The following is a 72,089-nucleotide window of genomic DNA, read 5'->3' on the forward strand; positions in this document are numbered from 1 at the left end:
GAAATTCAATTGACCTGAAGCTCACCACATGTTAATCATGAATCAGAAAGGAAGAACATGGACTTTGGAGAACAGAGAATGGTAATGGTTTCCCGAGTCCTGGGACTGGCAAACAGGTTCCTGTAAATGGTCTGATACTAGATATCTTAGGCATTGAGGGCCACATGGTCTCCTCTGAGACTCTGAAGGTCACTGCTTTTCTACTTACATATGAGTATGGGTGTGTCTGATGTTCTGGGAATGTACTTCAAACAAAGGAATGAAGCCACACTGCGATGATATGACTCAGTTGGAGTTGGGAAGCTGTCCAACTTCCCCATCTTGCTTCCTGTCCTGCCTTCTCTGTGGTCTTTTTGATGCTGTACAGTTAAGATGGCTCACCTTAGGTCAGTCCAAACACTCACCCAAACAAAGCCACCTCCCCTGAAAATGTCCTTGCCGAGCAGAGGGAGTACCGTGTATGCTTGTGTCCTTTTAAAAGTCCTTTCCGATGGAATATTGAGAAAGGGAGCTCAGCTTTCTAGCAGGCCAGTAATTGAGCCAAAGAATTGATAATACTAAGCAATCAAGTCAGGCTCATTATAGATAAACCATAATGAAAGTTGCCTCAGTTAGAATGGAAATGTAAACGTTCCTCTCGTGTTCAAATTTCTTTGCAGAAAAGTGAGCCTCTGGGTCCGCTACTTCCCAATGACATTGATGGATGATTGAGAAGATTGGTCCCTTGGAGGGTTCAAAATCTTCTACCAGTTACTGTATTGTGCTCCAATCAGAATGTCAAAACCCAGGTGATAGCTAACAGGTTTGGGACATGATCTGGCTCAGGCAGGTATTTTTGTTGTTGTTCTTATCATTATCGGCCCCATTTTGCAGATGAGGAAACTGAGTCTAGACAGGTTAAGCAGCTCCCGAAGTCACAAAGCTAATAAGTGAAGACATCAGCATTGAAATCCAATCTTGCTTCTAAAGTGTTTGTGCTTTTCAAAAATGGAAATGCAAAGCAAACAACCCTAAAACAGCAGCTCCGGTCAGGACCTAGAAATGGTCCTTTCAATTTTGAGGGTCAACCAAACGATGGGGCTCCTAGATCCCTGGTTACTGGGGTTCTTCAGAGTAAAGAAAATAGGAATTCCTTGTCAGCATGGTTCTGCTTTGAGCTCCCCTGCATTCAGCTCCCCAGAGTTGTAAGTGCTTGGGATTGTGATTTAGTTTCTTTTGGCTGCATTTCATTTTTTGGACCTTTCTCTTGATGCTATTATTTAAAGCCACCTGTTCACTTCCTGTTCAATTTTCTGGCTTCTGGTCAGTCAGCTTGCCTACCTTACCCCCCTCCACATTTCATTTCACCTCTGAGACCTACTGCAGGGATGGAATAACTATACATCTGGCTCAGCTACAGCCAATATTTTCTTTATCCTCTCTGTTTTAAGCTCTGATTCAGGGATCAGGAGGAAGGAGGACCCTCCAACCTTAATCTCTGTCTTCTATTTATCAGGGCTTCTTTGGAACTGTATGGCAATCGGTAAAGAATCATGGAGGGTACGTTGAATAAAAGTAGGATGCGAGGCTGCTTCTGGTTGTCTTGTCTCAGTTTTCATTGGCATGCAATCTCAACCCTCACCTGCTAAGAGGTAGACAAAAGAGTTCTGCTTAAAAAGGATTTCTTTGCATCGCTCAAAGTCTGAAAGCCATCAGATAGATTTCCATAGGTTTGCTCCCAGCGACCCTGTTGGTAAATATTTGAGTCACTTACTGGCATTGTTGAGTGCATTTCTGGCCCAGGAAATCTTCCTCCTTTGTATCCCTGACTGAGTGAAAACTTAGTCAGGTGTGCTTGAATGACCTTCACGCTGCGCCTTCTCCAGAGGCACGGGGGGTGGGGAGTAGCCACAGTCTCAGCTGACTGGCTATCACCCGCTTTGTAAGATGCCAAGGGTTACCTATGTAGATTCCCAGGGGGGAATTGTAGGAACAACCAATGTCAATGGTTAACCCAGGATTTTGGTGTCTGGAGCTTTTCTTTCCTTTATTATTAACCAAAGAATGTTTTTTTTACCATTGCTTAGCTGTGAGCACCCAACTCACAGATCCTCTATGGGGAGAGTGAACAAAGGTAAGTTTTGCTCTATTTTTTGTTATTATACAAGGTCTTTCAGCCTATGTGTCATTCGTGCTGTACTCTGTTTAGGGAACAGCCTTGCTCTGCATCCAGCAATGTCAATATTAATGTTGAATTAAATGCAATAAAGATAGTTTAATTTTCTGTCCAAGTGCTTCAAGTAAGGGCCAGTGTATCATTCCTTGAGATCTGTTGAAGATTTGGTCAAAAGTTGTTTCAAATTGGTCTTTAAGGAGCTTGTTAAACAGCTCTTAGTGCCATTATCTAGCCATTATCTATGTAGATATCTAGAAGTAACTTCCTCATATTCCAGATTCAATACCAGATGGAATATTTTGTTATTTCTTTCAGGAGCAAATTATTACATCCTGTTTTATGAATATATAGCTTCTAGTATTCAAATATGAATCTACACACCACCTAAAAAAACTTCAAAAAAACTAGGTTAATTTTTTTTTGAGAATTATATATATAATGATAATATAATGATCTGAGAGAGAATAAAAACATCCATTTCTTAAACTGACTTTAACAAACTAGAAGTAAAGAATTATCTCCTGTTGTAATCATCTTCCTCTCTCTAAAGCCTTTTTTTTTCTTGTCCATTAAAATTATAGAACTTCTGTCTTTGAGTATTTATTCAGAGAGGTGTAGACTGTCAAACTTCCTCTCTGGCTACCGTAAATTCTGTGATGTATGTATATCAGTTGTTGCCCTTGTTGGTGGTTATAGGTGGTCAATAAGAAGTTTACTATCAATCAGATAATTTTGATCATGTGAATCACACTCTTACATAGTCATATGAACTGAAAGGTTTTTAGGAAAAAAGGACTGGAGTACTTCTGCTAAATATTATTAGCCTTATAGCTATAAGAGTCAGACCCTTAAGAATAAAGAATATATTAATGTATCTTTATCACATAACTATGGGAAATATAAGCCAACCACACTCTGTCATATTTTAAGCAATAAAGTGACATGGAGTTTCTAACCCTTAGCTGTTTTTGAAGAATACCATTTAAAGAGTTATGAAAATAAGCCAAAAAAAACATTAAAGGGTAAACAGGGTCCAAAGTTCAGTTCAATTAGAGAGTGAGAGGAAGAGAGAGAGAGAGAGAGAGAGAGAGCAGAGGCACACAGACAAGAGATCTAGAGCAATAGATAGATATAATGCCCGCTTAAGTTTATTTTTAGAACATGAAAATATGAGAATTGTGGCAAATCCAAGATATTCATTTCATACTAAACAAGACCATGACAACATTTGAAACTAGAAGGAAAGATTGTAGTAGGAGGAGCACTTAATATGATATTTTAATGTTTTTTCCTAAATTAGTGTATTTGGACTTGCAAAATAACAAGTTTTCAAGGACAATTGAAAAAATGTGTTTCTTTTATTATGCATGTTAATGGTGAGTCCAAGTTAAAGCTTGGATATAAATTATTTGAAAATTAGGACTTGGCAAAGTTTTGTGGAAAACAATTGATATATAATGGGTATTCAGAGTAAATACTTAGTACCATAATAATCGATATATTTAATGGAACCTTCTCTCTTTTGAATTTGTAAAACTCATCATTTGAACAAACTATTCAGTTTTTTTTATTTCTTGTGAATTTATCCTTGAGTATTTTATGTTATTCCTTTGTTCTGGGGAAAATGGCCCCAAATCTAACTTTAGGAATAGTGGGTGAAAAAAATGTCATGATTTCAGGCATCACTCTAATGGTTTCTATGGTGAGATGGAGAAATAGGCATTTTCTGTGCTTATTATGATCTGGATGCTTAAATGCTATATCCATTGGATCTTTGTCTTAGCTTTGAGAAGGGCTATTCCATTCATTTTATCAGAGAAGCTTAGATTTTCCAATTTCTGGCTGTGTAATCTTGGGAAAGTCATGTAACTTCTTCAAGTGTTATCTAAATTCCAAATGCAATTTGGCCAAAAGTAAACTGAATTCTTTTTACTGAGACAAAGAACAGGTTATAGTAAAAGACTGCCATGGTCTAGCCTTCTAAAGGCATTGTCTCCTCTTCCTCTAACTTGTCTTTCTCTACCATATATTCAGGCTCTTATATATTCTCTCACATATGTTATGTAGTTTATTTTTTATGTGTATGAGTGCTGCCTCCAAATAATCATGTTCACACTAGTAGCAATTTGCCAGTAGTTATGAGAAACCATGAGGTGAACATACTGCACCTTTTAGAAGCATTCAATAATTTGGATGGAGCCTGACCAGTCAGTGGTGCAGTGGATAGAATGCTGGTCTGAGATGCTGAGGACCCAGGTTTGAAATCCCAAGTTCACCAGCTTGAGCGTGAGCTCACCGGCCTGAGCACGGGGTGCCAGCTTGAGCATGGAATCATGGACACGGGCGACCCCATGGTCACTGGCTTTAGCCCAAAAGTCACTGGCTTAAAACTAAGGTCTCTAGCCTGAGCAAGGAGTTACTGGCTCAGTTGGAGCCCCTTGGTCAAGGCACATATGAAAAAGTAATCAATGAACTAAGGTGCCAAAACTATGAGTTGATGCTTCTCATTTCTCTCCCTTCTTGTCTGTCTCTCTCTTACAACAAACAAACAAACAAACAAACAAACAGAAACTATTTGGATGGAGAGTAAGAGAAATAAATAATTTAACTGATAAGCAGTTTAAATAACTACTTTTGTAATGGAGGTATTCTAATATATATCAGAGTTCAAAACGAGCATATATAGTCAAGAAAAATCCTAAGACTGGAATAGGTTGAACTTGGAGCCCAGTCCTTTGTGTTATAGTCTTTATCCTCCAGAATTGGCTCCTTTCTCTTCTGTTTTTTCAAGGTTTTTTTTTTTTTCATGGAAAATTTTAAGGAGCTCTATTAAAGTATGATTTTTGTGAGACTCAGTTCTTGGGTTAGGTTACTACATGATTAGCTTGTTGGCTGTGCCCCGGAAAACTATCTACTCACCCACAAAAGCAGCCAATCTTTTCACAGCTCTGTACTCTTCATCACACGTGAGACTGTTCCAAACAATGGATATTTCAGGACATTCTGTCTCAATTTTTGGAAAATAATTCCAAAGTAACTTCACAAAACCAAGGCACCTGGCATAATAGCTGGACCACAGGAATTGTTCAATTGCTCTCTGATTCAAGGTTCTCCTACGCAGAAGCCAGAAGAACATTAGGTCAGTTGAACATGAGCTTAATAGCTCTCACCAGCTAGAACATACCTGAAAGTCAAGTTCAGCCTTGGTTAGTGTTCTCGTGATGTGCTATTGAGTTCTATTTGTACAAGGCACCATAATATCCTTTCACAGACTTTCAAATGATCTAAGACTTATAAGTTATACATATTTAAATTTAGGCTTTGTGGGAACAGGAGGTGGTTCCATTTCCTTGTGACTAAAGTTGTGTTTCACTATATTAGATAATAATATTGAGCTGAAGATAAGATTGCACCATTAGCCTTAGGAGTTCAAAAGCTAAAGAAACACTTGGCAAAATAAAGCTACACAAAGCAAAATCACAAACAGGCAGACCTGAACAAACCAAATGAAAGCAAAATTTGCTGTGCTTTATACTTAGAGGAATTAAGTACATGAGAAGTCAGGACAATATTTCCTTGCATTATATTGGTGTAGAAAGAATATTCTTTGAGTATTTCTCCTGCATAACTATGTCACCTTACTCCTGCTATTTGCTGATGCATAGAGTGGACACCATTTCTCGAGGGGTGCATTTTTGTCCCAGTGCAAGGCATGTTTTCTCGGTAAAAAGAACTATCTCTAACAGAAAGAACTTGGTCATCACTTATCAGGGCTCTATTTTCTTTTGAAGTCATTCATCCACTGTGTTTTATTGTCTAAAACTGCATTACTTTTGACGTGGTGCCATTCAGTTTATGGAATAGATGCTCAGAATATGTTTTCACACCTGAATGGAGGGTTCAAGATGGTTTTAGAAATTTTCCTAGAAAGGCTCAGTTTGTCTGTATTCCATAAAATAGGTAGAAAGACCAAAAGGTGTCTCATGATGTGATGGAAAGAACACTGAACCTTTATCATTATACCTTTATCATTATTTGCCAGTACATAATTCTTCATAGTCAGTTTTCTCATCTATAAAATCCATGTGAATTTTCCTATTGGTTCTGCTTCTCTTACGAAGCCCTGATGATTGAGCCTATTACTATATATTTATCATAAGTTTATGAGAAGATTTTACCTTGGACAATGGGTCACACAAGTCTTTATAAAGCGGTTATTTCTGTATCTGGTGCTGGAGCCTGAAGCTGTGAGGCAGGTAGTTGAGAGAGTAGATAGATGTGAAGTGGAGGAAGACATCAAGTGGAAACCAGGGAAGGTTGGCTGGAAGTCACGAGGATGAAATGGAGCCTGTGTCTGAATCCTGGGGCTTCTAATTAGATAATGGGGGTGGCCAGCAGGAGAAGCTAGTGCCATCCCTCGTGTAGCCTGGGAGATGTAGAATCTGAAGGAAGAGACCCAGCAGGAATTTTACTTACCTGCTGCCCTATGCCAACAATTTGAGCCAGCTGATCAGTGACAACCTGGGTGAGTTGCCACACTGCCTCTTGTCCTTCGCAGACTTTCTGATGTAAAAAGAATATGGTTATTGCCCTGGCTAGACAGATTAGTTGGCTGGAGTATTGTTCCAAAACACAGAGGTTGCTGGTTCAATCCCAGTCAGGGCACATACAGGAACAGCTCAATGTTGCTGTATCTCTTTCTCTCTCTCTCCTTTTCTCTCTCACTGAAATCAATCAATCAACAAAGAGAAAACAATTAAAAAAAAAGAATATGGCTATTGGTTCACATCATGCCTTATATTATGCATACTGTCTGCATGGCCCGGGCTAACCTAGAGCTATGAAGGGAATGGAATTCTGAGACATATAGATTTTGTTTAGCTAAAATAGTACAATCCAAATCTACCACCTCTGACACCTGCCATTCAGAATATGAAACAAACGATTGAGACATAGCTCCCACCTCCAGATAGCTAACTGTGTGGTGAGAGAGTCTTAAATCACTGTGATATGTGTTATAATAGAACTGCCTTGCCAGCTTCACAAGCATAAAGTGAGATTAATGCACATGAACACGCTTTGGAAATGTTAAAATTTTGATGGTTTTTCAGAGTGTCATTTTGGCTGTTTGAAAGTAGGTTACCTCTGTTTTCAAAGGAAAACACTGGGCAATAAATTCATTCTAGATATTTTAATAAGTTTAGGCTCCCTGAGCTCCCTTGGTCTTTGTCTTATTTGACTTAGGAAAGTGGTGGTGCTGAATGGATAGCAACCGAACCCCCGCACTGGATCCCTGCATTCCTGTGATCCTGCCTGTGTGTTTGTCACCAGCCTTTCTCCCGGACAGGATGCTAGCCCTGCTTAAGGATGACTAACTAGCTCCTCTTTTAAGCTCAGAAAAGTAAGAGCAACAGTAAGACAAGGTATCAGAATTTCTTGTCCACTATAAACAACAAAAAAGTATAGAAGTTAGAAAGTAGGCTGAAAATGTTATACAAAACTGTATTGTGAAAACTACCCGTGTATCTGCATGGTCTTACCTAGATTTTTTTCTAATTCTTTATAAGACTATGTTTGATTAACTCTTTCATCTTAGTCTTCTGCCTGTTTCTCTTCCTTTGATGCTGTCTAATAGAGTGGAGTTGGCATATTTCAAAGACCTCCCATTTTCTCCGTAGCATGATGATAGTGTCAGAATGACTGGTGGCCTCATTGTCTCTTTGAAGGGTTTGTTTCCGCATCTCAAACGTTCTGTTCCAAAGTCATGCAAAGAGGATAGTTTGGTGATTTTTCTGTGTATAATATGAGACTATGTGGAGAAACTTATGAAAACATTCATCTACCAATGACAAAATGTGTCACTTCACAGCATAGATATTTTCAATTTACGAATTGATATTTATTTAACAGACACAGAGTGCTAACTACATGCTGTGCATTGTTCTGAGTGCTTTACAAATATTCATTCTTTATCTCCAAGATGGATTTTAATTTTACAGATGAGGAAACAAGAACACAAAGAGGCCATGTAATATTCCCAAGGTCAAACAGCTAAAAAATGAAATAGCTGATTTGGGAGCAGGCAGTTGTTCTTTATACTTTATGTTTTGTGTGTGTGTGTGTGTGTGTGTGTGTGTGTGTGTATGTGTGTGTGTGTATGTGTGACAGAGACACAGAGAGAGAGAGACAGACAGGAACAGACAAACAGGAAGGGAGAGAGATGAGAAGCATTAATTCTTCGTTGCAGCTCCTTAGTCTCCTTAGTTGTTCACTGATTGCTTTCTCATATGTGCCTTGACTGGGGGGCTACAGCAGACCAAGTGACCTCTTGCTCAAGCCAGCAACCTTAGTCTTCAAGCTAGCAACCTTGGGGCACAAGCCAGTGTCCATGGGGCCACATCCATGAGCCCATGCTCAAGCCAGCAACGCTGTACTCAAGTTGGATAAGCCCATGCTCAAGCTGGTGACCTTGGGGTTTCAAACTTGGGTCCTCTGTGTCCCAGTCTAATGCTCTATCCACTATGTTACCGCCTGGTCAGGCTATAATTTGTGTTTTTAAACACTAATAAATGCCCTCTAAAGAATTGTAGTTCCCCATAAATTCCTATCTGTTTGATTATTAGGAATTCTAAGTTATATTAACACATCATTTGGGTTACATACTCAACAGTGAAGAAACCTTATACACCACTCCAGAGGAAGGGCTGAGGAGGATACTGGCACTGACAGGAGGAGATAGAATCAGACACCTGAACCCTGTGCTCTGAAATCCGATTATTGATTTCTTTGTAGTGTTCTATCTTGCATGCCAAGCATGAAATTGTACTTCATCACGGCCTTTAAAGGATGAATTCAAGCAAATCAGCATCAGAAAAGACTTATGCACTCTCTTTAATGGGCAGAACCCTGGCTATACCAGCACAGAGATTTGTCACTTTTGTCAAAAGCTCATAAGTGCAAGCAGAACTTTAAAAACATAAATCAGTACAGATTTCAGTTCATTGAGCAAGTATAATATCCAGTCCAAGGAAAGTAATATTTCATTGATATAAGAGCATGTAATTGCTCTTTTTGGTCTTAATCACATACGGAAGTCTGTTGACTGTAATACCAAATATTGAACTAATACCAAGTAAGCCATTTGTAGGTAAAAGTAGAGCCCAATGGTCCCTGAGAGACTTCTTAGTTAAAGCCACTTCTTAATTAATCCAATGTAAAGTAGCCTCTTTTCTTTGTGCCAGTGCCTATTAACTTTGGTAGTTAGAAATTATTCCTTAATAATGCAAGTCTTTAGAATGAAAATTTTGATGGATAAAAAAGTCGTAGTTTTTACTAGTTTTTTTTTTTACTATTGAACTTTTTATGATTCAAAAAATAATTGGAAAAAATAATTGCATTAGAATAATTGTTGAGTAATCGTTTTTCAATGTTCACCAAAAGAATGTCTCTTGAAGAATGAAATAGGATGTTTACTTTTTAAGTTTTTTTTTTTTTTTTAAAGAAACCTATTGGAAAATGTTGGTCAGTTGCCTCCCCTTCAAATTGTGAGTGCATTCATCTTTGAGATGGCTGAGTTCTCGAAGGTCCTAATAAACTTCTGTGTTGTGTCTGGCATTTCCTTTTACGTAGTCTCCGCTCTTAAACTAAAGACCAGATCATTCTCTGACATACTTTTGTTTTTGTTGTTTTGTTCATCTTTGCTCTTTCTCCCCCATTTGATTCCTAATGAGCATAACAAACAACATTTGTGGCAGGACTTCAAGGCTTAGAACATTCTTCTACAACAGTTGTCACCTTTTATCTTCAAACAGCTCAGGGAGATTGTGAGAGCAGCTAGAGCAGAATTCTTATGACAATGATAAAAATGCGGAGGATCAGCTCAGTGAGGTGACATGCTGGTGAGGCAGACAGGAGAACTCACACGCCAGGGTTTTGACTCCAGATCTGCGCCCCTCTCACACACCAGGCAGCTACTACGGTGCTTTCTCTCCTCTTCTATCTCTGCAGTAGAGAAATCTTAGCAGGATAACAGGCGCCTTCTCAGAATGGCATTGCTGTGAGTTTTTTTTTACCTGACACACCTGGATTTACATCTAGGCGTGGCCATTTATGATTTGTAATTTAGACAAGTGGTTTTCCAAGTGTGGCCCAAGACGATAAGCATCAGTATCTTTTGGAAACTTGTAAAAACTACAGATGCTCAGGCCCCACCGCACACCCACTGAACGAGCAGCTCCGTGGAGGGAGTCCAGTGTGTGTGCATCTCACAGATCCTCCACGTGGTTCTGATGGACATGAAGGTTTGCGACCCAGGGATCTAGGCCAAAGCCCTTCCCCACTATAGAAGTTCTGTTTTCTCTTTCATTGGATCAATGTCAGCGATGATACAGAGCTCTTAGGAGGATGGGGGCAAGAATGTGAAAGGACACACCCAGGAGGGAGGCCCCTTAGGAATGCTGACATCCCCAGAGCCCTGAACGTTACTGCAAGGGTTCATTCTGACTCATTCAATAAACTTGGTTCTCCAGGAGAACAGAAATATGGTGACCTCCTTTCTTGGATGCACCACTATTTTCTAAATGTGGGAGAGATGACGATTTCTAACTTATGGGTGAACTGGATGGTGTCATTTGGCTGTACTCAAAGTAGTTAGTGGCTGGCATGGAAAAAAAATTAAACAAAGCCAATTGGCATTTTTCTCCCTAGGAGCTTGTGAGAAGTCAGGGAGAGGGCATGAACCTCTGTCTTTTTCACCATTTCATTTGTCTACGTGACTGTGGCTGTTGGGTCACAATAGCTTGCCCGCTGGCCAACTTTTGTTCCATAGTTTGTATTGCTTAAAATGTGTATATCTAAATATATCTGTCATTTAAAAGACCTCAGCTCTTTTTTTTTTTTAATCTATAAATTCAATTTAAAAATTCATCAAAAAAAAAAATTCCAACTGGTGTTCACCAGAACATATGAAAGCTGGTCTTACGTAGCTATGTGGAGTACAGGGGTAGGAGCCAGCAAGCCAGGCCAATTTCTGCTCCTGATTCCCTGTTTGTCCTCTCCCGGGCCCTACAAAAGTAGAGAACACTTGTTAAATACCTACCATGTGCCAGGTGCTATGCTGTATGCTTGTGGTCACCCTGTCCTCATTTATTTGGCAATTTTTTTAATTGGGAGGTGCTTTGTAACAGGAATTTGGAGATTTAAGCCACATCAGTTAGCCACCTAAGTTTGTGTTTCTAGATTGAATCAAGATCCTTGCATAACCTGTACATGAATTTTAATGACCAGGAAAGAAAGCAGTGTTACACCTGCTTTCAATAAACTCTTAGAGCCCCCAGGTTTCAGAAGTTTAAAGAGAAACAACCAGCCAAAGCCATGTTTGTTTGTTTGTTTCAGTAGTTCCCAGGGTGGGACTCCTGACTTGGGGGGAGACAGTAAGGGAGGGAAAATGAACAAATAATACCTTATGGTACTGAAGTGTAAAACTACAGGGTTTCCATAATTGTGGTCATCTATAGCCAGAGGACACTCTAATAAATCACCTCAACTTGGTAAGAGGAGAGGAAAATGCTTAACTATAAACAAGACTTACAACCTCATGTAACATATTTTCAAAAGGTTACCATATTTCTGTTTACCAAATTTATCTGTGCATAAAACAAAACGAAACAAAAATAATGAAAAGCTGGTTACTCCAGTATTTACATAGAACACAGGGATCTAACTGTTTAGAATCTCTGGTTAATCACACTCAAGATCAAAGCAGAGTGGATGTGGATGTGCTGATGACGGGTCAGCCCTGACGCACTGCTGCTTTGGGAAGGTGATTGTGACCCGTGGGAACTGGGGCTGTCCACTTCTGTCCAGCCTCAACTGCCTGGCTGCACCACAAGGGAGCCGTTCAGTCTCTTGCTCAGGCATTTTTTTTAAGACTCCACCTCTGATTTAATCACTGGCTTATCTTCCTCTGAAAGTATTTGTGCTGGTTAAACAGGGCAACTCGATCTAGGCAGAACCTGCTGTTTCTACCTGTGTCCAAAGGGTCAGCGGTAGAAAGGCTGATCACAGTGATTTTATAATTGAATGGGGCCATTGTCCCACGGGGTTTTTTGTTGTTGTTGTTGTTTGTTTTTTTGTGTGTGTGTTTTTTTGTCTTTCTCTTGAAAGAAAAGTCTACCGGCTTGAAATCTCTCTGATAAGAGGGAAAGTCTACCTAAAAACACCGTGTGTCTCCTCACAAGCCTTTCGCTTGTTAAAAACAGACCATCTCTGTTACACTTTGGCGGGATGAAATGGCACACATGGTTTGGGTAATTGAGGTCAGTGGAAACGCTTGGACTTGATTTTCCCAAGGACTGCTCTGAGCTGGATTAGGGACCTAATTTAGCCACACAGCCCTACTTACAGATTGAGTTGCCAATTCATTGGGGGCATTTAGGATTTTTATAGTCTCCTTCTGATATTTTTATGTCACCTGTTCTGTTGGCTGGGCTGCCAGTCTCATTCTTTGCTATGGTCCTGGGTGGGTCTTGTTTCCTGCAATTTCCCAGGTCGACCTTTATGAGACACTGAGGGACAATGGGACTTGATTTTAGCTTGTACTGGACTCTTGAATCATACTGATCTCCTACTCCATGAAGAGTCTCTTTTCCCTTTCTGCCCCTCTCATGTAGTTTCACATTTAATTTGAAACTCTTGAATGCATCGACCTACACTGTGACATAATATCAATATGTCGAATACTATGATGTTCTTGGTGGGGGGAGGGGAGGACACTTGCTCTGTTTAAGCAGAGCCTCATCGTAGGGCAAGAACACAGGTATTAGACAATACCCAAAAGTCTAAATTTGGTCTGCCCTCTAAATAACAGAGTCCTAAATTATCTACTTAAAAGCACATTTGAGTGAACCCTAGTAGGATTTTAATTTTTTTTTATTTAGGTTTTACTGTTTTATGAGTCTCAGTTTCTATGTAGCATCAAAATAACTTTAACCAACATCTTTCAAATATATGCTTGCTTCCTTTAGCTAGGCTATTCAGAATTGTAAAGTAAACCATTATTTATACCCTGGCAATATACATCTAGTGATCTGTAGCTCTCATGTAGAGTTGAAGAGCAACTTTGTAAGATTTTCATCACCTCTTGATAATGCGACAGGTTCCCATCTAAGAGTAAGCTTACACCTAGAATGGCATTTTGGGGAAACAAATTCAGAACATGAGTTTTGTCAGGTAAAAACTTCATAGCTGGAAATAATTGAACTACTTACTAGTCTGTAGTTTGCAAATGTTAAAAGGCAGTAAAAGATTCCTTAGAGACAAAGGGATACATAGAAGAACATTCTAAAAGGTGTAAAATAACCTTTCAAAGGCATTTGTATTTGTTCCCTGTGGCTGACAGAACAGGGAGGCTTAAAACGACAGTTTCAGAGGCTGGAAGTCTGAATTGAGGCCACCTTCCCTCCAAAACCTTTAGAAGAGCCCCTACCCTGCTTCTTCCAGCTTTTGGTGGCCCCAGGTGTTCTTGGCTTGTGGCTGCATCATTCCTATCTCTGCCTCCATCTTTACATAGTTTCTTCCTCTCTTTTCTCTCTGTGTGTGTATGTATGTGTGTGTGTGTTCTCTTCTTATAAGGACAACAGCCATATTGGATTAGGACCTACCCTAATGACTTCATTTTAACTTAATTACATCTGCCAAGATCTTATTTCTAAATAAGGTTACATTCACAGGTACCATATAGTTCCACCCATAACAGATGATACTATAATGGCAAAGAGGAGAGATTCCATAATTTCCTTAGAAAAGAAAAGAGAAACACAGTGAAATGAAAAATGACTTCCTTTTCATTTCCTGAATAATCCCTCTATTGTTGTACTTTCTGGTTGGCCATTATAAAATGGTAAGCTAATACTCGATGGAAACATTTATTTTTCTGCTTACAGTTCTGAAGCTTTAATCTCTTTGAAGAGGCATGGCCAGACTCGTTCTTTTATAATTTGCCATGACTATTGGAATTTGATAAGCAGTCAGCAAGCGGGCAACCTCAATGCTGATAATAAACAAAATGGGGCTCTTGCGCCCCAGACAGCCCTGTGTTCCAAAGCTTCTGCTTTATTTTCCAGACTTCCTAGCCTAAAGAGAAATAACAAAAGAAACATTTGCATTTACTTAAGGCTTTGGAAAAAAATATTGAAGTGAAAATAATAGTAATCTTGAAGGAGTATCTGTATGGAAGAATTGAGTCAATAGTTTTGACCACGGCTGTTGGTCCTTTGAGGAGGGTGGAAAGGTGGGAGTACCAAATGAATCTATCTGTGCACGAAACATCTCTGTGGCGAAAAGACTCTTGATGAATCAATGTTGCCTTGGTGAAGTTGAGAAAGTTGCAGAAGCTAAATGAACCTGAGCTGCTGACAGTTAGTGATACTCAGGCACCATCTGGATGGAAAGGATGGGCTGGCAGAAGATTGAAACGAACACATCCATCCAAAGAGCTATGAAGCCAGAGAAATACAGCCAGCAGCAAAAATGAGGGATGTGGTAAATACATTTACCTCACTTTTTGTGACTCAGACAGATTTGAATGGGTAGATTTGACCAAGACAAAATTTATTATACACTATCACCCCTAGGTTTAAAATAATTTTGGACTTTTAGAATAGAGTCACACTTGCAAGTAAATGCACAGTGGGCACAATGCCTTGTTTTCAAGAACATGATGCATCCAATTTGCTAAGTTCACCAATCCTGAGAGATGGAAGGAACTATTGTTTGCAAAGTCCTCCCCTGCAAGGCCGGGGCTTTTCTCCACAGAAAAACTGTTACCGTGGAGAATTTCTTAGAATAGTGTTTCTTATGATCAGAAAGACTCAATTACAATTTTATCCATCCAGCTTTAATATACTGGCTCATTGATAATTAGGTTTCTAAGAAAACCAAGCTGCCCCAAAAAACAACCAACCATACAAAAACAAAACAAAACAAAAAAAAAAAACACCCAACTGTGTGAGAGAATGCATTTTTGACTCATATTACAGAAGAATCTGAATAACTTATTTGGTTATTTGGAAGGTTTATTCACAAATCGTTCAATTAGTAAGTATATGTGTGGAGGATGTAGGTTCTAGAAGTGTATCTGTGTAAGGTTGCCGTCTCACATTTCATTTGCCACCATATTGTGCTGCTTATGTTGGGAAGCTAAATATACAAATGAACAATAGCCAAGACCATATAGAACACCACAGCTGGGACCCACAATCTCTATGGTAAATTGCCTGAAAGACAAACCACAACCTTTACCGCAGTGGGCCCTAAATAGTCAAGACTTAGTCATTGACTGCCAACTGCCTTCATTTTTGCCCTTGCTTCTATCTTGGAGCCCATAAGAGAGAGCAAAATATGCTTTCACAAACCAATCACAGAGGATGCTCACTTCCAGTTGACCTGACTCCAGCTTCTCATGCCAAAAGCCACAGCTGAGAGTGGACCTGACACCCTCTTTTTTCACTGTGAAACTCTCTCCCTCTGAGTCTCTTCTGCTCAACACAAGGAATGACGGCTGTTCCCTTGCTAGGTAACCAATGCTGAAGGGCAGTTCATTCTTTTTCTCAGTTGGGTGGTCTTTATTTCTACACTATCTATTAAAATTTCTATACAGAAATATTGAAATGGCAAGATAAATCTGCCAAAGTGTAGAATCATTTAGGACCACTGGTAAGAAGTGTAGTGCCAGTCATTCTGTAAGCCAGAAGCACTGTTAAAACTTGTTCAGACTTGGGTCAAGATTCCTTTGACCTGGATCAGATCTGTGATAATTTGGCATTTGCATGACTCAGTCCTCTTTACAAGTCATCACAGCAAAGATCTCACTGCTTGTGAGTCTCCTGCACAGTCTGGTTTTCTTAATGGAACCACTCAGGGGTAATAGTGCACACCTGTGCTTAGCTCAAATGGGTTCTAGTTCTTTGAGAAGTTCTATTTTGCCTCTGTTAACTGAGAAGTGTGCAATCTTTGATATTAGAACATTTTCATTCTAATCCTGCCAATTGCTTTTATTCATAATAAGACCTGGAGAGTCTATCAGCATATTTAAGTCTTATTTAAAATATTGTTAGTAACATTAGTTCCTATTTTATGGGTTGCTTAAAAATTAAAACAGATAATTTCTGTAAGATGGTTACCAAAGTCCTAACTTATGATATGTATTCAAGAAGTAATAACTATGATTACTACATTAAATTAGGTGCTCATATTTCCAAATGAGCAATCTTTTTATATTTAATGTGACAACACAGAACATTCGGAGCCAAGATTTGGAAACTGCTAGTAACTTGCTATGTTTTTCAAATTGTATGAGGTATCAGATAAGCTCTGCTATACGACTATATACACATAGCCTCATATGAAGAATGAAGGCAATTGTCTTCATAATTCAGATGCCATTCACCTGCTATACCAAAAACCAAACCAAGCTTCTCAGAGATAGGATAATTTGGTATCAGTCAAGCAGGAATATGTCTTGACCTCAATGGCCTCTACTGGCTGAGCAGAATACTCCTAGAAACTTGATTAATGTTTTTTGGACATTAACTTGACATTTTAGAGTGTAGACAAATCTACACTTAAAAATACATAACTGCAGAGGTGCTTGTAAGGTGCATGACCCAGCCAGCTGAAGACAGTAGCCTGTGTTCTATTCTCATTTGCATCCCATTACTATCAAAGGAAACATCTGACATGGTGAAATGCGCCTTTTGCAGACATGACGTGTGCAAGTTTTAATTTCTGAATCAAACAAAGGAAAAATTCCTGGGCATTTTATGTGCATTTTTCTTAATATGATCACAGAATCAGAGTTAGCCATTTAATCCCAAACGAGACATGACCTCACTGGGGTTTGTTCCCTGAATAAATTTCGGGAGTTCCACCCCAGGACAGCGTCGATTGCACTGCCTGTGAGCTTCGCCTCCTCCCTGATGTCAGGGATGTGTTTGGAAGTGGGGGTGGGGGTGGGGGTGAGGTGCCTCTAACAAATGTTTTCCGAATAAATATTTTCTGGAAATTTCACTGTTCTTTTGTCACAAAAGCCATTTAGTGGTCAATCTGGAAACCGAGACCGGAACAAGTTACCTTGTTAAAATTCTTCAAGCCAAGAGTGTTTGTTTTGTTGGGTGGGTTTCATTAGAAATGAGAGGAAGAGGTCATTAGAGGGGAGTGGGGAGACCTATCCGGAGCACCTGGAACACTTTTTCAGAATATACACATTCAATTAGATTCTTAAGCAATGTTACTAAGAATAGGCCCTTCATGTAGCCCCACAAAACATACCCTCCAACTTCCCGACAGTGACTCTTTCACATGTTTTCCATTCCCGTGAAATTGCTATTCCTGTCTCTTCTGCTCACCATCCTTTTATTTAACAGGGAAATGAAATCACCCCTCTTTTCCCACCCAACCTGTAGACTTCACTGCAGCTGTGTCGGTTCTTTCCTTGGACTTATCCTGGTCTGTTCTTCATCTGCCCACTCTTATAAATAGTCCATCCTGGATTGGTCTTCATGCCTCCTTCCCTTTCCTCCTCCCTCCCTGATGATTTCTGATGATTGCAGCTTCAGATTTCCAAGTATCTCTTAAATCTGTTCTCTGTGCTTTATTCCCCTAGGTTACACAATATCTCCCTCACTGCCTCCTCCCTCCCATTTGTTGTCTGGCCCATTCATTCTCACCACCACTGCCAAAATACATTCTCTTAAACGCTAATCAGATCACCTTACTCCCTTGGTGGAGACCCTTTAATCCTTTCTTAGAATAATCAAAATTCTTTGACCTGACTTACCAGATGCTGCTCACCTCTCCAGCTCTTTCTGTCTCATACATTTTACCATCCTGGAGCCCAAGGTCAAGCCAAATAAGCATTTATTTTTCCTGCTAACTCTGATCCAGTGCTAACACAGTTTTGTCTTAACCAGTTGCATTCAGTATGACTAGAGAAAAAGTATAAAGTTCATTCTTTGTGAAATGTAACTCATGAGTAACTACTGCAGGAATGAATTCGTTGAAGGGCAAAAACAGACATATCCATGGTTTATAAGAAAGTAGGAGCCTATCCAAGAGTGAAAAAGGCTAACCATGAAAACAAGTTTATTCATTAGTAAGGGTTTAAGTTGACTGTTTACAGCTTCTTTAATGCGTGTTAAGGGCTTAATAAATGCTTACTGAATTATATGGGAATGTTTAAAACTCCAAATCATTTTTTTTTTGCAGTATCCCTCTGAACAAGCCAGCAGTTTTAAACTCAATTTCTTTTCCATTTCATTAAAAAAATGACAATTTAAACTGAGACAGAGTGGTATATGTAATTTAATAAGAATATATGCCCATGTAGCAACTAAAGACCAATTTCTTTTCTGATCCAAATATTAGAAGATAGAGGCTTTCTTTATTTACCCCCTCCCCAATTCATAGATGCTTTGAAGTTGAATTTTGATGGAATTAGATTTTTGGAGTAAAATTTCAAGTGGAGTCTAGACTGATTATGGGTAGGGCATGTAAAAAGAGACATTCAGAGGAGAACAAGCCGAACATGGCTCATCACACAGGGCTGTGCTGGAGCAGACTCACACTCCCTCTCAAGAGCCAACGGTGCACACCTCTCACTACCTCCACATTCTGAGATGTCATATCAGTAACATGAAATCAGCCATGGATGGAGTATTTACACCACAGAAATTGGCAAACTCTACCATTTCAGCCCCCTTTTTCACTCAAAGAGCCCACTATTAAAATTTATAAGTACACCACTGCTTATAAATTCAGTTGACCAAATGTCGCAGCAGTCCTGGTTGACACCTGTCACCTTAATAAGTCATCATTTTAGCATTTTTCCATACCCTTTTCTCTCTGTAAAGTGACATATTAAGTAATCAATTTGCATACCAGAAATAATAAGACTTTTTATATATTTGTCACTGAAAGAAGTAAGACTAAGTTAGGAGGTAAGAAGCAACTATTAAGATTCTTATCTCTCTCTCTTTTTTTTTTTTTCTTCTTTTTGTCTGAAGACCTGGCTGTTGAAAGTAGTACAAGACACATTCTGCAGAAGGGCAACATGAGGACAAGGAAGTCTTGTGAATGCTACAGGGAGACATATTTTTATTTGAGTTTAAAGAAGGCGGAGGACCCGGGTTCGATTCCCGGCCAGGGCACACAGGAGAAGCGCCCATTTGCTTCTCCACCCCTCCGCCGCGCTTTCCTCTCTGTCTCTCTCTTCCCCTCCCGCAGCCGAGGCTCCATTGGAGCAAAGATGGCCCGGGCGCTGGGGATGGCTCTGTGGCCTCTGCCTCAGGTGCTAGAGTGGCTCTGGTTGCAACATGGCGACGCTCAGGATGGGCAGAGCATCGCCCCCTGGTGGGCAGAGCGTTGCCCCATGGTGGGCGTGCCGGGTGGATCCCGGTCGGGCGCATGCGGGAGTCTGTCTGACTGTCTCTCCCTGTTTCCAGCTTCAGAAAAATGAAAAAAAGAAAAAAAAAAAAGAAAGATTTCCTCATTGGTGGAGTTGAGTCATAATCACTAGGAATGGAGTGCATGGGTGGTTGGTGAGATCCTTGTTAAGATGCTTAAGCAGACTGAGGGCCAGCTTGAGGGGATATTGTTGAGGCACTCAGGCAATGAATTCTTGTTGTATAAGTGCTCTTCTGAGAATTCATATTCTGAATTAAATCCTCCTCTGACAGTGCCTGACTCAGACATTTTGTCAAGGCTCACAGGGTTATTGCTTGGTAAATGTGTGTTTGGGAGTTGGTACAACAACTAGCTAGAAAGCCAATTCACTCAAATTCCGTGGGGAGGGGGGAAGGACCTAAACAGACACTCATTAATTCTCACTGTTCAATTTTAAAATTAACCAATTTGAGAGGAAGTACATGCCTACCAACATACTACTGAGTTATTTCTGACTCCAGATTTTGAAATCAAATAGGGTGATCTATTTCACTTTAGCGCACTTTGGCCAAAGAGAAAAAAATAAGTGAGTTTCAAGTAATTTTAGAATCACAAGTAGTGGGAGAGACTTTCATAAGTAGTGGATGGGGATCACATTGTTTAGTAGTAAGGAGTTCAGATACTTCTTCTGTATCCTGTGGTAGCCAGGTTATAAGAATCATAGGAAGCTCTCTGGTAAGCAAAAAATGGTACCTGTGAGGTTAGCTTGGGTCTACCTAAAGGCATGGTGTCAGCAGTGGCTGAGGCTGATAAAACAACTTAAAATTTTTCTTTGAGTATGGAAAACCAGGTTAAAATAAACCATTCTGTCTAGTACCTGCTATCTACATTGTACCACAAAAAAGTCAGACTGTTTTTCTGTTTCAAATTACTTTACTGAGTTAACCAGTTTGATTATTCTGTGGACTCTGTAGTAAAACCATGAGGCCACACAGAATACCTTCTTCAACTCTACCATAAAGACTTTTTATTTATTTATTTATTTATTTATTTATTTATTTATAATTTTTCTGAAGTGAGAAGCGGGGAGGCAGAGAAACAGACTCCCTCATGCATCTGACTGGGATCCACTTGGCAAGCCCAATAGGGGGTGATGCTCTTCCCATCTGGGCGTTGCTCTGTTGCAACTGGAACCATTTCAGTGCCTGAGGCAGAGGCCATGGAGCCACCCTCAGCGCCTGGGCCAACTTTGCTCCAGTGGAGCCTGGGCTGTGGGAGGGAAAGAGAGAGATAGAGAGAAAGGAAAGTGAGAAGGGTAGAGAAGCAAATGGGTGCTTCTTCTGTGTGCCCTGGCTGGGAATCAAATGTGGAACTTCCACATGCCAGCTGACACTATACCACTGAGCCAACTGGCCAGGACAAGACTTATTTTTAATAGAAATGACACACAAAAGTAATTGTAGGACATTCACTTAAAAATTAATTATTTAGCAAGATCTTATCTGATGAATTATAATATCTCCCACATGAAAACAATATAAAATCAAAAGCTCTCATCATGAAAAATAAACCCTTCAGACCGCCATGTCCCTTCCCATTCATTATTACATTTTTCTATTCCATTTGACAACAGAACTCCCTACAGATGGGATGTGTTGTTGTGTTCACTTCCTCTCACCCTCTCACCCCTTATTCCTAGTCTAATCAGGCATTTGCCTCCTAAACGCTATTGAGACATCTCTCCTCAAAGTCACCAGTGACATCACATTGCCACATCAAATGGTCAATTCTCAGTCCTCACCTTGACCTATCTTTCATCTCTGCCAGATGATCACTTCCTTTTTCTTGTCCTACTTTCCTCACTTCACACCATAGGTCATGGTTTTCCTTCAGTTTCCAGTAATCCTCCATCTCAGTATCCTTCGTTGTTTTCTCTTCATCTTCCCAACTTCAAATCAGGTTGCCCCAGAGCTTCTAACTACTCCAGCTCTTGTGTGGTCCCTTCCATATTCGTTGTTTCAAATACCATGTATACACTGATAACTCCTCATCTTATACGTCTGTTCTGGATCGCTCATTTCTTTTCTTTTTTTTTCTTCTTTACAAGAAAGAGGAAGGGAGATAAAGAGACATATTCTCTCATACACCCTGACTGGGATCCACCCAGCAACCCTCATCTGGGGCTAATGCTCTGCCCATCAGGGGCCATGCTTGCAATTGAGCTATTTTTAACACCTGAAGCAGATGCTCCATGGAGGCCAATGAGAACCAACTGAGCCATGGCTGTGGGAGGGGAAGAGAGAGAGAGAGAATGGAGAGGGGCGAGGAAGAATAGAGAAAAAGATGGTCACTTCTCCTGTGTGCCCTGGCCGGGAATCAAACCTGGAGCTTCCATGCCAGGCCAATCCCCTACCACTGAGCCAACTGACCAGGGCCACATCTCTCTTTTCAACACCAAAATAATATATTGTCTACCTGACATCTTCATTTGGTTGTCAGAGACCATATCTAATTACCACAACAAAATCTCACTATTAAGTCCCCCGCTTCAAAATTCTTTCTCTCGTCTACAGCCATGTCACCCTGAATATGCCTGATCTCATCAAAATCTCTTCTCTGCCAGTCCTGTCATCTCAGTAAATGCCATGAGCATTCACTCAATTTCTTATAAATGGCCACATTTTCATGACTACTTCACCCAAATTATACAACTTCCTTATAGGTGTGAAAAATGGACATTGGGTACAAAGCTTAGACACTCCTTTATCCCAAATATAGAAGCAGCAAACAAACAAACCACAGAACAAAACCAGCATCTCAGATTAACATCTCCACTCTGTCCTTGGAACCACTTACTGAGGTTGTCACTGGTCTTCTAGGAGCACACACTTCCTTGGAACCCAGATGAAATGATCTTGGGCAAGAAGCTGTTTGCCTTAGGTGTAGGATTACGTAGTGAGGGTGTGTATTTACACAGAAAAATCTTTATAATGACAGTAACAGAGCACCTATGTTTAAGAAGGACCCACTTGGAGGAAGCTGTACAAGTCCTGCAGGTATTGATAAAAGGAAATTTAGCCTTCTGGGACCATAAGAAGTGTAGGGGCAATTTTTGGCCATTTTTGGATTTGGGGAGATTCTTATTATTGAATAAGCTCACAAAAAATTGATCAAATGCTAAAGATATAGATGGGTGTGGGGAAGACTCTTTTTTATTCTTGTTCTCCGTAAGCCACCATTGGCAAGACTGTCTACTACGTGTAGGCATGAGAACCAGTTAAAGAAAGTGTTGATTCACAAGAGTGGCCTTTGTGTGTGGTGAATGTGTCCGGAAAGGCAAAGAAGAACAAGATTCTCCTGTGAGGCTTCTCATCTCCATGGTGGTAGGTGCTGACAGCTCGAGGGAATGCCTGAAGGAGCAGAGGAGAGAGAACCCTGAGGTGTCTAGCTGCAGTGCTCTTCCAGGATGAAACGAATGTGGGGTTCAGACCTGAACTTCATTATCTGTAACTAAGGTAAGACTATGTAGTAGGTTGCAAAGTGACTTGAGCCTGAGCCTATTGCTCACCTGCTCTCTTAAGCTCATTCTTTTTTCGTAGAATGCCTGCTAATAGGCACCTCTGTGATGCTTCCTTTGGCTCAGTAGGCATTCTTTATTGCTCTACCGTTTGTGGCTGGGAATCGTCTTACTTTGGCTCGTATAATCCCTGGGGGGTGCTGAACTGAACAGATTAAGAATGTGCCATTTATAGATCAGTTAAGGGAAGGAACATTCAGAGAGAAAGAGACTAAAAGCATGATGACTTCGCCAGCCGAACATTTCTTACTGACGTGGGACAATGTGGAAAAGGATGAGTTTTTAATTTCCTATGGAAACAATCATTCATAAAACCATCCTTTTTTTTTTTTTTTTTTTATGTCTCTGTCACTCGTCCACTGTTCCAAAGAGACAACAAAGTAGCATGGAGAGTTTGAAACTGTGTGATACAAAGTGCTGTTATTGGTTTGGAATTAATTGTGTCTTTATAACCAAAAATATAGACAGAGATATTGTAATGAGTCATTAGGAGGGAAAAACTCTGCTGAAAGCTAACTGCAATAAATCATAAGCTCTTCAAGCACCGAAGTCTGATTAGGCAGAAAGCACCGGGCTTTCTAATTTTTAATGTTTTTCTTCTACTCATTGCTGCTGATCAATCTGCACTCTGGATGGTTGCTATGGAGTAAATAAACCCTGCACATCCCCTGGCTTCAGTTTCCATGTCACTGGGGGCAGGAGTGCAGGCTGGAATCATGCAGCCAGTCTATTTGGCAGTTCCAGGACTGTACGGGTGCCTGGCCGTGGGTTTTGTTATAAATATGTCTTATTTATAAAACTCTTTAAGCTTTTTATTTATAAAAGCTCCCCTGCTCCTTTTATTTCCTTATGAGCCTTGAAATAATTCTGAGAATTCAGAAGGAGCAAGAGGCAGTATTCCCAGAGGTTCTGAAAGCCCGTATCCTGAGGGGAGAGCACAAACTAGCTAGCGATTAGCAATGTGACCTTCCCAAACCCCTTCACTTCTCTCCGCCGCCTTTCCGGAAGTCTCTAATAACACCCGCCTCTTAGGTATTATTTAATCACATTCGATAGGGGGTCTGGAGCATAGCAAGAACAAACTAAATGGAGATGGAGTCATCACTAGCTCCGTCTCAGAAAGGAAGGAAACTCTGATATAGGCCGTGATATGAATTAATAGCTAAACTCAGAATAATACCTCAAGTGACTCAACTCCAAGAAACATACCTCTTGTTCTCAGGTTTATGAAAGTGAGAAGCAGTTGCGATTTTGTAGTGAGGAAGGTAGAATCCTGTTGCCATAGCAAAGGTAGTTCTGACAATGTAGATGAGCCCTGACCTGCTTGCCATAAGGTTTTCTGACCAGTGATGTTCAGCTTCACATTCCATCCCTGGGCCACAGCCCTCTGATGAGCCCTGTCTCCGCAGGCCAGCCATGCCTCTGAGGTCAGGGAAGACAGGTTGGGAAGGGCTGGCCCGAGGGGTAATAGGTTCAAGAAAAGAGTTAGGGCCAGGGGCATTCTTTGGTGTGCACATGGTTTAATGTAGACAAATCAGTCATTTTCCACATCGTGATCTTTTAAAAATTCAAACCTCTGCCTATGTCATTGTCACAGGAGCGGTTTCAGATCCGCTAAGGTAAAGAAATCTCCGGTTTTATCCAAGTGATAAGCTCCCTATGGAAACCCCTCCCACGGGCAGGTGCCAGCTGTCATTCAGTGTTACCAAAGGGATGCTCGTCATTATCCTTTTCAAAGGGATGGGGATCAAAGAGGTGAAATAACGGGTTTGAATCCACATGGGTAAGTGGTAGAGATGAGAGTCAAACAGAAATTAGTCTGACTCCAAAAATAAAATCTAAGTAGTTAAAGTAAATGCCCATTTTGTTTGCATTACATAAATATGGTCTCTGGAATGACTGGTTGTGACAAGCACCTGATAAGACCCTCTTAGGACCCAGGTCATCAAACCTAATTTTGCCTGCCTGAATATCTACCACTGCCTGCACTCCCCTTCGTTCCGCTCCCAGCTCGGTGCGTCCCCTTCTTCGTGTCACATGGCTTCTCACTGGGTGGTTGGTGGACTAACTAAGTAAAGCCCTATATCACTCTTGTCCCCTGTACTGCACTCCCAGCAGCTTCACTGATCTTCTCTGTCCATCCTCAGTCATAGCTGGACCTACCTCCAACTATAGCAAATGCCACACTCTAGGTCAATCCTAAATTCTTGGCCTTTGACCTTAGAAATCTGACTATTCTGTTGCCTATTAAGCCACATATATCAAATTTGATACTTAGAAAAGCATCACTGTGTTCTTGCTAAATCAGTGCTCCAGGCCAGTGGTTGACTTTGTCCGTTCCCTGGGCTCATGTGCTGCAGAGTGAGGGGCCATGAGTGGTGTATTCCAGTACCTGCGGCTAGACTAGCCTTGGGACAGGGCTGAGGCTGAAACACTCTGCTGGCTGCCCGCCATCTGCAGGGTTACAAGATCCCTCTCCGAAGTAGAAGGTACTGTTCTTACTTAAAGACATTCTAGACTCTGATGACAATGCATTCTTTACCCATGTGCAGTTTCTTTTAAAGCGAAGACAGAAATGTGTTTTGTTTTGGATTTTTTTTTCCATCCCAGCCTTCAGTTGTTGTGTGTTCTCTTATGAGAGAGGCCGTCAGGTGTGGCCACGGAAGAGATGGCATCAAGGCTCAGGAAGAGACAAAGGCTATTATACTCACAGGTCTTTGAGATAGGAGACACAGCCTGCCACAGAAGTCCACATGGAAAAGCCACCAGGGTGGTCAGGAGGCCGGCGGCAGGAGTGAGGTGAAGGTCTAGGACAGGGGTCCCCAAACTTTATACACAGGGAGCCAGTTCACTGTCCCTCAGACCGTTGGAGGGCCAGACTATAAAAAAAACTATGAACAAATCCCTATGCACACTGCACATATCTTATTTTAAAGTAAAAAAACAAAAAGAGAACAAATACAATATTTAAAATAAAGGACAAGTAAATTTAAATCAACAAACTGACCAGTATTTCAATGGGAACTATGCTCCTCTCACTGACCACCAATGAAAGAGGTGCCCCTTCCGGAAGTGCAGCGGGGGCCGGATAAATGGCCTCAGGGGGCCGCATGTGGCCCGCGGGCCGTAGTTTGGGGACCCCTGGTCTAGGACATGGTCTGAGTTGGGGTTTGCATGGAAGAAGGAGGGCAAGGCAAGGCACATCATTTGTAATTGGCTACTTTGAATAATTTTGACAGGCTTTTGGGCTTTAGGGGTGGTTTCTAGTTGCTTGGTGCCTGACCCAGGGAGGTTGAAGGCTGAAGAATATTGCCTCCTGGGGTATAGAGGCCAGATGGAGGAGGCAAGGCTCTGTAGAGCAAATCATGTCCAGGCTGGGCCCTCTGCTATTTCTAAGAATTGGCTAGCCCTCTTAGAATAACACTGGCTCCCTCTTCCCAGCCAGAGGAGGGACCAGAATAACCATTATTTTTGTATGAGAAGGCAGGTTTCTGATCACAGTTGGAGACTGTCCTTAAGGAGAGCGAGCCAATTTTCTGTCTACCTCAGTGAAAATGGCCTTTGCCTAGTTACAACAATTTCATCAACAACCTTACAACATGTGTGGGGCAGAGGTGGGAATGCTGATTCTCTATGTCCATATCAGAAACCAGATTACACATGCGCGTGCGCACACACACACACATGCGCCTTCCTCTTCAGCACTGAACCTTTATGATTAAGACTAATCCCTCCAGAAGAGTCAAGTTTCTGGCTCCAGGAGGAATCAAAGCCAAAAGAAGTGTGTACTTTGGATCCAAGCAGTAGGAAGCTTTATCCTTGCGGCTTTCCTCAGGATGCTCTGTGACATCATCCATACTCCATTGTTTTTCCCTTTGTGTTTAGACACTTTGGCTTAATTCCAAAGGCTGTGCAAAAGCAACAAGCCTTCCCTCCAGCCCACCCACTGGTTGTATAATCTCACAGTTGGAAACATTCCTTCTCCATGAGGAGGCGTCACCCAATTAGCTCCTCTGGAAAGCCTCCTTTGGCCTCTTTCCTTGCTGACACTTTTGTAGATTCTTTATAGTTCACTCAGGTGGGCTTTTGCTGGTTGACAGTCCCTCAGGCTTGTGTATACTGAGATGCACTTCAAGAGCTCATCTTATTGATAGAGTAAATAGACCTGTCTCAATAAAGCTTGAAAACAACTACAGAGTCCAAAATATCTCCCTGCAACCCTGGTATTTGGAGTCACAGGAATAGCATATAATCTTAGTCTGGGAATGTGGTCGGAACTTTATAGACAGAAGACATGCACTTCTGAGAACATGACATTAACCTTTATGGACCATTTCTAATCTAGTCAGAGAGACGCAGGATGCTACCCAGCTCTTCCAGTTTCCAACTCTGTGATGTATAGTGAGAACCTCATTTCTTTAAGACTTAGTTTGTGAATGCACAATACCTAAACGATATAATAAAACCTACTCTTCAGGATTGTTGTTAGGATGAAAGGCAAGAGGCACAGAACTGAGGCTCTGAAAGAAAGAGGCCCAGCTAGATGGAGGGACAGATGTCACTAAACATGGGAGTTGGGAGCAAGTAGAGAAACCTTGATCAGTGTCATACATTGCCTAATGAGCTGGCCCTTCAAGGCTGCATGCACCACACTGAGTGCCTTGGTGACACTTTTCAAATTCCTGGCCATCACTGTTGAGATAGTTGAGATTCTAATTAGTGTGTTCTGTTGAACTGACAGTAAAATCTCCTTGGGTAAAGGGACTGGGGAAATATGCCCACAGCCAGGCAAGGTCACCAATCCCAGTGTGCTGCTTTCACACAGAGAGCGTTCTTGGAGTTGAATGACAAGGATGCAGATAATGAATGACTCTGCTGGGAAGAGGAAGTGAGAACCAGTGCTCCTTGCTGGTGCAGACATATATACTGTTAACATATAATAGTTAAACATATATACTGTGTTTCCATGCCTAGGCAACCCTGAGCCCGAGAACAAAGTGCGGACTCCGGGTTGGTGGTTCTGGGGAGAAAGGAGTGGCATCTTATATTTTGTTTTTTGCAAGATTTGGGGGCCATTTGGCTGAATGTGAATAACTATTATGTCTCCTCTCTTACATGTTTGTGGATATAAAAGCTTACATGGGATATTCACAAATTGTTGAAAATCTGACTTGAGTAGTTTCTAATCTTTTTTCTTTTTTTAATGAGGGCATTTCATCTATCCTTCTACAAGCAAGTTGTATGAAATGTGGGAACTCAAATGCCAATAATCTTTACATTTCTCAGTGAAATAGCCAATAATTCTTCCTCTTGTCCTAAACTTGATAAATGAAAATAAGCTGTGTTAGTGCATAGCAGATTCTTTCACTCAGGATTTTAAACTCCTGCAGTATTGCCAATGCTTATCTGTTAAATAAAATTTTCACAAATGTTCTCTAACCTACATGGGTGCAAAATGGCATTTTGACTAAGTTAAAACAAAAGGTCATTTTCTTACCAGGCAAAACAGTTTTTTCCCCCATCTCCTTCTCTAATCAGCATCAAATAAAAGGAGGCCATACTGGCTGCCCTTCTAATGGTTACGAATAATTTTTAATAAAGTCAGTAGCTAAAAAATGTTGAATTTTCAAAATATATTAGAAATCTTTCTCCATATGGCTACATTCTTGGCTAAGAGTGTATCTTAATTTGAATGTGGGAAATCTATTTGTTCAAGCCAGGTACCACTCAAATTTTCATAGGCAAGATTATCTGCTGGATGAATTAGCCCAAGGGATTAAAAATAAAAACTTCTGAACTGCCTTTTGTTCAACTGCCCAGTGTTCCTCTTGATTACATCCTGCCTGTCTGGCAGCTTGAATGCAGGGAACAGAAAATCATGTCCATAGCCTGCAAAGCACAGAAATGGGGCAATTTTTTCCCCAAAGCAAATTATTTATTCCAAGCCAAATGACAGTCAGTTTCTTGCTGCTTTCCTTCATGGTTCTTCTATAACACCATCTCCCTTCATGGCCTGGAAAATCAAGACTTTACCACAAAAGCAAAATGCTGGAGAAACGCCTTCACACTGTGAGGAAGAACAAACCATCCTTGACCCTCAAGGACTAATAATCAAACAGACATGAGACAGATTAGCAAAAGAAAATAACCAAGTTTAATACATGCATATAGATGGGAACCCTGCATGCATGAGAGGGTCAGAGATCTCACATGTAGAAGAGATTCAGAGACAGAAAGGGATTAGGGGTATATAAGACATTCTGAGCTCGAGGAGAGGTGGTGCATTGGGGACCTCAGAGGGTCCTGGCAGGATGATAAGAAGTTTGTCTTGTCCTATCAGTAGGTCAGAAGAGGTTATCTCTGATCATCCCTTATTATGGGCAAGGCTCCCCATTCAACTTCTGCATAGTTAAGGGAGGGAAAAAAGTTTCTCTTAAACCCTTGGCTAAAGTTGCCTTTAGCTCAAGACAATCAACATAACGTAGAGGCGCATCTGGAGTGATTTGTTCCAAACCCCACAGCAACTTAAATGCCAGGAAAAATCTTGAACTTAACCACCATCCTTTTACAATACCCTGCTACTTTGATGCTATTCTGCCATAGAGCATGTATGGGCTGCCTCAATAGAAGGTCTGTAGTATCCTTGGCAAGATTGAGCCCCTCAAGGGTAGCCATAGTCCTCACTATCCTCCGTTATAACCAGTCTTCACAATGCCTCAGGTATATTTAAATGTTGACTGGACTGAAGAATACACAAAGGCTGTTTCCACTATCTTTCACAGGCACTGGTATATTGAGCTAAATAATAGAGTGTCTTACAATGATGGTTTAAACATCTCACCACCAGGTTTAAGAATAAATGCTATCGACCCTATACTGAATTCCCCGGTATCCATCACAATAAATAGTCCAACCAAAGAAATGCTGGGAACAGTGTTACCTCTCTTTTTAAGAGATGTATCACTAACTCAGGCCACCTCTGTTTGTGTAGGCATTCACAGACAATGGGATCACACCCTGCACCTGAGATAGAATGACTCATTCTTCTTGTAGAGCACTGTGGTGCAGAAAGCATAGAGAATGAAATGCATGGGCATTCAAGAGTCCTTCCAAAGCACTGACATCCCTTGGCTACCACATCTTCCAGTATCTGTAGTAAATGGCAGTGCTTTTGTGCCAAGTGCCCTGGAAAAGGTGCAGGCTAATGGAAAGCTAATCCATGTGATAGGCCTCACACCGTGTCAGGTATTGTCTCCATGCGCCAGCTGTCTGGGTCTTCCTAGGGAGATCTTTTGTCCCAGAGTTCAAGGCTTTCTCAGTTTCTCTGAATCCACAAGGGAACATGGGAAGTGAGATAACAGGCAATAACAGTTGCTTCATTTTCCTCTGCAGAAAAGCTGTCCCCAAAGCTGTTTCATTTTGACTGCTTAAAACAGAAACTCAATCGTTTGAAGGTCAAAGGCTTTATAGACGCTATCCAGGGGGTTTCTGGTCTACCAGCAAATCACATTTGTGAGTTTAGTGATACCCAGCAGATTGAGCAGACTAGCAAATAGACTATAAATAGCCAAAGAGGACGATTTGCAGCTAGTTCTGACAAAATGGGAAAACAGCAAGCTAGGACTTGGTTTTTTGTTGGAACACCATAAATATCAAACTTGGAGAATGTCAACAGCCATGACACATATGCTTTCCATAAATTTCAGTTGTTTCAGAATGGACAGTTAGATTAAACCAAACCAAACTATAAGGGAGCTATTAAAGGTCAGACATAATCATACTTCCTGATATCAAGTTATACTACAAGGTCATAGTAATCAAAACAGCTTGGTACTGGCATAAAAACAGGAATACAGATCAGTGGAACAGAGCAGAGAACCCAGAAATAAACCCACACCTTCATGGTCAACTGATATTTGACAATGAAGGTAAGAACATACAGTGGAGTAAAGACAGTCTCTTTAATAAATGGTGTTGGGAAAATCAGACAGGTACATGCAAAAAATGAAACTGGACCAACAACTTACACCATTCACAAAAATAAACTCAAAATGGATAAAAGACTTAAATGTAAGTCACAAAACCATAGACATTTTGGAAGAAAACATAGGCAGTAAACTCTTTGATATCTCTCGTAGCAATATTTTTGATGATTTATCCACAGGCAAGTGAAATAAAGGACAAAATAAACAAATGGGACTATATCAGACAAAAACTTCTGCACGGCAAAAGACACCATTGGAGAAAATATTTACCAATACGTCTGATAAGGGGTTAATAACCAAAATTTATAAAGAACTTCTAAAACTCAACACCAGAAAGGTAAACAATCCAATTGAAAAATGGACAAAAGAACTGAATAGACACTTCTCCAAAAAGGTCATACAGATGGCCAATAGGCATATGAAAAAATGTTCAATGTCACTAATCATTAGAGTAATGCAAATTAAAACCACAATGAAATACCACCTCATACCTGTTAGAATGGCAGTCATTAACAAAACAACACACAATATGTGCTGGCGAGGGTGTGGAGTAAAGGGAACCCTCTTGCACTGCTGGTGGGAATGCAGATTGGTGCAGTCACTGTGGAGAACTGTATGGGGTTTTCTCAAAAAATTAAAAATGGTACTGCTTTTAACCCAGCTATTCCACTTTTAGGAATATATTCTAAGAATACTAAATCACTGATTCAAAAGAAGAAATGCACCCCCCCCCCTGTTTATTGCAGTATTGTTTATAATAGCCAAGATCTGGAAACAGCACAAGTGTTCGTCATGGATGAGTGGATTAAAAAGCAGTGTACATATACATGATGGAATACTATGTGGCCGTGAAAAAGAAGGAAATCTTACTTTTGCGAGGCATGGAAGGACTTGGAGATTATTGTGCTAAGTGAAGTAAGCCAGACAGAGAAAGACAAATATCATGTGATCTCACTTATATGTGGAATCTAGTGAACAAAGTGAACTGAGGAATGGAATAGAGGCAGAGGCAGGGTCACCAGGAGCAGAGGGACAGCTGTCAGAGGGAAAGGGGATGAGGGAATGGGATCAGAGAAGGTGAAGGGATTAGTGAGATTATATACATATAACACAGAGATACAGATAACAGGACAGCAAATCCCAGAGGGAAGGAGGGAGGGAGTTAGGGGGAGGGGAGCAAAAAGGGTAGTTTAAGGACAAGGGGTAGGGATGAGGGAGTTATATTGAGTGGGACACTTAAATCCATGTTAACAAAATAAATTAAATAAAAACAAATGTCAAAACTTACCAAATTGTACACTTTCAATATGTCCAGTTTAGTCAATTATGGTCCATTAAGCTATTAAAAATCACAACAGTGTGGTGCTCGTTTTTATTACATGTGCCTGTGGAAAGACAGAAGAAAGGCTGGAAAGATGTTCCCCAACATGTCCATAATGGCGAGTGAAATCAAAGGGCTGACCGTGGTGAGCGCCCAGCAGGGGGGCCACAAGGACGGGATCAACCAGCGTGGGGCCGAGAAAGCTGGCCCTGCACCAACGGTCTGGGTTAAATCTCAGCTCTGCCACTTGTTTGCTGGATGGCCTTGAGATACATGCTTGACCACTTGGTGCCTCAGTTTCACCAATTATAATACGAAGATGATTGGAGAAGCCTCTGAAGGTGACAGATTCAGTGAGCAGTGGTTCTCAGCAGTGTCCCCACAGCACAGGCAAGACTGGGATGGGACTTGGAAAGACCCTGAGCCTTTGGTGGGACTCCAAGTGAATAATTCAATCATGGAAAATTACAGCCAATTTGATGGTGGACTCTTTCACAGTGTATACGTATATCAAATCATCATGTCTTAAAATTTTACTTATCAATTATATCTCAATAAAGCTTTAAATAAAGAGTTAAAAATAATAATAATAAAAGGTGAGTCATAGGTAACCCAGCATTTAGAAAGTGACATGGGTGACTAGTACAAATGATTTCTCTTCTTAATGATACATGTGGTTTTTCTGGGCGACTCTGTCACATCTCTCTGAAGGTAATGTCACAGCAATAGGTGCTAGAAGGGAACTTTCAACCAAATCTGGGAAATTGGGAAGCAATAATTCCTGGTAAAAAAAAACTAGCAGATTCTCTTTCTCTCCTCCCCCCTCACTTGGATCTATATTTAAATGAACTGTCGTCATAGCTACAAGCATTGCCATTACATATGTATTAAACACAAGTTATTATGCAAGGAAGTTTGGGATCACAGTGTCACTTAATCCTCCCATGCAATCCTATGGTCTGCATTTTTTCAGAAGGGCAAATGGATGTTCAAAGAGGCTGAAAACTTATGCAGACGTGCAGTTAGTCTTACTAGTAATCAAGCAAACAGCTGAACTTGGTCTCTTATCTGCCAGACCTAACCTCTCAATTCTTGAAACTCTAAGTTAGTAGATGTCCATCTGGAGGATGTGCAGGACTCAATTGGAATGGGTGAGGGGATCAATCAGAATGTTTGGGGTGAAATCTAAGCAGCTGCAGGCATAACATGCCCCCTTAGTATTTTGGAAGCAGGTTGTTGGTAGACTACACTTTGCAAAACATTGACAGTTGTCGGGGTGGGGTGAGGGGACTGGATGAAAGAATGTGAAGGGATTAGCCAAAAAACATACATATATAACACATGGACACAGACAACAGTGTGGTGACAGCCAAAGGGAAAGGGGGGCGGGCTAAGTGGAGGTGTGTGTGGGGCGGAGAGGGCGGAAACCTGGCTGGAAAGAGACTGTTGAGGCAAAGGTGCATGATGTGTGCAGATGGTGTTTTATTGAGCTGTATACTTTGAACCTGTATGGTTTTGCAAACCAGTGTCATCCCAATAAATTTAATTAATATAGAGAAGAAAAAAAAATAAAAACTCTCTCATACTATACTGCTTGTAGAGATATCCAAATGAAGTTTGAAGATCTTAAATATGAATTATTAAGAAAAGACTAGGGCCAGCTATTTAGGCAAATCTATATCATGAATATCTAATTGCCCTCCTCAGATGTATCCATTTCAAAGGACCATTTCCCTGGGTCTCAAAAATTTTTTAGGCCCTGGCTGGCTAGCTCAGTTGGTTAGAGAGTTGTCCTGAAATGTCAAGGTTGTAGGTTCGATCCCCAGTGAGGCCACTTATGAAGGCAACCAGTGAGCACAAAACTAAGTGAAACAACAAATGAATGCTTCTCTCTCTCTCTCTCCCTTCCTGTCTCTGTCTCTCTCAAAGCAATCAATAATAATAATAGTAAAGTCTATTAACATAGACCTTAAAGGTCTAAGTTTGCAAAATAGCAAACATTTTCTTCCCAAAGTTATTGTAAATATTAAGATAAAAGAGAGATTACTAAGACAGGCTTTTCTATAGCAAGCCAAGAACTGAAGGTATCAGCCCTGTACTACATTTTGGAACGGGGCGGGAAGGAGAGGGGCGCCGAGGGAGCGAGCGGTGTGTGATGCCTGTTTAATAATGCCTCTGCTCCTTGAGCCCCTGATCCCTCCCCAGCTGCTGCCATGATCTCCCCAATTGGTCTCCAGTGGCCAAATTCAACTCAACTCCCTCGAACACCCCTTCCTTGTTTTAAAAGAGATCTGGTTTTACTTAGGTGAATTAAATGTCACTATATTTGTTTCTGTGAATTGTTCCAGAAAAAATTACAGCATCAGTGTCTGACTTTGAACGTCTGTAAGACTGTCTGCCTCTCTGAGCTATTTATAGCTGCCTTTTAAATGCTCTAATAAATGCTTTGGGATTGCTATTGGTTTGCTTTCCCAGTGTGCCGTCTGTGAATCGGTCCCCTTCAACAGCCCCAGCTGACAATACCTGGTTTTCCTTAATTGCAAAAGTATTGTAAAATTACCAAAAATATAAACAAGCAAAGAGAAGAAAAGGGAGGAGGAAAAAAATCATGCCAAACAGTGAAGGCCACAATTAACATTTTGTTGTATGTCATCCTATCTTTTTTCCACACTTAAATCTATTAAAACTTACAAGAAAAAAAAAGAATATTGTACATGCTGTTTTACGGTCCTGTTCTATTTCTTCCACTAAGCAATATTTTTATTTTCTTTGTCATTCTTTTACTCTGTCACTTTTAATGGCTACATTAAAGGTAACGAGAAATGATCTGATTGTACCATTACCTATAAAACAATCCTGCATTTATTTATGACTAGGCCACAAGCAACAGTTGCTACTACAAATAGTCCTACATGTTCGTCATGGCTTTCTGCTCACCCATGATCAGTTCTTTACAGTAAATTGTGATGACAGAAATCTCTGGACCAGAGGCTGTACCCAATTCATAGACTGTGGTCACACAAAGAGCCAATGTACCTCCAGAAATAGTTCAAATTAAACCTATGTAGATTATATTAGAATGAATCTTTAAAAGGACAGTATAATGACTGGTGTTAGTGTAAGAGGAACCACATTTTTAATAATTCAGTCACTGCTGTAACAAATCTGATTACATACTTTTTATGGCTAAGCACTTTTTTTTTTCAGCTTCAGATTTCTAAGGAATTCTGCAGCACCATTATCTTTGTTTGTTTCTTGTTTTTAACTTTGAACTGGCAGCTTGGCCAGGGGAGAGGCGAGGTCAAGGGAAGCATTGAGAGCTGGCACTTGGAGAACTGTTTGCCCTGAGAGTTTTGCAGTTCTAGCAGTGCTGATTCTCCTACTAGGACTAAAGTCTCCTTGAGAATATTGCTCAATTTGTATTGTAGGATGCTTTCTTCATTCAGTCCTTCAAAGTAAGATTAATGAGTGCCTACATGCCACATAGTTCCATAGCTGCTAGGGATACAGTGGCAATAGGACAAGAGAACCTTTCCTCAAGGAGCTTACAATTTCGTCCATGGGGCGATCCAGCCAGAGAACAAGTAGATCAGTCAGTAGCAGTGTATTTAAAATGAATGAATCATGTTAATGAGACACAAAACTATGGTGTGAAGGGTTTTAGTTTACATCTTTATCATCAAGACTTCTTTGAAAAGGTGATGTTGAAGATAAAACTTCAGTGTTGATAAGAAGTTCTGCAGACAAAAAAGGAAGTGCAAAGGCCCTGGGGCAGGAATATCCTTGAGTGTTAGAGTGGAATTTAGCAAACATTTTCTGCCAAGATTCAGATAGTAATTATGTTTGGCTTTGTGAACCACATAGTCTCTGTTGCGGCTACTGAAGTAGCCATTGACAATATATAAACAGTGCTCTGCATATATGTTCCAATAAAACCTTATTTATACAACCAGTGAACCAGATTTGGCTCTCAAGCTATAGCTTCTGCTCTCTCTGTTAATGGAAAATACAGATACAGTGATGCTAGGGAGTGAACAGTGAGATGAGCAGTGGGAGATTATTTCCAGAGATGAGCAGAGATCAGATGTAGACAATCTATATAAAATAAGGCTGTGCAGTTCACTCTAATTGCAATGGAAAGACACTGGAGGGTTTTAAGCAGAGGACTGACATATTTTGATTTTATTTTTTAAAAGAACAAACTCAAATACAACAGGAGCAGAAAGAGATCTCTTAGGAAGCTGTCATGGTTCTTTGAAGACCTGGCCCATTAAAGACAGGGTGATTTGACTGTGATGAAACGTGATTTGATGGCTGATCCCCTTTGAAGTTGAATCATCTGGATTTCCTGCTCATTTACATGACAGAAATAAAGGAGAGTGATTAGACCATACTCCTGCATATAGCAGGTGTTTTAAAATGTAAATTAAACTGAATTTTTTTTCGTTTCAAGCAACAAAACCTAGTCCTTCTTTATACAAGAAGAAGAAAATGTATCAGGTAGCTTATCTCCTTAAAGAGAGTATAAAGAGAAAGAGCCTGATCTGATCCGCAATCGGAGGCAAGGTAAAATCTTATCTCGGGACCATGTCTCGAGGAGCTGTGATGGTATCCTTTTCCGGGGAGACATAGGTGTATCACTGGCCTCCTGAGTCCTTTGTAGTTGCCTGAACTAGTAGGATCCAGCACCCTGTGTCACTTCCTCAAGGTTCAAAGTCTTGTTGCTGAAGTTCTGATTGGCCACTCTAAGGTCACATGACCTTGCTCCAGGTTCAGGGGGAAGATACACTGTAGTGACAGGTGGCTTTCTGCCACCCACACTGTCAGCATCCTAATTCCAGACACAGCATCTCTTACCTTGTCATTGCAATGCCTTCCTAGCTTATCTGCACCATGTCTGCTGTTAAGTTTCCCCAACCAACTTTCCACAGGACAATCAAAGTGACATTTTAAAAATGTAAACTTGATCCTGCTGTGCTCTTAGGATACTTTGAAGGCTTTCACTGTTCTTGGGAGAAAGACCCAAACCTATAGCTCTATCTACTAAGGTCACATATGTCCTGTGTTGGTCAAATAAGTTTGTAAATATGATATATATGTTTAATTACTTATAGTTTGTATTGGGTGTGGGGGACAGGTTGTAAGCAGGCTGGGCCTTAGGCTTAGTTTTAAGACTAATCTTTTCCCCACACCCTTGACTATTGCATGATGTGGGGTGGTGCACTCTCATGAGGAATCCCATTATGCCTCAGATAAGTGACTTTGTATCAGAGACTTCCTTGTTTGTATATTGGATTAAAGGTTTTGATTTCTACACTATAAAGTGGGGCAGACCAGGAGCTTGCTCTCTCTCAGTTCCTGAGATTAGCATTAGAGCAGAGAGCAGGTTGAAGAGCAAAGTAAGGCCACGTGGAGGAGAGGAGAGGCAGCCATGTTGGTAGAGTGCTGAAAGAGAAGCCAGTTAGTACAGAGTTTGAATAGAGAGAAGGAGATGGGGAACAAAGGAGAATGAGGCTAGTGAGCTAGAAACCTTTGATTCTAGGAAACTCGGATAAGTCAGTAGCTTTGTGAGCGCTGAATGAGTGGGTTTTGGAGCCCAGTGTGTGTTTTTACTTGCTCACCGGGTGCAAGCTAGGATTAAAGATAATGGTCCACCAGTTCGTGGTTCTGTTGTTTCATTACCGTCTGTTCGAATCGAATGTGAACCTGTATGGGCCAGGTGGCTATGATGGTGGCCGTGGCTACTGGCTTTACATCCTGCCTCCATCCCTCCTCCCAGGTTCAGTTCCCCCTGACATCTACCCTCTGCCCCAATTTCAATTGTTTGGAAAGTGTGCCCTGTATATCTGTGAATCACAGGGCCTTTGCCCATTTCTTTCTTCTGCTTGGGAAACTCTTTTTCTCTTCCTTCTTATTTAATTAAGTCTTATCCATTTACAGATTGTAGCTCAGAGATCCACCTCTCCCAGACTAACTAGAAACAGAGAGAAATATGTATTCAGATTAAGAGTTAAAGAAAGACTATGCATAACGAGAGCTTTCCAGGTGCTAGCCTTTGTGCTCTCTTATATCATCCATTTATACCTTACAAAAACCTTTTGAGATGTCAACTATTGTCCTTATGTCTTAAAAACATACAAAGAAGCTGAAAGATATTTCTAAGATGCTGATAGCGTACATCTAAAATGTGGTAGAACCGTAACTTTAATCCAATGCTTTGCCTTCCATATTCCTGCCCTTGAACCAGGCAGCTGTGGGACCAGAGGGGCGTGGCCTGCACGGAAAGGATATTTACATTTCAGGTTAGAGTGCTCAGTCTGGATGAACGCGGCAAGAAGGGAGTAAGAAGGCTGTTGTATAAACCAGGTAAAGCCAGGTTTTCACCTGACCAGGAGAGGCTGGACTCGGTGATAACATGCAGATGAGTTCCTGTAATGATAAGTTCTTGTGAGAACCAGGCCTTAAAGGGAACTGAGAACCAAGGAAAAATGTTGCAGCCAAATCACACCTATAAATAGTGAGTGCCTTACCAGCCAGGTGGTAACCTCGCCTCAAACAAACAAACAAACAAACAAACAGGACAGAGAACAAGGCCTGAGCTGAGAGGGTTTACTGAAGTTTAGAGCCAGCAAAAGTGAAGACTCAGCCCGACTGTCGGTTCCGGACCAAACATTCCCTGACCGCCCTTGGTAAAGGCACCCTCTGTCCCTGTCCTGGCCACTTTCCTCATCGCCACTTCATCTCACTTTCTCTGTGGCACTCCCCACGGTCTGCATGATCTCCCTTTATTGTTTTCATGTGTACTGATGACTAACTCTTGAATACAAATTTCATCCAGGTGGGGACTTTGTTTACTAATTTCTTAAAATGGGTGGAGCTGGCACACGACGGGATCCCAGTTTTAAAACATGAGTAGAAACGGGAGACTATATACAATCCATAATGTTTTCCATTGGGCAAGTTTAGAGGCCTATTGGGCGGTGAGGGGAGTGCTTTCCCTACACAACAAGGGGAAATTGAGCTGCGACCTCTTACAGGGACACGAGACCTCACACTGGCTCCCTTTTGCTCCAGCCCAGATTCAGCGCCAGGTAAATTCTAAGCAGCTGGGGCTGGCATGTGGCCAAGACAGGGAGGGGCAGGCTGCTTTTCAAGATAAGAGCAGGAGCAACCTTCACAGCCACCTCAGTACAGCGCGTACATACCATTTAGGACAAAGAATAAGCATGATGATGTTGACAGAAGAAGCACCCAAACATTTCTGTTAGAGTTTATTTAAGCCAAAGTGATGACACACACCTTGGAGCCGGATTGCAAATACTCCAGAGAATAACTGTTTTGCAGCTTCTTTAATGCACTTAGAATTGAGCAGGGAATTTCACCCGGGGTGGGAGAAAGCAAGGCAGGAGTTGGATTACAGGGTAGTTAACAGTTAAAAAGATTATATGCTTTCTTGAGGGTTCATACCTCCTTCCAGGGCTATCACTTCTGGCATTTCGAAGGTGAGCTAACCTAGATGCACAAGAGCCAGAGACAGGGCTGGTTTAAGGCAAAGATAGACCTTTTATCCAAACGTTTTAGGCCTGGGGCATGACTCCCCACTATGACCTGCCCAGTTAGAAATTTATGATCAAATCACGATGCAAGGTTACTTTACATAGAACGCCTTATTTCATCCACAGTAACTACTGAATGAATTTCTCTTGTCAAATCTGCCAACCTTGTCCATCTTATTCCCTTAGGTCAGTTGCTCAGAGTGAATAGCAATAAAATTCTTAAACTAAATGGAAAGTGTGTGTGTGTATGTGTTGAGAACAGGAAATCATGGATTTTTTATTTGCTAACTGTAAGGCCAGTAGCCAGGGCTACCATCACAGCAGCCTGGCCCATGCAGGTTCACAATGGATTCAGACAGTCGGTAAAGAAACAACGGAGCCAAAAACTGATGGGCCGTCATTTTTAATCCTAGCTTGCACCTGGCGGGCAAGTAAAAACACACAATGGGCTCCAAAACCCACTCATTCAGTGCTCACAAAGCTACTGACTTGTCCAAGTTTCCTAGAATCAAAGGTTTCTAGCTCACCAGACTTATTCACCTCTATTCCCCATCTCCTTCCTTCTCCTTGCACAAACTCTGCACAAACTGGCTTCTCACTCAACACTCCGCCATCTTGGCTGCTTCTCCTGGCCTCCTCCACGTGGCCTTTCTCTGCTCTCCTCTCTAATGCTAATCTCAGGAACCTAGAGGGCAAGCTCCTGTTCTGCCCCCATTTTATAGTGTAGATTCATAACCTTTAATCCAATATACAAAATAGGGAAATTTCTAATACAAAGTCACTTATCTGGGGCATGATGGGATTGTACCACCCCCCATCAAAAAGGGTGGGAAAGGCTTAATCCTAAAACCAAGCCCCAGGCTACAAGGATCCTGCCTGCCCACAGCCCACAGAGACACACATTAATATCACCTGGGCAACGGATCTCCACATGGGCAGCATCATCTTTAACAAAGTGAGCATAATACATTTTATCTGCCCAACACTAACAGTAGTGAAAAGGAAAGGAACGTGAGCCGATCCCTGGGGGTTGGGGCAGGGGAATGGGATGACAGACAAGTAGCCCAGGGGGCTTACTGGTAAGAAACAGTGGTGCCATCTTGAGCTTAAATAAAAATTTCTGCTATGAACCACATATTTCTGCCTTGCTGTACAAGTGAAGAACTACTTGAGAGGGTTAAAACAGATACGCTGATATTTTACGGAGAGGGAAACTGAGTCCTCATGGGACTCACATCTGAGCAATAACTATTGAGTAACTGCTATGAGCTCAGCACAGCAAAAGATGGCTCCCCATTAATTATCTCATTCAACCTCCCAGTAACTCAGGGATGTAGGTATTTCCCCCATATCATGGATGAGGACACTGAGGTTCAGAGACAAGTGACTTCTACAAGCCATTCAGGACGTTGGGGACCAACCTGGAACTGGCATTTGCCTCCCAGCTCATGGGTTCTGTACAAAAACCAAAATGAATAGCAACAAATAAATCATTTTATTTCAGACTGTTTCTTATTAAGGTAAAATGTGTGATTCTTAAATGTGAAGAATCTTGTATTATAATTCATATAACTTCAGTACTATCTTGACATCTGGAAAGTGAAGAAACATCATCCCAGTCTCCAAATTGCTTCTTGTTTATAAACCATAGCATCATTTTAGGGTGAAAGCAGGATTTGTGATTGGGACGTAGATATCGCTTCCGGAAGAGCTGGATCTCGGTATGGAAGTGACTAGCCACTCGTCTGATTCTCCTTCCCACACCAGCTTTCAGGTTAGCTGTTTGCTCACCACGAATTCTGTATCACTCCTTTCCTATCATAAACTGGAGCAAAACTTTCTGAAATTGATAGGGAAGGAGAAATTATAAGGTTATATCAGGAAAGAGGTAAACTCCATAGCCACTGAGTAGTTGGCCCAGTGTTGGAGGGTAGGGCTGGGAAGAGGAGAATGAAGAAGGACAGGCCTGCTCTGGACAGGACAGCCACGGAGAAAAACATATGAGAATGCCCGTGCATCTGTCAGCAAAGGAGAAACTGTTGCAGTCGGGAGACAGAGGTGTTTGGAGAAGTCTGGACAGTAGGTACCCGGTGAAGCAGGTGTTCCATGGCTGTAGGATGGGCCCCACCTAAGTGTGTCTGAGTGTCTTAGGAGGATTCCAGGCAACATAAGGCTCAGGTATCATTCCAAAGTAATAAGTTGTAGGACGAGTTTTGAGCAAAATAACCTAACTTGTTTAGGTTCTAAGTCATTAAAGCCCACTTTCTTACCTCGTTAGCAACCAGTGCCCACTCCCACGTGCCATCTGACCACACCTTCTCTGCTGACCCTGTGACCCCCTCCCAACACACCCACACCTCACACCTCACAAAGCTCCACCCAAGCCTGTCCTCAAAGATAATAACTTGTACTGGAATTTAGGCTATCTTTTCTATTCTCAACCCTATCAGCTCTCAAGTTTCCGCTAGAATTGATCTTGCGTAAGAGTTGTCAGGAAAGTAACTTGATTATTACTGATGACTTTATGTAACTCATTTACAGTATAAAAACAGTACTGATTCATTTGAAAGGCCACGGACATTCAGAACATGAATTTTACTAAAGATACTTTAGACTATTATTTGTGGTTACCGTGACTATATTTATATTAAGTAGCTCTAGAGACAAGATAAAATTTTTATCATCACAGAGACCCAGGCTTATAAAGTCTTCACCATTGTGTTGTACCCTCAGTGTGTAATGAAAAGTGTACGCTTGAAGAGCTATCTGCAGGAGTAGTCTGCTTAAAAAGTTGCTGAATTTGAGAAGCTATAAAAAAACAGTAGAAACATTGGGTCAAAACCAGTGAATCCGACTGAGGCATTTCTGCTTATGGAGAATAGACAGATATGCAAAATGTTATTAGTTTTGCTGAAATATCCCATGTCATGTGTATAGCTCATTTGAAATATATTAAATCAGTAAAGGTTTCCCCTTGAATTCATACAAAAATCTTGGAAACTGAGGATGAAGAGTTTATCTCACTGGTCAAAGTAGATTAAGGAACACTTTTTATTTTTATTTTTTAATGTCCAAATGTCATACAAAGAAGAAGTTCTGAAAAAAAGTTGCTGTCAGGTTGGGGTTGGCCATGCCCTCTAAGTCCCTCTGTCTCAGGTGTCTCTGTGGGAGGAAGTGACTTGGGTCACCTCGCTGTACTGTGGCCCTAAGTGCCTTTGAAAATTATAACGAGCATCTGAGACTTCCCAGGAAGAATCCACCATCCTGACTGGGCATTGTTTCTTCTTCTGCCCACACCTGGGCAGGAACTTCATCTCATGGCCAAGAAATTGTGGTCCTGTTTCTACCTTTGTCATACTCACCCAGAGAAAGAGTTTGAAGCTGGTGAAGGGGGCCCTTACCTGATTCAGCATTTAATTTGAACTTCAAACTCCACATATTGTAATTACAGTGATCACATTCCATTCTTAGTTTTTTTAAAAAAAATGCAACTAATGAAACTGCTACTGTCTGTTTCTAGAGAACAAAGAGCACAACACGCAAAGACAAATACAGAAGTGGAAACATTGCAAACTCTTGTGCATGACGGAATTGATGGTGAAAAGATGATTGACAGCATTAAGGAACTTTTTTTTTTTTTTCATTTTTCCGAAGCTGGAAACGGAGAGGCAGTCAGACAGACTCCCGCATGCACCCAATCAGGATCCACCCGGCATGCCCACTAGGGGGCGATGCTCTGCCCATCTGGAGCGTCGCTCTGTTGCATCCACAGCCATTCTAGTGCTTGAGGCAGAGGTCACAGAGCCATCCTCAGCACCCGGGCCAACTTTGCTCCAATGGAGCCTTGGCTGCGGGAGGGGAAGAGAGAGATAGAGAGGAAGGAGGAGGGTGGTAGAGAAGCAGATGGGCGCTTCTCCTGTGTGCCCTGGCTGGGAATCGAACCTGGGACTCCTGCATGCCAGGCCGACGCTCTACAGCTGAGCCAACCGGCCAGGGCCTGGAACTTTTAAAGCCAGGTTTTAACTCTGACAAACAGAAATGTTAAATATATACTGGACAGTCTTATCCTCTGTTATTGCATGGCAAATAACAGAAAAAAAATGCTCTATTAACACAATATATGGAATAAGATTAATAAATGTTTATTTTGTTAGCCATTTTGGCAAAAGGGCCTCTATAAACTTCACTGTAGACTGAGAAATAGTTGAATCTCAAGAAAATTAGTTTGGTTACCATCTATCATTTATCTTAAAAACAATTGCCTTTTAGAAGGTGCATCCTTTACATGGTTGGAGAATCTAAGAGTAAATGAATCAAGTGTATTCACCTAACCAAAATCTCCAAGCTTTCTCTGCAAAGTTAAAATGAACAAGCTTAATAATGAACCACACCCAAGGACATGGTGGGTTTGGGTCAGACTTCTCACAGCTGTAACTGGTGTCCTTGAAATCGTTACACGATTCAGAAATAATGTTTTCCACATACTCCAATGTGCTCAATTGTTGCTTGTCTTAGTTGAAAATGCATTTCCCAATTAACACATTAATAAAGGTGTTTTAAAAATGGCTTATTTATAAAAGATGTTGGCACTACTGGAATTGAAATGATGCCAACCAAATACCATGACAAATAAAAGTGATTTTTCTTTTGGCAGCAGCTGAAATCAGAGTCACACAGTAGCTCTTGATTTATGTGCCTTATTCTCAGACTCCCACGATCTGTGCTGTCCCCTTTAAGGAACTGGGTTGGAAGCATTTAATAAGAAAACAATCCTATCTCCAAATCCGCTTTTGATTTTGAACTCATAGGGGTCTTTGACTATAACGAGTCTAGTTCTCATGCCTTGAATGAGCAGGTGAGAGAGTGGAGAGTAAGAATTCCTTTAATGAGAAACCAGCCTGGAGTCTACAAGGAACAATGTATATGGTAGACAAAACTTTGTAGAAGTATCTTCCATTCGACATTCCACTAAGCATTTTCTCAGCCCTGGTTCACATCCTGAAATCATACAATTGTCTTCCCAAAAACATGGTGGAAGGGCTAACCCAGGAGAGAAGAACTACTCAAAGCAGAGCTGGCGGAGAATGGGTGAGGTGGCCGGCGGCCGGCAGATGGACGGAGAGAAACTCCTACATGCTTTGCAGGAATTTTTTGGCCGAGTGTTCATCCTCCTAGTGGTCCACCAAACAAAGTGTTTATTGTAAAGTAGGCCTGATCCTGGAGAGGAGGAAAAATGATTCCTTTTGACGGGAGGGAAATTAACTCTTTCCTCCCTATTGCAGCTAGAAGACCTGGATTAGTACTTTATGATCAACTCTGTTGCTTAGTTTCAAAGGTGGAGGGGTGGGGAGGCAGGGGGCCACAGGGAAGGTCTCAGTGTGAGGAATAGTAACGACTCTGACTGCGTGTTTCTGTGGAGCACAGTGGCAGGATCCTCTACATTGTTCCCTTCTTTATATGCAACCCCACACCCAGCACAGGCAGCCTGTGTGGAAAACATAGGCTCAAATTATTACTCAAACATTAAAATGGGGCTGCAGCGATTTCTTAATTTGGCACAGAAGTCACTAAGGGTCATTTAATATTAAATTTTTAAAACTTGCCTTCAGACCTGAGCTGGGGAAAACCTTTGGCCTAAACCTGACCATGAGTGCTAAAAGCGATAAGAACTCTATGTTCTGTCCTGATTTTTTTTTTCTTCAAAGACTGAATTCGGAGGGATGGTTTTGCCTTGGGATGGCTATGAAAGCGTCGAGATGCAGTGAAGAGCTGGATGGAGGGGTCCATTTGAAGCATGCTCCCTTTAAGAGGGAAATACGATTAGCAACTTTGGCAAATTTTTGGGCTCCTATTCATAGGGAAAGAGAAGAGTGTCCAGTGCCAAAAAAAGAAAAAAAAGTGAGGGGATGGATGTTATGAGACAAAGGCACAAGCAATTTTATACCTTATTGAAAGACTAACTGGGAGTGGTTTTAACTCCCCTGGGGTCAAGAAAGTTTTTTGTTTTCTTGTGTTTTTTTTTTTCTTTCTTTCAAGACTAAAGGTAGAGCTAGGATAAAGGAGTTGAATCTGAAATAGTGTCCCAATCAGTTTTGTTCTGTCCTGGGAAGTACACAGGAAGAAAACCTCTGTGGAAGAGAAGGAAGCAGCAGGTGCTGAAGGTGAGGGACTGTATTATGGCAACTCGTACGTAAGTTACATTATAACATAAAAGTAGAAACTCTCAATCGCCTCTTTTTTCTAAGGATAACCATCTGATTTAAACAGAATGCTTATAAGACTGCTAGATATCTGAGTAATAGTTTGCCTTTCTACAGGTTATTTTGTTTTCTAAATGCCCTTATGCCAGAAGAATATACAAAAAAAAAAGACTATATATATATGTGTGTGTGTGTGTGTGTGTGTGTGTGTGTCAGTTCAGAAAAGGGAGTGGGATAATTGTAGTGTTTACTCTAGACTTATGCATTTATAAAAATGTTATTTTTGTTAATTGTGTATGTTGTTCCTATAATGATTGAATTGAAAACTAAACTGAAGTGACTAATCAAATACCAAGGGTCTCTATCATTCAAATGACATCTCAGCTATTTTGGATGGCATATAATCATGTTGTGTTTGGAAAATTGCTATAGAGATGGAAATTAAAGCTAAAGTGAGTTTAATTTTCTTTTTCTCAGGTTTTAACTGGAAACCCAAACCAACAAAAAGCAACACACCTAGAACTATTTCTATTGCAAAACTCACCTGGATGCCTACAGGGCATAGGAAAGAATGAGCTATTACGGCAGCAACTATCCGATTGTGAATGTGGACCCCAAATACGCAGGTTACCCCCCAGAGCACCTGATCGCCGAGAAGAGGAGAGCCAGAAGACGCCTCCTTCACAAAGATGGCAGCTGCAATGTGTACTTCAAGCACATTTTTGGAGAATGGGGGAGCTACGTGGTCGACATTTTCACCACACTTGTAGACACCAAGTGGCGCCACATGTTTGTAATATTTTCTTTATCTTATATTCTCTCCTGGTTGATATTTGGCTCTATCTTTTGGCTAATAGCCTTTCATCACGGAGATCTGCTAAATGACCCAGACATCACGCCTTGTGTTGACAACGTGCATTCTTTCACTGGGGCTTTCTTGTTCTCCCTGGAGACCCAAACCACCATAGGGTACGGTTACCGCTGTGTCACTGAAGAATGCTCCGTGGCTGTGCTCATGGTGATCCTTCAGTCCATCTTAAGCTGCATCATCAATACCTTCATCATTGGAGCTGCCTTGGCCAAAATGGCAACTGCTCGGAAGAGAGCCCAAACCATTCGCTTTAGCTATTTTGCCCTCATTGGCATGAGAGATGGGAAGCTTTGCCTCATGTGGCGTATTGGTGACTTCCGACCAAACCACGTGGTAGAAGGCACAGTGAGAGCCCAACTTCTTCGCTACACAGAAGACAGCGAAGGGCGGATGACAATGGCATTTAAAGACCTAAAGCTGATCAATGACCAGATTATCCTTGTCACACCAGTAACTATTGTTCATGAAATTGACCAGGAGAGCCCCCTGTATAGCCTTGACCGGAAAGCAGTGGCCAAAGATAACTTTGAGATTTTGGTGACATTTATTTATACTGGTGATTCCACGGGGACTTCCCACCAGTCCAGAAGCTCCTATGTTCCCCGGGAAATTCTCTGGGGTCATAGGTTTAACGACGTCTTGGAAGTTAAGAGAAAGTACTACAAAGTGAATTGCTTACAGTTTGAGGGGAGTGTTGAGGTATATGCTCCCTTTTGCAGTGCCAAACAGTTAGACTGGAAAGACCAGCAGCTCCACAACATGGAAAAAATCCCCTCAGTCCGAGCATCCAGTGCATCAGACACCAAAGTCAGAAGAAGGTCATTTAGTGCCGTTGCCATTGTCAACAGCTGTGAAAGCCCAGAGGAGACCACCGCCTCTGCCATGGATGAGTGTAAGGAAGCACCGTATCAGAAAGCTTTCCTGACTTTAAATAGAATCTCTGTAGAATCCCAAATGTAATTCCAATGTGTAATTATAGTCAGTCATTTTACTATCTAGCCATTCACCTTGAGGCACGTAGTTACAAACAGAGCTTTATGAGAATGTTATACTATGCTTGATGCCAATGGGGAATGGGAAGAGTAGGTTAAACTTAATGAAAGATAATCCAAAGGCTACCTAGTATCCAATTATTTCAACTGTGTTTTCTTTTCTTCTTTTTTTAAAATTTTTTTTTGTTAGCAAATTTTGCATGAGATGCTACCAAGAGTCTAACTGATTAATATACATTTTCATCTCCTTTTATTATTCCATATACTTGCATCTTCAGTTGGAGGTGTAATATTTAATAATGGGAAGAAAGGTAGGATACTGGAATGCATAAAAATAGAACAGGCAACCTGCATCAAAAATAATTTTAATGTATCAAAGTTGATAGGATACTGAGTGGTTTTCTATAAAAATATCATATCATGTAACCAAGATAAGCAAGACATGTGTTCAGCAGATTGTAATGTTGAAATATTTACTCAAAGTTGAGACATCAATTTTTTCATTCAAGTCTCTTTGTTAGCCCATCATGGTGTCTTGGCATCAACAGGAAGAGTTAGTGGCTATAAGCAATAAACAGTGCCACCACTGCTGCAAGTTCTTCTACAGCCACTTGCCCATGTAATGGTCCATGAGTGCTAGGAGGTATTTTTTCTCTAACCCATGAGGTGGAAGAAAAGTTGATATTATTATTCAGAGCAGTATTTCTCTTTCAAGTGCAGTGGTTGACTCTAACCACAAAGGGCGGAAATAAGGCAACCCTGACCTTTGTAGGTTTTACTGAAAAGGGGGCTTTTTATGCCTACCTCACATTTTCTCCAAGGGCAAGATGAGAGAACAAGATCATAGAGCTAGTGTGAGGGAATGGACAGCAGTGATAGACATTCTCGGACTCTTCGGGAGAAAGCGTGTGCGGTGCCCTGAAGGGCGGCAGCTCTAGCTGGCCCCATGAGGGAAGGAACCTTTTCTGGGGGGGGGGGGGGTGCGTTGGAGGGGATGAGACGAGGAGAAAGGTATTTCTTGTGTCCAGAAACAGTTATGTATGCCGCCTGTCTTGGCCGCTTTACAAAATATAAATGACGTGAACTGTGGATTTTAAAGAAGTTTTTCCATTGAACTTAGAACAATCATTTAAATGGAAGATTTTGTGAAATGTAATTAAAGTGATTTAATGCACATTATTAAATGGAGAAGCTGATAGTCATCAGATTGCTTAAATTTGAGGACATGAGATACATTTGTATACTCTATTTCCTATTTCCATGTTAAAAGCTGTTAATCATGGTTACTTTAAACACAAATTCAGTTACTTATGATGCAAAGTCACTTTGCTTTATATTTTCAAGAGTTATTAGCTACATTCAGAATTATCTTTATTTTTTAACACTGTTTCTGAGTTGGCAAACAGTATCTGCCACTGTCTTTTGTTTATTTTGTTTAAATAAATACACATACACATAGTTTTGGCTTTTTCTGGGACATCTCTCCCACTTTCTATTTAAATTAAAGCACATGAGTAAATTCAACTGAATCACATTCTCCAAGATTACCAATAAAAATAAAATACATAGGTATGAAAAGTGGGGGTTTTTTCTTCCTTTTCCTCCCTCCCTCCTTCCCTCCTTCTCTCCTTCCCTCCCTCCCTTTTCCTCTTTGTTCTTTTTGCCTGTTAGCAACAAAGTTACTTTTTAACCGAACATGTACAAATCTTTTATTCCTGTTGTTTTATGGATAAGAGGTTTGTTCAGGTCACAAGTTGCAAAACTGTCTGGAAGCTTAACTGTTGGAGATGTAAAGAGTACAATTTTTTTTTTTTTTCTGTCTAGCTTTGGGAGTGCAAACCCATTTCCTTACACATGTTACTGTAGATTTGGATCACGTAGCGGCGGTTACTCAGCAAAATTAGAGTAGTACCATATATTAGTTTCATGTCACTTTCCTTGGCTTCCTGGACTGTGTCTTACCCACCGTCTTATTTTGTGAGGATTGGATTAGAGACATCAATGTTCAATAAGTGCATTCTGTTGTCAAAATTCTCTTACCCAGAATAGAATGTAAACTTGGTATTCCCACGTAATGCTTATCTCTAATTTTCTGTAACATGCTGTGACACCCCAATGAGTTACTCACTAATAAAGATCTCAGAATAATGCAGAAAGTGTGTGTCTGTGCCCGTGTTCCAGGTGGTGTCGACTCTACTGCTGCGGTCAGCTGAGGGTGCAGCACACCGACAATGGCACTGTTGTCTCGTAGAATTAGAGTGTAGGCGGAACTACCATCTTTCTCCCTCGGTTTGGAACAGCTTGCAGAACAGCTATATTCGAATTACAATGAAGTGTTCCCATCAGCGGCAGCATTGCAAGAAGGCTCTGTGCATAAATGGGCCTTCTAGCTTTAAATGCTGCATCAATGATGAGAAGTAGGTCAGATATTTTCATTTCTCCCTAAATAAAATTACTCAGTGAACTTAGATGGAAAACCAGGTGTGACATCAAGACATTGCCCCATTGTGTCCATGGACCACCACTTCACCAAGTTCCATTTGCACATACTTCATCCCCACGGCAAAACGAGGTGTGGGCAGTGGATAGTTTTAATTTCCATGTCATCCAATATCTCATTCTCTCCTTCTTTCTAACAATGTCCCAACTGGGACCACGATGTGCCCGGGTTGGAAAAAAAAAATCAACTATATATGCCAGTCTCCCCTGCATAGAGGTTTGGGGGGTTCTTTGACGTTAATGTGGCATGGTTCTGGCCCGTGAGGTATAAGCAGAACTCCGGTTGTGAGCTTTCAGGAAGGCGGAGGCAGCTGACATGCGCCTTTTGCTCCCTGCGTTCATCCTTCTCATGAACTTGATAGTTGCAGCTTCTGCGGCCCTCCGGTGAGAATGAGGAGGAAGGACATGCCTTCCAAGGCAAAGTGGAAAAGGAGGAAGGGGTGCACCCCGAGACGGCAACTCTCCAGACTTCTCCTTCATGAGTAAAAATGAACGTGATATCGCACTGACGCCGTGAGCCATCTATCGAAAGGCGATTTCGTGGGTGGGGAACACAGGCTGGTGAGGAAAAGACGGTGCACACATTAGGTCCCATTGGACATGCCCTTTGATGGACCTGGTCTCTGAGGAAACCACATATTTTCTGGGAAGTCAAGGAAATGCCACTGTGATTGTAAAACAAACACAAAAGGATTATGTTGGCCTTGGAAATCCCTCTGAGACACTAACAGCAGAGTGACCTTGATAAAGGGGTTGACCAGGCCTGCTGCGTTTTATCTCCTCCCCCCCTCCCCCAGAGTGACAGCCCATGTTTTAACGGGACTGTCACCGTGTCTAAGGACCTGAACTCCACGGAAACACAGGCTACAAGGCCGAGCCGTGCCGGGACTGTGTTCCTGACCACCAGGGAGACCAGGTGCGCCCACCTGCTCACCTGTTCTCTGTAGAGCGAGAAGCCTGGATCCTTCCTTGATACATTTCTATTTCATTCGTTCTGAGACGGAGAGGGTCTTGCAAAGTCGGTTTTCTGGGCCGCACCTTTTTAAGAGACTGGGCACCAAATTCTACCCAGTTGAAAGCATGCTGTTAGCTCTACGGACTGTAAGCATTGACTCTGCTGCTGAGTGATCTGCAAGGCATGAGTATAAAGCCCGTGTGTGTGTGTGTGTGTGTGTGTGTGTGTGTGTGTGTGTGTGTGTAGAAACTATCCCTACAAACATACCCTTGATACTCTGTAAATCAAGAAGCCCTGCCTCAATTCTAAATTTGGTGCGTCCTCTGTCACCCTCCCACTTTCATTTTTAAAGGAGCAGTCTGACCCATTTGCTGAAGACAATAACTTGGGGCGCCAGGCACAGATCGCCAACGGGGTACCACGGCCCCGCCGACGAAGCTGCAGGGAGGGAGGCGCTTGGCTGGTTCCTGCCAACATTCTCCTCGCGGCGAGGCCTCTGGAAATGAAAACTTGTCCTAGAGACTCGGTTCAGATCAATCTGCGGGCAGAGAGCAAGCCAGGCCTCCAACGGGGGCTTTTTCTGCCGAGACAAAAAAATCAAAGTGTTGCCGGGAAACCACCTCTGTTCTGCATGGTTTGGCAGCTTTGTTTTTTTTTGTTTTTTGTTTTTTTTTTAAGAAAGAAAACGTTGCGTATGACTGAATTCCCAAGTTCTTTCAGTGCGCCCCATTTACGAAAGCAATCTCACAGGCCTCTTACATCTCCGTGGTGGGGTCATGAGATTTGGTTGGGGACAAATGGCCTCTTGCCCCATCGTGTCACCCTGTGCTCCTGTCCTTGGGAACATTGGGGACTTGTGTGTAGAGTCTGGAGACTTTATTGACATGGCTACATGTTTCCAAGTTCAATAGACTCTGCATTGCTGAGTATCTAGCAAGGAAAATATAAAAAAGAAACTATTGCCTTTTGCTCTTTGATCTCCTTGATTTAGGCTGTTTTGTGAATGCTGCAAAGTCAGAGTGCTGGAGCTCAAGTCTGTCATCCGAAGAAAAAGCAGCTCGACTGAGATTGAGGGTCTTCTAAATAATAAGTAAGGTAACCTGAGCTGGGTAATCACCAAAATCAGGCCATCCGTGGGGACACAGGCGCCTCGGCGAGCTGAATACAAACAGGTCAATCACTCCAAGTTCTCAGCAAGCCCGGAGGATGAAAACCCAAACAGATAGATTAAGTCCTGCTAAATTACATGGCCAAAGAATGCTTTTTCTCTATGCTATCATTTACCACAGGGTCCCATAAAGCATCCTTAATCACTATCTAAGTCACTTGAACTTGAGACAGAGACAGCCCCAAGAGGTTCAGCCTCTATGAAAACATTTTTACCGAAAGTTATCAGAAACCTTCAAATTTCCACATAAAATGCCTCAGTCATGTGCACTGTGCACTGTGGGTAAAGGCTTTTTATTTGGATTAGAAGCACATGTTTCAGATCAATTATTTATTGTGCCGCCTGTTGATTCTGCCAGATACCAGTTTGCCTGGGAAGGGGAGGCTAGCTCTAGGGGCCAGGGCAGTGGTGGGATTCAAATAATTTAACAACTGTTTCTTTGCCCTACTGACCATTTTAAGCATAAAAAAAGATAGACCAAAAGGTAGTTTACTATTTCATGCATTTAATATTTAAATAAGAACAGTAAAAGAGGTACACAAAACTAGAGTATGTGGTAAGAGTTTAAAAATATTAATGAAAAAATATTAAATAATACCTAAAAAAAACAATAAAACTGTTATTTAAGATATTTCCATATTGCTTCTTGATTGGTGTCCTCACTTGCAATTTTTTTCACCTATGGTTGAGTGAACATTACTATGGGCGCTTAGAATACGCTATTGCACAGATAAATGTTAAAAAAGAGTAAGAAATGTAAATTTGTGATTTCCACATAGGGTGGCTGCCCAGGCGCCCATCTTAGAGAGAACCCTGATTACAGGTGCCCTTTTAACAACCGGTTCATCGAACTTAAACTCAGGTATTGGTTCTGCCAAACTGGTGAAAACTGGCTGAATTCTAGCACTGGACCAGGGTAAAGACAGACCTAGTTAATTCCAGCGCCAAAGGTATTTTTTGGGCATTAGCTCATTTGTTCAGATTTCATTTTACATGTGAGGGTTTCTCCAATTTACAGGTGTTAAGTGCCCAAAAAGACTGAGCTGTGGAGGGACAGCTGAGGAAGCCAGGGTTTGAGTGACCACTGACCAGAAGTCATTTTGATGCTACCTGAGGTTGAGATGCTTGTTTTCTGCAATCATTCATCAGGAAAAGTGAATGATTCAAGGCCTTTCATGAAATGAAAGCATGTTATTTTTCTAGATGTGCTTCCTGAATGGTTAATTTGTCTTTAATTATTTAGAGAGGCTGGAGGGTGGGCAAAGGAAAAAGATATGTGGGAAACAGCTACTAAGAACAATGATGAATGGGGATAATTGCATCCAAAATGTAAACAGAAATTATTGCACTCAAAAGAAAAAGGCTCGCCTCTTTTTTTTTTTTTCAGGGCAATTCTAATGCACAGTGGGGGCACACCCCTTTGTGTTGATTACGGTCACCAAGGTCTTACCTTGGGAGCAGGAACATTTAGTCCCCTGGTGAGGCCAACGTCAGGGAATCAGCAAACACCAGAAGTAGCGGCTTTGCTTCCATTAAGTGGGTGAAGTCCATTATTGAGGCCGGGCCTACAAGAAAAGGAGCCCAACCTGAGAGAGTCACGCAGATCTGGGCTGACCACAGTTGCCTATCTTACTAATTGTGCAACTTGGGGCCACTTGGCTGGCATTTTTTCTTCTTAGTTTTCACGTCTATCATTTTTCTTGTAGGAAGCTGTGTTCATGAGAACAGGTTTAAAAATCAGATTGCCTGTGCTTGGATCCTATTTCTACTGCTTTCTTCCTGTGTTACCTTGGGTGATTTATTTAATCTCTCTGTGCCCCAGTTTTCTCAGCTGTGACATGGGGAAAGTAATAGTACCCTCCTTCACAGTTGTTGTAAGGATTAAGTGAGATAATATTTGCTAAGTGCTTAGAACATCACCAGACACATAATGAGGCCTAAGAGAGTGTGAGGTATTCTCACCAGCAGCAAACTCTGCATCCTTTCTTGTGTTATGGCCCTTCACTTACATTCCAATATAAAGGAGGTTAAAAAGAGCAATCACTTACCTGTAGAAGGCATATAAATTATCCCCAACCAAATGTAAATGACTTCTGTACACTCTTACCAAAACCACGTTGGGTTATCCAAGCCACACCTCCTCTCCATTGCATGAGGAGTCAGAATTCAGGAAAATGGTGCTTTGAGAACAAAAACTGTACTCAACTCAGACTCCCAGAAGGCTTAGGGAATAGTAGCCAACTGAGGAGAATCAGACTGCATAATGTATTAGGAGATTTCCCCTTATAAACTGCCTCCTGGGCATTCCATATAAGCTGTATCAGAAAGCATTTATTTATTTATATTTAGAAGTTAAATTTAATGGGGTGACATTGCTAACATAGGTTTCAGGAACAGATCTCTATAGAATTTGAACAATTGATTGCATTGTGCGCCTATCACCCAAAGTCAAATCATTTTCTGCCACCATATGTTTGTCCCTCTTTACTCCCCTCTTCCTGGTAACCATTTCACTTAGTCTCATTTTTACATCCCACTTATGTGTGAAATCATATAGTTCTTAGCTTTTTCTGATTTATTTATTTCACTCAGTATAATGTTCTCAAGGTCCTTCCAATGTATTGTGAATGGCAATAGTAGCATTCTTATGGCTGAGTAGTATTCCATTGAAGATGGAAGATGTACCACATCTTCTTTATTCAATCCTCTATCGAGGGACATTTTGGTTGTTTCCATGTCTTGGCCACTGTGAATAATGCTGTGATGAACATGGAGGTACATGTGTCTTTGCGTACCAATGTTTTCGAGTTTTGGGGGTAGCTACCCAGTAGAGGGATTGCTGGGTCATATGGTAACTCTATTCTTAATAGCTTGAGAAATTTTCAAGACAAGACAAGACAGAAAGTATTTAACTATTTTATGGTGTAATACCATGCATTCTATGCAGACTTCTCACCATGTTCCAGCACATGAAAGGGGTCCTGGGAAGAGCAAGCTCATGAGCCAGACATGGCCCAGCACAACCCAAGCACACTGCTGCTAGTTGAACCTAGATGGACTGCTGGTCAAGGATGGGCCTATGAACCACCCAGGAGACTCTGAGCCACACATCACGTGCCGGAGTGGAAGTATGCTGAGCTCATCTGGATGAGGGAGGAATCACACTTTTTTTCTAGTGTATGACATACAGCAGGAGGAGGATCAGGGACTTCCAATCAGACAGAAGGGATTCAAACTCTAGGTGTGACCTTTGGCAGCTGTGTGAACTTGGATCACTTTGTAATTGTCACTGAGCCTCCATTTCATCATGAATATAAATAGAGATAATATTTATCCTGTGGGCTATCCCAGGATACCTCCCCTACATATATATGTATATACACACACACACACATATATATATACACACACATATATGTATAGGTATACAGTCTTCCCTTGGTATTAGTTGCAGGACCTCACCCCTACCCCAGGAAACCAAAATCCAAGGATGCCTAAGTCCTTTATAGAAAGTGGTATGGTATTTGCAGATAACTTATGCACATCCTCCCATATACTTTAATTCATTGCTAGGTTACTTATAATACCTAATATAATGCAAATGTTATGTAAATAGGTGTTATAACATACTGCTTAGGAAATAATGACAAGAAAATAAGTGTCCATGTTCAGTACAGGTGCAGCCATCATGGGCCTAACTACAGAGTACATCAGCAACAGTGTAACAGATTCTTTTCTGAGCATTTTCCACCCACAGGTTGGTTGACTCCCTCTATGTGGAAGCGGTGCATATGGAGGGCAGGCTGTATATGTGTGTAGAACTATATCTATGTACACATACACATAACTATTTGGCACATAGGAGTTGCTCAATGAACTAATATTTCATTTTCCTTCTATAGCTAACTAATAGTAGTATATTTCAAAGGAATCTGAAAGCAAAAGCATTATTAGTTGTAGGGTAATTAATAATGCTTCACGAATTATGACAAAATTATTTTTTTCTTAAACATTCATGCTTTCATCTTGATGTCTGAGGTCAGTTTTTTAACGTGTGTTCTCTTTCTGCTCCCAAGAGTAATTGATTCTCATGCCAGCACTGCCACTAATGAGCCAGGGGGTTTGGGGAAGTTACTCAACTTCTCTAGTCACTATTTCGGCACATGGACTGGATGTTGCTTTAAATTACTTCATGATTTCGTGCAGCCACAAAATGTAATGATTGCTCCTCACTCTATTTCTAGTCCTCATTCTTTTCATTTGTTTGTCTCTTGTTGGCTTTTTATAATTTTTTCATTAGCATATGTAATTTACTGCAATCTTTATTCTCATGATTATGGTACTCTTTGAATTTTACAGGAACGTTCTAATTTCATGTCCTCCTCTGCTTCTTTTAAAATTCTGCTTTAATGTATAACTCACTGTGATGTACATTTTATGCTTCCCATGATAACAAATCAACAATTCAGTTAGAGTAAGAACATTTGTTGAACTTAGTTTTCAGTTTTATATTGCTGTCCTTTTCTAAAATTGAACCTATTTTAAGTAGGAGAATTAAAAATGACACAAGTCTGATTTCTTAAAAAGATTAGCTCTTGCTTTTGTAATTACAATGGCAGGAAGCCAGACAAGGCACTAAAATTCTGATGGGGCGACCCAAACTTATGACAAACTAACAAAAGATGACAACTATGCTACTACATTTTACGCAATGCCAGGACATTTCATCTATGGACATTGTGGGTAAAATGTTCAGGATAATATTCACTCTTTGTGTTATTATTAAGAGAAGCATCTTCAGATTGGTGAACTGTGCAGCAAATAACTTGAACTGGACTTGGCCAGCCTGCATTTTCTTTCCATTTGGGGAAAAGTGGCTGCTTTTTTTTGTTTTTATTTATATCCTGCCAATAAGTACAACTGACCATGATTATGGCACCGGGATTTTGAGACACCAGTGGTTTCTTAGTCCCCTGAATATGAGAGAGATGTTCTCATCTCAATACAAATGATTATAAATGAGTGCACAGCACACTGGAATACTCAGGGAACTGTTCTTAGTACCGTGTGTCTGCCGTGGGAACCAGGGAGATAGCACTTTGCAAATAACAAGTCTGAACCTTTATTCTAAACCAAAGTTTCCAGAATGACTTTTTTTTTTTGTTGTTCTTATATTACAGGTAAGTATGAGAATCATTATGAAATTGTGAATTGGAGCAACATCAGCTCCATCAAACAATATCAATTTCTCTGTATCCTCTTCCAGAAATGTAACATATTATCCAAGGTCTGATTATTTTAAAGCTTTGGACAGTAAATACAATCAAGGATGTACCCACCTACTGGTCCTTCCTGGGACTGGTAAATACGGGAAAGCAAACTATTAATGCTTTTGCAGGCAGAAGGACAGAAGGAAGAGATAAAAAATTAATAAAAGCCTTTAATCTTTTCAGCAAAGGCTAGGGTGATATGTTGGTCTTTTGAAATACCATAATGATAATGATAACAACTATTAATAGTAACAATTACATAAAAGTCTCTGGTAATGGTGATTCTATTAGGAGGTTGAGTATTTTTGGTCACCATTGTGCCACCTTGTGGTCACAAGGAAACACTTTTTTTTTTTTCCATGAAGTAAATCCGTTAATGTTTCAATTTCCCTCCCACTTCTATGGGATGATATTTAGAAGAATAACTTGGGAATCACATTGCCAAGAAGGCCTCTGAATGAAATATAATGAACACCACTGAAGTCATAAAATAGTTTCCACTGAAAAGCAGCAAATGCCATCGGCCTTAGTATGGATTCCATGTACTAGATTTTTCCTTTGCTACCTCCACATGGAATGTATATTTAGAAGATGAAACTGGAGTTCATTTTGGTTGCCATTATCTATCTATAAATATAGACATGGAAGTCTGGATCTTGTCCATTGAGAGCTAATAAATAATCCAGCAATCTATATATAGCAAGAAAAAGCAGCCAGAATTTAGATATCAATTACTGTATTAGAATAATCACATTAATGCATGTATAGAAACAGTATCCTGAACACACTTTAAGTAATGAGCACAGATTTGCTTTGTAAACATGTGCATGATAATCTCAGAATTTCTATGCATTTCGAAGGGCTGTGATATATGTCTAAAGGACTTTTCTGTTTTCTAAATTCCACTTATGTCAGCATCCAGATGTGAGGAACAGAGAAAGATAGGATTGGCCACCTTCCCACAGAGTTCTGTCTGCTAGGGACTAAGTAATATATTTAGTGACAAGTTCTAGAATTTAATGGCCACTGTTTTATATTATCAGGGCTTGTTGGATCAAGGATATAGTTTTAACCAAAGATGAAGGTATTAGAAAAATAAATGGAGTTCCAACAACTCTCTCGTAAGGAGTGTGTGTAGGTTGTGTGTGTGTGTGTGTGTGTGTGTGTGTGTGTGTGTGTGTAGCGAATGAGAGCGTTTAATAAATTCTCACAGAGGTATTGCCATGTTGGAGTTGGTTTTAACTCTCTTCATCTTTTTCTTGGTCTCTATTTCTTTGTCTTTAGAATCTGACAGTTTTTCTGTCTCTCGGTCTCTTTTCTTATTCTCATTCTCTATCAGCCTTCCTGTCCTCTTTGTGTCTCTCTCCGTTAAGTACTCTAATTTAATTCAGACGGAAATCTAGGCAGGCCACTGATCTAGATTTGACTCCTAGCTCTCTGGATGTCTAGTGGTATGCCCCTGGGCAGACTCCTCAAACTTCTAAGCCTGTTTCCTTATCTGTCAAATGGGGATAAAAGTGTTCACCTCGTAAGATTGTCACAACTAAATGACGCATTGCAAGCAAAAGTACTTAAGACAATACTTATCGCAGAGTAAACAGCCCATACACAGTGACTGTCTTTATTTTTATTGCCTGAAAAAAGTATCTATTCTTAATATTCATGGTAAGATGTTCTCATAAAATGTTCCAATATTGTCTCATTTAAATGAATAATGTCACTGCAAACTAGAAATTTGGCTCATAGAAAAACCTCTCATGTACCTCTTTTAACCTCTTTATCAATGAAATACTAAGAACCAGAAAATATTTGCCTATAATCACACAATTAAATAGCAGAACCCATACATGAATCCTATCTACCACAAGTGCGTCTTTACCCAGACTTTGTTGTAATAAACAATAATTCTCATTCTAAGCCATTGCTTTCTTTTTCTGACTCTTTCTTCCTTCCTTCCTTCCTTCTTTCCTTCCTTCCTTCCTTCCTTCCTTCCTTCCTTCCTTCCTTCCTTCCCTCCCTCCCTCCCTCCCCTCCCTCCCTCCCTCCCCCCTCCCTCCTTCCTTCCCTCCCTCCCTCCCTCCCTCCTTCCTTCCTTCCTTCCTTCCTTCCTTCCTTCCTTCCTTCCTCCCCTCCCTCCTTCCCTCCTTCCCTCCCTCCCTCCTTCCTTCCTTCTTTCCTTCCTTTCTTCTTTCTTTCCTTCCTCCTTTCCTCCATCTCTCCCTCCCTCATTCCTTTCTTTCTTCACTGTTTGTTTGTTTGCCAAAACTAGAATTAATGCATTCAGTGAAATAGTTTTCAGTTGCAGTACCTGATTTTTCTAAAAGTCATTAATTCATGCATTCCTATATGGAGCACTACCTTGTATTCAATTATTCATAGACATTGTTGGGCAATCATGAACTAAAGAGAAAAATGATAATACCCTCTTGGACTTACAATATAGGAGGAGACAGAGAGTAAAAAACAAGTAGAGAATTTAACGACAGACAGCACTAAGCACTGTGAAAGAAAATAAAGGAGTGAACCCATGCCAATGGTGATGGGTGTCATTTCAGGTAGGGTGGTCAAGGAAGGCCTCTCACTTGAGAGAAGACTTGCTCAGAATATTAGAAGAAGAGAATATTTTAAACGTGGACTAGAGACAGTAAGCCAAGTAGTTACCTGGGAACTAGAGTACAAAGCCAGTGCAGAGACCCTGATGCAGATAGAAAATTCAGAGTGGAAGGGAGTAGCAAAAATGAAGAGTTCATGTTGGCCAGGGTGTGTTTCAGATGCTTAGCAGATACTCAAGTGGGGGGAAAAGTAGGAAGATGCATATGTGAACTTGGACTTGTAGAGCTGGTAGGACCCAAGGATGTATGTTTGGGAGCCCTGCACATGCATATGCCTTTAAGGGCGTAGGCTTGTATGAGATCTGCCAGGAATTGAACAATGTCATGAAAGCATGGTACTAGAGCCGGGGGCACTGCGCCATGGTGAGGCTGAGACCTAAGGAAACTCATTAAAGCAGAACAAGATGGGGCAAGCCGTCTGCAAGGTGTAAGGAAAGACAGAGAAGAGTGGCTACATTACAACCAGGTAAAGGGAAGTGACCCAAGAAGACATCAACTATCAAGCGTGGCTTTGAGTCATGCCAGCAAGAACAGAGGTGACTGTGGGACTCAGCATGTAAGTCTCTGGAACGTGGTCAATGCCAACTCAAGTAAATCAGAGGGGGAATGAGAGGTGAGAAAGTAGTGATAGCTTTTGAAAAGTTTTGCTATAAAGGGAAGAAGCAACATGAATAGTAGCTAGAGGGAGGTATGAGGTCAAGGGAAGCTTTCCTTTTATTTCTCTCTTTGTATTTCTTTCTTTTTTTTGTAAGTGGGAGGTAGTTCAGCATGTTTATGAACAGATGGGAATGATCCCATAGAAAGGAAAAAATAGACAATGTAGGAGAGAGGGGATAATTAAAGAAGTGAGTCCTAGACTAGTTGAACAAGGGAGGGAGGGGTGACAGTGTAGCCACAGATCCAGGAGGGAAACAGCATGTCCAGGTTGGGGTGGGGGGTCCAGGGGACTGAGGCTGGAGATGTCCTGTTCTCTCTCCTTTTGTATTTTCATTGTAGTGAGAAGCAAGTTTTCAGATGAGAGTGAATGGAGTCAGAGGTTTGAGTGGAGATAGGAAAGATCCAACTACTCATCTCAGAGAACCAGGAGTGTGAATGGACTAGGGAAATATAACTGGATTGCCAGGCAGTCCCAATGTTCCCTCGGAAGTCTGTGATCATATGTGTAAAGTTAGATCAGCCAGCATGGCTGTGTGCTTTTCTTCCATTATAACCTTTGTCATGAACTTTTGTTCCCAGGAATGCATCAGTTTTCGAAACTCCACCTTTCTAAATGAACATGTGTTATATTTGCATGAGCGGCCCCTGCATGCAGGTGTTCAATATAAGAGATAACTCATTTTATCTGCCATTGAAATGTTAATCGTGAGGATCCAGAAGCAAAGAGCTAGGTCACCATTTCTGGCTCCAGAAGAATGTCCAGCACGTAAGTATCCCAAAGAGAATCAAGCCTTCTGATCTCGTAACTTGCCAGCTCTCCATCTCTCTCTCTCTTCTTGGTCATACACTACAACCAACTGTTGAAGGTAAATCTGCCAAGTGTATCAGGGACCCTATCCTAGCCTATGGGTCTGTGTGCTATTGCATCTGTTTTTTAGTCTATCTTACTAAAACATAGTAGAAGGGGCTAAGTGCTGAGTTCCACTGGCTAGAGAACCATCACCTTGTTTTAAACTGAAGTTGTTCTAGAACACTGGCTACCTGGCTGTTGTGATTTCTTGCTGGGACTGAATAGTAATCAACCAAGAAACAAAAATTTCAATCAAACATTTGTTGACCTTCATGGGAGTTTATTTTTTCCTGCTCATGAATTTGACTTTCCCCCACATTTGTGTATAATGTCAAACAAAATGGGTATTTCCACTTATTGTTGGCCCGATCTCCTTCCAGCTACCCCTGTTGCTATTAGTTTCCCTTGCAATGGAGCCTTTCCAGAGCCACTTTTTTTTTTTTTGAGGGAACAGATCAACGAATGAATGAATTTGGTGCTGCCTTGGTGTGGGAGAGGTTCTTTGATACCCTTTCAGAACAAAGTCTTTCTAAAATTACTTTTCATACTTTAAAAACATACTATTACAGAGCACACAGGTATTCAAATCTAATAGGGCTATTTAGTCTACCTATCAGAACATCAAAGCTGAACAGGTTCAATTTTCACTGAAAGTGCTATAAAGACAGAGAGTGATGAGTTCAAGTCTGGTGATGGGTTTTTCAGTGAATAAATGTAGTATTTGGAAAGCTGTGTTGAGGTGTATATTAGGACATGCTAAGGAATAATGATGCAAACTAATTTAATGTATATTTTGTGTTTATCATTATAGCTTTAATAGCAATATTTGAATAGGGAATGCATTTCCATTTAGTTTATAATGAAGTTTCTGCTTATCAGCTAGCTATAGTAAATTGTTGATTTTTGTTGACTGTTATAACATAAGCAAGAGAGAAGTTCACAAAAACTTGTTGGTATGCTTATTTACAAATGTTTCAAAAGGGAACACTCTTGGAACCACCAAATGCACTATCTTCTTTTTTTCTGATTATTTGCAAAGATGGCTGCATTATACTTAATTTTTCCAGAAGCCTGAAGGAAGGAACTTTATATTCCTATAAGAACATTGTGTTGAAAGGAAAGAACATCATTGCTTTTAAATTCATATGCAATTACTGGCGATGAAGAAAGTAGTGGTCTCTAGCATAGCATTCCCTGTACTGAAAACTACAGTGATAATGAGGATAATAGTAGCTATGATAGGAACACCACCTTTAGATCAACCTTCAGAGATCATCAAATTAAAGTAACCATGCAGAACCAAGCAGAAGAAATAATGTAATGATGGTACGTTGAATGCCATAGCACTGGAACCACCCAGGGCATGGAGAACTAAGGTCATAACGCATTGAATTGTATTTTTATCATAATCATTTAAGTTATATGGCTCCCAGGGTACTCACATTTGTGCCAAAGTCTTTTAGAATTGATTGTAACATCTTTATTTGATATAGATCAAATTGTTAAGATGGCCAGTAAAACAAGATAAAATTTCTGCCAAGTTTGACCAAAGAGATCACGGAAACAACTCTGGGTGTGACCCAAGGGAAGGCCTTGTTCAACTCTCTTGTCCATGTATATAAAATAAAAACAGGGTAAAAGAAGAGAATTAAGTTATCTATGGATTTTTGATAAATATTTAACCTGAAAGATCACTAAAATCCCCTTTAAAAACTTTTTTTTTTGTTTTTTTCTTATTTATTCATTTTAGAGAGGAGAGAGAGAGAAAGAGAGAGGAGAGGAGCAGGAAGCATCAACACCCATATGTGCCTTGACCAGACAAGTGCAGGGTTTCAAACTGGCAACCTCAGCATTCCAGGTCGATGCTTTATCCACTGCACCACCACAGGTCAGGCCCCCTTTTTAAATAATACATTTTAATACTAACTAGAGAGGATTTGGGGAAATCTTATATTGTTTGAGAGGATTAATATCACCTTTTCCATTTCATTAGATTCTGAAACTCAAAAGTCCACCAAATTGAATGAGCTGACTTTGTTTCTTTTTCATGTTTGGTGAATTTTCTTCCTAGAACTCCTTGTGAAATACAAACATTTACTATTTTTTTAAATCCATCCATCTTTACATGTAACTTTTCCTTCCCTTTTGTGTTTCTACTGGATGGACTCCTACAGGTAATTCTGAATGTTCACCCATTTGTGCCACACGGTTTGAATAGCTGATTGATCCCTGTGGGGGCACATTGCATGTGTGGACTCGGAGGTGAGGAAGAGCACTCACACCCTTTTATTGAATTCGGCTTTTTGATCCATAGCATTATTCTGGGCCAGTGGTCAGCAAACTGTTCTGAAAGGGCCAGATGGTAAGGGTTTTGGGGTTCGTGGGCACATCCCGTCTCTCTCATCCACTCAACTCTATGCTGTAGCACAGAAATAGACACAGTATCCAAGCAGATAAGTCTGGCTCTGTTCTAATAAAACTTTACTAATAACTATAGAAATTGCAATTTTATAGAATAATTGAGTGTCACAAAATAGTATTCTTCTTTCATTTCTCCCACCAGCCCCCCCCCCACCAATTAAAAATGTAAAGATGCCCTTGGCATTTTTGAGTTGTGTAGATGGTGAGCCAGAGTCAGCCTGAGAGCTGGAGTGTGCCGACCCCTGACCTAGCACTGTGGAAAGTGGGGCGTCCTTGGTTGAAAACATCAGAAAGGCCCAGGTGTCAGACAAAGGTTTTGTCTTCTAGGGGTCTTGAATAATAAGGATATTCATCTGCAAAGTATAGATCTCTGTGCTGCGTCATTTTCTTCATGCAGACATTTTCCCATCAGAAAAAGCTGATCCAATACTGTTTTTTATAAACAAAGGAAAGGGGCATGTTTGGGAGAACTTATTTCAAAGTCGCGGCCAAATCTGGTGCCAGGGAAGATACTCTGCACAAAGAATTGACATATTTTGAAGAATTGATTTTGAACAAAACCTCCCAATGATGCCATCTCTAAATGTTTATTTTTCCCCTGGGTTTCTGCCTTTTCCATTTTAGTTCTGTTCAGGACTTCTAATACAATCAAAAGTACTCAAAAGTCCCCAAGACTGGCTTCTCTAGATGTCTAGTGCCCGATATTTGAGTTCCGTGGCCAGGGAGCAACAAAAGGTTTTCCTGAGAAATTTATGAGCTGACATTAAGGAAGAGGGAGGCAAAGGGGAGGGGAAAACAAGGCGGCACTGGTGGAACATATCTAGGACCATGACGGAGGGGCTGCTGTGTGCCCCTCTAGCACTAGCATTCTACAGACAAAGACATGGTCATCCAGGTGCATCCATAGCCAAGGGCAAAGTGCAAATCCTCCCAACAGTGTGACAACTGATATCCTTGCTCTCCAGCTGATGGAAAATTCCTAGAGGAGAAAGGGAAAGGAGAAGAAAAGGAAAGGGAACTGTTGGTTGGTTATAGGATCTGTGTGGGGGAGAGGAAAGGGCCCTATTCTTTCCACTTTCTATTGGTCCAACTGCACCCCCACCTGAGAGCTCAATTGCAACCAGCCTGCACATTTAGGGAAGCCTCCATTTCAGGATGAAGACAGATAGAACTGCGGCTTCTGCCTCATTCATTCTTTGGAGCATTTGATGTCATTTTTACAGGAAAACAAGTGCATGTTTTCTATTGTTGGGCAGATAAAATATATTATGCTCACTTTGTTAAAGATGGCGCTGCCCATGTGGAAGCCCATTGCCCAGGTGATGATATTAGTTGCCCTTCTTGCTTGGGATGGGCGTGATTATATTAATGTGTGTTGGGGGAGGGCTTTTGAACCAAAAGGTTTTAAAAGGAAGAGAGATCATGTTGTTCTGGGAGAAGAGTGATTACGTTCTAGGAGAAGCCCATGCTGTAGGAGAGCAGAGTAAGGCCACGTGGAGCAGAGGAGAAGTAGCCAAGATGGCAGAGTGCTGAAGGAGAAGCCAGTTTGTGCAGAGAGAAGGAGATGGGGAACAGAGGTGAATAAGGCTAGTGAGCTAGAAACTTTCGATCCTAAGAAACTTGAGTACGTCAGTAGCTTTGTGAGCACTGAATGGGTTTTGGAGCCCAGTGTGTGTTTTTACTTGCCCGCTGGGTGCAAGCTAGGATTAAAGGTAATGGCCTACCAATTCTTGGCTCCATTGTTTCATTACTGTCTGTCCGAATCTAATGTGAAACTGCATGGGCCAGGCGGCTGTGATGGTGGCCGTGGCTACTGGCTTCACATCTATTTTTTCATTGCTTAGACAATTCTTCCTGTGTTTTATGGAAAAGAAGTCAGAACATAATGCTTGATTGTTTGATGAAAGGCAATCAGGGCCAGATCTCCTTCCTTCTTCTTCTTTTTCTTCTTCCTTCTTCCTCCTTCCTCCTTCCTCCTCCTCCTCCTCCTCCTCCTCCTCCTCCTTCTTCCTCTTTCTTTAAACATTTAAACAAATGCAATGGTTTTTATCTGCTCATAATTCTTTCTGCAGCCAAGTTGTCTGGCTATTCAAGCCATCCCCCATCTTCCTAGCATGTTAAGATTGGGACAAAACAGTTATAATTCTAGAACCTGTCAGCTAAAATCAAACCATCACAAACCAATCACACAAGGCTGTGCTCTTGGCCCAAGTGGAGATTATTTTTCCATGATGTCAGGAACCTTTCAGGTCCTTGGAAAGAAAGTGCCACCAGCAAGCCCATATCTGTCAAGAGGACCTTTCTAACTAGAAGGTGGTTGAGATCACTCACTGTGGGGGAAACATGGCCTTTGGGGAGAAGGTTTTTTAGACCAGAAGCATTAGTTAGGGAGGTTACAATTGTTGTTGTTCCTTACAAGGAAGGGAATCAAAGTGTAATCACACTAGATTATGTGTAAATTTATGCTGTTTTTACTGGCTCTTAACCCTTTTCCTTCCAGGAATTGTTAAGTTCCTTTGCAGTCATATATCAATCCTTGGGTTGTTCTCACCAACAGTAACTGTTTGATGGTAAGGTCTCTGAGTCGAATAACAGAATAGAAGTCAGGTCATGTAACGGACTCGCTGGAAATTACGTAAGAGAAATAAATACCCTTGTCTTTGCACAGAGAGGAAATTATGAAATTCACTTTGAGCATGAACTCATAGACTCTCTCCAGCTCTCCTGTGAGAAAAAGTTTGCATAGTCTGAAGGGGTCTTCACTGGAGTTAGGGGAGAGACCTTTTGTAGGAGAGCTCTCCCATCCCTATGTTGCTGGAAATGGGCTGCAGGGCAGGCTGCCTTCCCATGGAGACTCGGAGAGGGATCAGAAGACAGAACAGAACATCTGTCAATGCCTAGGGTTCTTTTTACTTTTCTATCTTGTGTGTGTGTGTGTGTGTGTGTGTGTGTGTGTGTGTGTGTGTTTTATGTCACTGCCTTTAAATCAACTCTCAGAGGTTGCTTTTCTTTTGGAGAAATCATTTCAGAAATGATTCTTTTTTTTTCTTGCCGACTGTACTGTTTCACTTACAGGGTACGGTTGGTTTTCTCTATCAAGTGTGCTTGCTGCTTTGGGGCATGTTGCTTGGACAGGCTATCTTTTCCACAGAGCCTGTGAGGCTGGAGTCATGCAGCTCCTGAACCGTTTGTCCAGAGATGAACCGAATGCTAAATTATGACAGCAACAGAATTCTGAGCACTGTGCCTGCATCGTTGGCTAAGTTTGGGTCCCTATCTCCTCTTTGTAGGGTTTGAAATGATGTGTGGACCATGGAGAGAAAAAAATAAGCAAGGGGAGCATTGCATGAGGAAAGAAGATAGAACAGAGGAGCAGTAAACTGTTTTCTGTGCTTAAGTCACTTAGGAAAGAGTATTGATTCATTTTGAGCCCAAGATTAAGAGGACTTGCATACACTTCCCTTCTACTGTCTGGATCATGAAGCTATACGCATGGCATCAGTGACTAAGTCTTGTGCTGAATGATGCTTTGACTAGGGGATGTTCAGGTAACTTTTGCAGGGAAATACAAACAACATTTTCATCATCTTCTTCTCCAAGAAAACTGCTCATGTTATGTGTTCTTTAGTTAGTGTTTTACTAAAATAATGAAGCTGTTTAGCCTCAGAGCTTTACCGGATTTATTTTATTTTTGGAAACTACTAAGAGAGTTGTCATGATCTACTTTGAATTTTTCCTATTTTAACACATGAGAGATGTGTGTGCAATGGGTGAGTAGAATTTTTTTAATTGCAAATACAATGTAAAATATATATAACTGAACTCTAACCATCATAAAATCAGAATAGTGAAAGCAGATTACTAAGAAAGGGAATCTCAATGCTGAGTATGGCTGTTCTGCCAGAAGTGAGTCACTAAAACTCAAAACTTAACCCTCTTCGTCCTATGAGGAGGTTTTTAGTTGTATCACCATTGAGTCAACAGATACAACTCTGTGTGTGTGTGTATGTCTACTTCGAATGAGCTTTCTGTCAACTAATGTATTAAATATACTCCTTCCTCCTCTTTACCCTATATTAAGGAGACATGAAATATTTATATAAAATAATAGACATGAAGAGACATAGCTTTGGGGTTTGACCTTTGTCCAAGTGAGAAATATATAATTTTTTCATGAACATTTTAAAAGCACTGTTGCATGTGATCACATGCATATGAGGTTTAATGTCAGTAAACAGGAAAGCTAGCTTTGCCAATTGATTTTTGTTTGGCCACATTGATTGATCAAGTAGAGTATGAGTCTCCATGAATTTCAGTTTACATGCAGGGAGATGAAAATCAGGTTACAAAATAGCATTGTGCCTAGTGTCGGTTCCTGCCTTGCTAAAATGTAGTGACTCAGTCATGCAAACCCTATAAAAGAATAGATTTTGGTATAAATACAAGCTTTGAATTAAGATTTCTTTGCTGATAAGACCAGAAGCTGAAACACTGGTGACAGAATTTAAGTCTGTGTTACAAACTCAGAGTTTCTCTGTTGCTAACCATAGACCTAATCTTCTCAAATACTCGTTTAGAGGGCTAGAGATTTATTTAACATTTAACATGGGCCAATGTAACTCAAATCCAAATGCAGAAGAGAAAACATCTGGATCCTGATTAGTACATTAAAATATCTAAGCAAACTCTCACTGGATAGCTTGGTTGGTTAGAGCATTGTCTGTTCAATCCCTGGTCAGGGCACATAAAGAAACAACTCAACGTTCCTTTTCCTGTCTCTCTCTCTTTCTTCCAAATTATATATATATAACTGAGTAATGACATAACTTGGGTTTTCTTTCAATGATCGTATAATGCTATTTATTTTATTTGTTCTATTATCATTAGTCATAATGTCATTGGTGACAGTAGGTGTAGTGTTTTGTTTTTGCATAATTGTCATACATTTTATTTATTTGTAAGTTATATACAAGGGCTTTGAATATTAAACTATACACTTATCAAAAGCTTAGAATTAAATATCAACTAAAGCTATATGCCTGCACAGCACAAACTAGTCAATGAAAGGGGAAAAGATTCAACCAAATCCTCAGATCCCAACCAAATTTATTTTTAAAACAGAAGATACTCTCCCACAGAGATGCATGAAAATTGAGCCAAACATTTCTAATTAGGTCCTGTGGAAAAAGCCAAAGGCCAAGTTTTATATTCTACAGTCAGGGTAGAAATGATTTGGGGGGATTAGTAAGTACTGTGAAAATACAGGTCCTGTTCTATGCTTTCTGGATGTGTCTGAGCAGAGAGGCTATGCAAAGTCCTATCCTCCTAGAGAAAGCAGACCAACATATTTTTTGTAATCAGCAGGTGCAGGCTTCCTATCTACAGCTTCCACTCACACGAGGAGCTTTCTTGGAACATAATTTTTATATTTCTGCTGCTTCCTTATGAATAAAAATTGTGATTTGGGAAACCATCTGAAGATTTAAAAAAATAAGAAAGGAAAAAAAGAAGGAAGAAGAAGAAGGAGAAGGAGAAGGAGGAGGAGGAGGAGGAGGAGGAGGAGGAGGAGGAGGAGGAGGAGGAGGAGGAAAAAGAAGGAAGGAGGAGGAAACAGAAGAAGAAGAAATGATCACGCGTTAGGGTTACAGCCAAAGGCAACGAATGAGGAACAGAGAGCCGATGAATGTCTTTCCTACCCCTTATCTGGGGATCTCTCCCTGTCTAAAGAATGAAGTGTTAACACCGCTTGCTGGCCTTAAGGGTCTAAAATCTGGGCCAAATTTTATATTCAGTTCACATTTTCCTTTATTCATTAATTCATTCAGATGCTGCCCATCACCTGGAAAATCCATTTACTTTTCCCCCTTTGTCTAAGGCCATCCTACACTTCCAGAGATAGCTATGTTATCATCCTCAACTCCTCACATACTTACCTTTCCATGTGTATAGTATTTGCAGAGCCTAACTGTCTCACCCATGTGAGATCAAAAGTCTTCCGATGAATAAAAATGTAATTTACTAAATAATAACTTGGCTGTTCCAAAAGTGTGAGCTTCTTAAAGAGCCACCCCATTTCCTGTTGTTGGTCTGAACACGTCTGATGGAAAATAAAGACCACATTCATGGGCACAGTAAGCACTCAATGATTTCTCAATAGAAAGATGTATGATTCTGTTGTACCTATATTTACAAACACAGGCATGTTTGCAAACACATGGGTACCTCCTTTACCCCAGGGGTCTTCCTCAACTATTCATAACATAGTAAAATCAAGGACTAAAGCATATAAGTGCTCTGAGAAGCTGAAATATATGGCATAAATCCATTACACCGAAGCTTTTCCCCCAAAAAAACTGAACAAAAGGTAACTCCAAAGTTAGCATCTCCTCATTCTATTTCAAAAATAGTTGTCCACATTAAGCCCCTTAGATCATAATTACTTTGACTTTATACACATATTTTTTTAACAACCCTGGTTACATAATATCTCAGCCAAGTGCAGATGAGAATCAGCAAATTAGACAGAGCAGGGTGACAGCTTGATAAATTCAAGGCCCATTGGCAGAAGTAAAAAATGAGAAGTGAAGGCTGTCACAGATGGAGAAGAAGAAGAACATGCAAAAGGCTTAAATAAACCAAGTCTAGGGTCATTTAATGCAGGGGGCACTGCTCTTACTGTCCCCTGATTGGCCCACTCGATTGCAGATAAAATAAAATAGCTTATGTGTATTAAAATGAAACTGAGTCATTATTCCAAAGTCACATTGTCCTCAAAACTATTGTCACTCTCATTCACTTATTCATTCAACTGATACTTAATAGACTGATATTTTTTCCTCCACTTGGTCATATGCAGGGCTGTAAGGAAAAAAAAGATATGGCAGCGGATTTGAAAAGGTCTCTACTGCTGGGTAGAAACAGATATAGGGAAACTATGTGTAATAGCATGAGGGGAACAAAATACCCTCTGCTAGAAATACCTACGCAACGCTAGGGGGCAGTCGATAGGAGAGTCTGAGGATGCGTAAGATGAATCAAAGAAATTAACTCCCACCCCAACAAATTTCACTTTAGAAGAGCCATCATAGGATCTGTTGCACTCCCAGGTAGGCCAGATAAATAAGGCACAATCACAATGTGTGTCAGTGGTGACAAATGGTAAATAAGCCTTGTAGAATATATCCCACTGCTTTAAAAGAAACGGTGTCTGTGTAGGCAGCGGCACACATGACATTCTTAGTAGCAGTTCAGAGTTTAAATACATGATTACATGCACATATATAGACATATCTGGGGACGAACAGGCATTTTAGGACACAAACAGTATTACCTTCTAGTATGTTTTCAGCATCCTTAAGACAAAATGCACATGGTAATGTGTCATACATATTAGGTCTTCCATTCTAAGACTTCTCTATGTATTCTACTCTATTTCATTCCACTCTTCAGAAACTCCCCAGAAATTTGTTTTGCGTGATCCATTTTACCAGCTACTCATAGGCTGCCTTATAGTGTCATTTGACTTCATGTGTGCATTGCTTGTCTGTCCCATTGGATATTG

General features: G+C 40.9%; 1 protein-coding gene across 4 annotated transcripts; it reads left to right on the plus strand.

The window, feature by feature from the left end:
- Window positions 1-1,970: 1,970 nt before the first annotated feature.
- KCNJ16 (potassium inwardly rectifying channel subfamily J member 16) lies at window positions 1,971-50,252 on the plus strand. 4 transcript variants are annotated; one of them, XM_066386746.1, is made up of 3 exons: window positions 2,036-2,113; window positions 22,982-23,109; window positions 46,711-50,252. In XM_066386746.1, the coding sequence occupies exon 3, from the start codon at window positions 46,805-46,807 to the stop codon at window positions 48,062-48,064; it is 1,260 nt and encodes a 419-aa protein (XP_066242843.1). In that variant the 5' UTR covers window positions 2,036-2,113; window positions 22,982-23,109; window positions 46,711-46,804; the 3' UTR covers window positions 48,065-50,252. The 4 variants fall into 4 exon arrangements, with proteins under 4 accessions (XP_066242842.1, XP_066242843.1, XP_066242845.1 ...); XM_066386745.1 differs by lacking the exon at window positions 22,982-23,109 and having other exon boundaries at window positions 1,971-2,113; XM_066386748.1 differs by lacking the exons at window positions 2,036-2,113; window positions 22,982-23,109 and adding an exon at window positions 32,398-32,595.
- The last annotated feature ends 21,837 nt before the right edge of the window (window positions 50,253-72,089 follow it).

Source organism: Saccopteryx leptura, chromosome 5 (genome assembly GCF_036850995.1).
Source record: "Saccopteryx leptura isolate mSacLep1 chromosome 5, mSacLep1_pri_phased_curated, whole genome shotgun sequence".
NCBI lineage: Eukaryota > Metazoa > Chordata > Mammalia > Chiroptera > Emballonuridae > Saccopteryx > Saccopteryx leptura.

Coding starts and splice junctions, on each gene's coding strand:
- KCNJ16 (XM_066386745.1), top strand. CDS start 46,805: ATGAGCTATTACGGCAGCAACTATCCGATTGTGAATGTGGACCCCAAA.